The sequence below is a fragment of the Anticarsia gemmatalis genome, chromosome 5, assembly GCF_050436995.1.
Source record: "Anticarsia gemmatalis isolate Benzon Research Colony breed Stoneville strain chromosome 5, ilAntGemm2 primary, whole genome shotgun sequence".
Lineage (NCBI taxonomy): Eukaryota > Metazoa > Arthropoda > Insecta > Lepidoptera > Erebidae > Anticarsia > Anticarsia gemmatalis.
This window is the reverse complement of record NC_134749.1, coordinates 9738386-9791049: the sequence shown is the minus strand read 5'-3', so window position 1 is coordinate 9791049 and position 52664 is coordinate 9738386. Positions and strand designations below refer to the sequence as shown.

The window sequence follows — 52664 nt, the reverse complement described above, 5'->3', positions numbered from 1 at the left end:
CTTAACTTAACATACTCATAATTCTTCTTGAATCACAGTAATAAAATATCGCTAACTGTTTAGCTTACTGTTTAACAGTTATAATTTTTTGTTATAAAAGTTTCGCTTGTAGTTTGTCTAAAAAATACGTATGTATTTCAATCATCAGCACGATTTAGAAGTAAACAAAAAAAACTAAATCGACGTCACTTATCTTCAAAGACATTCAAACGAAATATATTTCAAATAAAAAGTCTATCTGCAAGATATTTATTCATGAACCAAGAAATAATATTCAAACGCCGAGACAATCGTTTTCAAAAGCAACACTGCGGCCGCAGATTTTTTTTCTAAATCAAAAAGTAATTTACGCATCGCCAGTATCTATCTATCATAGCGCCCTCTATAATAAATTCTCGACTGAACTTTTGACTCAAATTGTTCGATTTGGGTCGTTTCGCTCATTTCGTCGTTTGTCCTTTGAATTTTAATATTGAAGGAAGATTAGTTAGGCTCCTATTTCTATCTTTGTAATTTTGTACCGCTGTTCTATCAATCAATTACAAAACAAATTATGGTTGCTGATCTAGTCAATTAATAATCTAAACCAAGAGTTATTAAATTAGTCCTTTCGTAGATAAGCTTTGGTAATTGACCAATAGAAATGTTTTTTCTTTGCGCAATACAATAAGTCGAATTCTGGCTTCATTTATAACGCTCTTTGGAGGTTCGGGTATTAGATTTTATTTTAAGTGGCAATCTCTTAAAGTCTAGTAGTCAAATAAGATGATGCCTGAGGGCTGTCTGTCAAGCCAAGCAATCCCTCTCATACATTACTCGAATGCTTCCATCAGTTTTCGGAGTCAAAAATGATTTTGTAGATCTATTTAACACAAATCGATCACAAACTATCCACATTCTTGAATAACGACCAAAGATATTCATAGCTTTCCATTACGACTTTCCGAAGTATTCCCTAGAGCGCATTTTACAGCTAAACTTCAATGGACAACGACTGAATTTATTACCGAAGTTGAAACTAAGATTATTAAAGTGAGTTGCAGTTAGGTAGTGGACGGAAGAAACTTTCCTGTTAGTCGGTGAGCTATTAGGTTTACGGTATCGAGTTGATGTCGAACCCAACACGGTTACAAGTTCTGAACGACTGTTTAAGACTCCCGTTTGTAATGTGGATCTGTGCAAACGTACTGGAGCTCAGCTGGTTTCGGTTTTAGATTTGAGTTTGAAACTTGGATTTATCGTCTGCAGCTTTGAGGGACGTGACTGATTTGCTGCAAAGCAAATACGGTTTGGAAGTTCCATTGATGAAGGTATCAATCCGTTTTCAGATTGCTAAGCTTAAAGAAGATTGGTATCAAACGGTAATTTTATAATGTGAAGGTCAATTTGTATCTTATTTTTGTAGGTTTAAATTTCTACGCTCACTAGTTTCGGCTGTTCGTTGTTCATATATCAGTCAGACACTCAGACACTCACTGAGTAACGGAGGGGTTTTATACGTATTAATTATCAATAACTCATTCAAGAATATCAAGCAAATAATGCAGGGTTTTATACAAATAATCTCAATACAGAATTGCTAAGCTCTTTATATAAATTAAATAAGAATTACATTAACATTGTATGCTAAATATGTGCTTTAAATTACCCGCAAGAGGTCACAGGTGGCAAGTTGCAGGCATTGCCACGTAACGTACATTTTATTGCCACTTACACTAACCACGGAGAGATATATGTAAAGCAGCGTCTACGAATGTAACTAACTATGTGTACTGTACATATAAGCGCGCAGTTTGTTATGTGAATGTTCCTTAATAATATGTTAATGCAGAAGAGAAGTAGCAAGAGAAATATGAAAAAGGTAAAGTTACTTGTGTTTATGATAGTGTTTAGCTTTTAATAGTGTGGCTTGTTATCAAATAAGACTATACAAATTTAAAAATACTATTAGTAAATACATAACTTATTTATGCAATAAGTTGCAAACGTATATTAATGGAGTTCAGTAGAGCTACGGAAAATCGCTATAATTCACTAAAAATATTCATTGATTGGAATACAATTCTAAAAAGATTTAATATTATTAAGATACCGATAAAACAGCGTATTTGAATCGATTATATAGACAGCGTGAAAATTCCATGAAAATTCAGAAAAAATCTACTATTAGAACTCCACTGAAAAAAAATCTAAGCGATGATGAGAGTAGTTATTAAGAAAGAACGAACAATATAACATCTCAGTTACAAACAGTATCAAAACAAACCAGTTGTTACATTTGCAAGGATTTCATTAGTGCAGTCATGAACAGAGCAACTTGGACCGCAACGAAACTTGGGCGATAGTTGGAACTTGTAAGTAAAAAACTTTAAAATTAGTTGTACGGTTAAGGGTACTCTGAAATGAGAAGGAAAGTTCCGCCGCACATTGTATACTGTCACCGGTAGAGATAGTTTCGAGTTTGTAATGTCAATACTAGAGGATAGTGGTGCTAAATATAAAATGAGGTAGTGGAAATTAAGTAGAATATAATCTCTCAATTTAGACTATACAATATGTGTAGATTTCTTACCGACTTCAAAAAGAGTGGGTTTGTAATTCAACGTTTATTTTTTATGGTGTTGTTCCCAGAAGATTCGATATAACAAGTATAATCTGTACTTTATTATCATACGCTACATATTTCGGTTCTTCTTATATAATATTATAGGTGATTATCAACTCCCTAATGTTTTTCTGTAAATCACTCTTGTCTTCATTTACCTCAAATATTCTATTATAATATTAAGCAAAAGAATAATACTGCTAATTACTACTAAAGCCTAGATAAAAATAGTATTTATTGAAGTTTATTTATTTTCTCATAGTAATTAATCATCTAGTATTCTAGTCCACTAATAACAAATGACTAATGTTTCTAGTCTGTCTTAGACAGTCGTTACAGGGTAAATTATAACGTGAAATGTAATTCTTAATGTATCATAGAAAGAAATTAGATATTATAGGGATATTTTTATTTTTTGATAAATGCATGCATAGTATGTATGCGGAGGGGACGCCCTAGAAAGACATACACAGATCATATCGGTCATATCTTGAAAATGTTCAAGTGCGAAGTACTCGTAACCGGCGGTCATGTATGACACGATGTATGGATGTGAATGAGGCAAGGAAAGTTTGTAGGGCTCGCCCCAAATGGCGTTCTTTGGTGTCTGACTACCCCTATGAGAAAAAAGCGTGATATCATGTATTTTTAGCTAATAGATAACGAATTGTCGTTACGTCAATACTCACGTTTTATTTCAAAAGTGTAAAATTTAACACTACTTTCAGTTTAAAAAAGTATTTCAACCAAATTCTAGAGAACATTTCACAAACTGAAATAAAGAGAACATCCCCTTAACACAGTACATTGTCGAACAAGCCTGTAACAGAGGCTTCGTCGACGGAAATGAATTCGGTATCGCAATGTAGATGTTTCGAATATTGGAATGAAAACCAACTGGCTTCGTATTGGTAAACTCAACACATTTTACAAATGTATTTGTGTTCCAGAATCTGGTTTGTTGAATATTTAAAACAGTTACGGATTCATAAAATTATTTTCGGCATAGAAAACTTTCATTTATAGTTTTATAATTGCATACCAAATTGAAATAACATAATTTAGTTTTTCTTAAGATTAATAATTAAGCCGCAGTATAAATACAATTAATATTTAGAAGGAATGTATATATTTCTGTATTTTAAGACGCCATATCTATTTTTAAATATAAAAAACATAAACATAGTGTTGCTTCTGACTCTGATTCATTTCTGTCCACATTTCAAGAAAAATAAAAAAATAATTTGATGTATTTATGTTTGTCTTCTCTCATTAACAAAGTAAACGCAAGTATCTTATAATTTTTTTCTTACTTGTATTATACGAGTATATCTTTTTAATTTTGTTTCATTATAATCTTTGCTCAATTAATTTCCTATAATCTATTCATTTATTCCGACATTAGCCTACTTTGCATTCTCTAAATCATCTTAGCGGTTCACTTAGCGTTTATATTTGTTATTCCAATAGCTACCATCAACTTATTTACATAGAATTAAGCTGCGACTTAGAAATCGTTGGCTTACATAATTTAAGCGTCGGATTTAGAAAATAGAAAGACATTTCAGCTGACAGTGATAATTATTTTGCCAGACATGACTCTATTTTGAAACGATTTCTCGTAAATCCTTTTAAAAGATCAAACGCAGTGAAACATAAAATTGCATGAAGCTGTTTTCTGTGAAATAGCTGACCCGCGTGACTACGCACACGTGTAATTGTTTTCAAATATTCCTCGTAATGCTTTTGTTTTTTCATTTCATAAAAAATAAATCCCCATGCTTTAAATAAAACAATTATAGCTAATCTAAACGTTTTCGAGAATTGCGCTTAGCAACAACGCATACAAATATTACGTCTTTCGGTAGGTGTCGATCAACATCATTGATCAGCATCATTTCTTTTGGGTTAGATTAATACGTAAATATGCAATGTTTATAGTTTTAACGTTGACAAAGTCAGGAAATTGTTTTACAACAGTAACTTATTTGTAGAAAAAGGAATAAATCTTAAGGTTTGAAATAAACTCAACCATCCCCACGTATTAAAATATCTTCGATCGTTTTTCGTACTTTGATGACGTAAGGTTAGATTAAATTGGGCGCATGATTGTATAATTTGCTGCGTGATTAAATGGTACCCTTTTTCCTATCAATATTGGATTCGGTGAAAGATGAACGAAAGCAGAATTCATATTCAGTCGACATCAAACGAAATCGGATGAGGATTGATGATGGCGATTATGGCGTTGATCTTCAGAAAAAACGGGCATTTGAGGTCGGATTGTCATAGGACCAAACGTGATGAATTATGAGACTGTTTTTTAAATTATACCATGGTCAAAGCTGACTCGGCAAACGCTGTTTTGCCAGATAAATTAAAAATAAGTAGTGTCACTTAGGGGTATGAAAAATAGATGTTGGCCGATTCTCAAATCTACTCAATATGCTTACTAAATTTCATAAGAATTGATCAAGCCGTTTCGGAGGAGTATGGTAACTAACATTGTGACACGGAAATTTTATATATAAGATAAATATCGAATAGAACAGGGATCAATCTGTAAAAGCAAAATAGGGAGATTAGAATTACTGAAACTAAAAGGATTTATGGAATAAGCTCAAGGTACATTGCTTTTACGGATTTTGTTGTATAAAAAATGTAGGAAATATATATAGATAGTCACATTTGTAGCCCATTCATTTTAAACAAATACATATCATATTTGTTAAATTCACATAGCGCCTTAAAAAAAACACTCGCTTATAGGGTGTACTAACCCGAATGTTGTAAAGCGCCACCTGTTGTTAACTTTCAAATTTAATAAGACATTTGCTTATCTACGGTAAAAAAAATTTCGTCGAGTAGCGCAATTCTCTACAGTCGGTTCTGTCGAGTATCTAGAGTTCTACAAATAAAATGTGCTGCCAAAATAGTTTCTAAGGAGCCCACTAGGGGCGCTAATCAGATTTTCGTGCAAAATTCTTGATAGCTTGTCCTGTCGGTAGTCGATAGTGATAGAGAATCGAGAAATCGCAATCTAACGCTCGCATGACGTCGACTGAAATAAACTCTCTATTTCGGTAATTATTTCTCATTGTATTCGTCATCGATGTGCAATGTGCATACCTATTCGATAGACCTATACATGTATTAATTATCTGTGGTTAGAATAAGTTTCTACTCTACTACTAATTCGTAATGTAACCTACTAACTTTTTTCAAGTACGTAAAACTTACTCAGATTTTATATATAACATCACGTTATTACAGTTTAATTTAATTCATTCGTCGTGATAGATATCGTTAGTCGATTAGTAGTCGATTATTTACGTTTACTTCACTCATACAGCTTCTCTGAAGCTTGGCATTTGGCGATCCTACATCTAACTAGCCATATGTATTTCCAAAGCCTGGAGTACCAAAGTTCACATTTATCATTCTTGTTCAACGTTAAATACGCCTACGGACCATTCATTATGACGGACTCTCTAATCCCTCTTTGACATTATTTTTAAGCATTTGTTTAATATAATTATCAAATCTAATAGTTTTTCTGCAACTATTCGTTTGAGCTCTCTTTTCAAACTTTGCCAGATTATGTACTTATATTCCATTTACTGCTATTTTTTACTTACCACGTTTTGTTTTGTCATCTTCTTTTCATCCGAGTGATTTTTCGTAATATGTCGGTCTGGTAGAGTTTAGCAGTTAAGTGATAATTAATCTTATATGATTTCGATGAAGTTGAAGTTAGGGTGAATAAATGAAACCAATATAACGTCGTATTATTTATTTTCGTGTGTGTTTCAGCCGCCCGGTACAGATACGAGCGGCGTTTACTCTTTACGTTAAGTACACGTATGTAACGCTACTTTTTACCAAATTGTCGAAATACTGATATTATCAGAGGGACCCACGGTCCCGCAACGCAAACATTTAGCGGCACCAACTTTGAGAGAAACACCTGGCTAGCTCTTTATATGTAGATAACATTATAAAATCTAACAATAGACAAGTTTTAGAATAGATATAGAAAAAACACGATATTCTAAACTTTAATATAGGTAGTCGTATCGAGTTTGTACGTAGGCCAAATTATAGGTACCTTTGTGAATTGAAATAACTAAATACTCTCATTGAATCTAACTAACAGAATCACCGACAGCTTAACGTACAACTATCAAACAATTTAACTATCAAATAATCTCAGAGTTACTTACGAAATAATTTCACTAATTTAATTCGTAATATCAATCAGATAGTAATATTTCATTTAATTTGGAATATATTTAGTAAAATCTTTGTTATATTTATAAGATATATCATGGGCGGGCAGACCGAATAGATAATGAATAGGTAAAATATCTAAATCGTGTATAATAAGTTTTTATTTTCAATAAATTAATTTATATATAGATGGATTCTAACAAGTGCTAAAATTACAAAGACATGTAATAACTGTATTACAATGTAATATGACCTAAGTGTAATCTCTCAGAATTATTGCCCCGTAGAAGCCAACTGAAGCCGTGCGCCGTTGTCACTACACACTACGACCGCTACCGGACTGTCGAGCGACACTTCAAGTCACTAACAACATTTAGAACATGCGCACATCACACACACCCCGTACCAACAAACCACTCAATAAATTATACTTTAATATGAAAAACTACAACATTTTCTTGCAACAAAATTGCAGAGAAATTTTGTTTCGAGAAAATCTTTGACTCAACTGACTGATTCGGGTAGGTTAATAATAGTCACATTATATGAATAAATACTACTGTGACTAAAGATTGATGATTTTAAGAACTTGTTATACTGATTGATACTTTTGTTATCAGTTTAAGTTCCACAAATTAATTAAATAATATTTAATCTATTTCATATGTTTTATTTGACTGTTTCTCTAGATTTGAGTTTAGAAAAAGTGGTTTGAGTATGAAAAGTATGTATGATATACGCACCCATACAGCTATACTCATTCAGACACTACGCCTTAGTCAGAAACAAACGTGAACATTATTACAATTTACGACAAATCGTATCAAACCCTAAAAGTATTACATAATAGGTATTATACCTACAGTTTGATTATAATGTATTATGATTACAATGTGTGTATATTTTAAACGAATTTAGATAAGCTCATAATTTTTCTAGAACGAGTAAGGCGCAATGAGTGAACGCGACGAATCGGTCCCTACTGACGGACTACTGTCGTGATAACAGTCACTAGACGTCGCCCCTCGACGACACGAGAAAATATTCAGAGAATTAATTTATTAACATTCCATCGAACATAGAACTTATAATAACTACACTAAACAACCCATCCGATCAATATGATCCACTGTGATCATCCCAACATTTAACTATCTTGATTATACCCTCCTATCCCCTAATATTTATATAATTTGCGATAAAAATTATTTGATTCACACGTATATAACATCTAAAACATTGAGTGTCCGACAATACGAACCGATTTTCGATATCTTCATGAAGGCGATCGTTCGACTCGAATTCGTACGATCGAATAAAATTATCGCTACATATTGTCATCGATTTTCAGCCTTCATAAAAGATGTTGTAACTATTCGTACACGAAGTTCTTTAGAGTAAGTGAATGATCACACGCGCCACAGACCTCTGCTAAACATGAACATATTACAAGACTTGTATATTACTAATAGTTAACGAATTTCGTGTACGGATACGAATATTATTTTATTATTAAGAGGTACAGCAAGGCGAGGTTCTCCAACGAAGCCCTAGTATTCATATTACAAACGAGGAACAGGTACAAAAAGTAAAAAGTATCAAAAACATTTTGTGTCCCATATCAGTCGTGTTATTTGTGCAATGCTATTTTTATAAACAGTTAATATTCGATAACAAAATTTCGTCTTGAAGTGTCGCTCAAAAGTAATAAGTAACCGTGTAGCCTCCGACAGACATATAAACAAGTGTATAATTAATATGATTCCTATTATAAATGGACCAATCATGGCAGTGAAAGTTGAATCAGTGCTGTCATTGGTCGATTTCTCCCACTCTTATATGTCTAGCAGACGCTAGTTATAAGAACTGAGGTCTTGTTTACGAACTTCGAATATTAATAGGCTTTGGTGATCCAATCGATTCAACCGTTACCATTACCCGAATTTCGAACACAGCACCTCTGATCTTGAGAATGCGACCGATCCAAACGGATAATGTACCATTCCTTCATAGAATTAGCGACTCGTAAAAATGCTTTACTAAATACTAGTTAATTAATATATCGTTATATATTTATTATTACTTTATTAAAGAACGGGGATTATTTGAATAGTTATTTTTAACATTCACAACAACTTTGCTTTGCTAGACTTTTCCGAAGTGACGTAATCGCTCGTTCTACGACGGATGTCCTTCGAGTTCTACGAGCTACTCTGATATGGTCTCAGTCTCAAGACAGTCCGTACGTCTGATCTATGATACACTCTCCCTACTCGAGCTACTGACTTGTGTGCGTCATCGATACATCAATATTCAATACATGATTCCTATAAGCGTCGTGGATACGACTCCAAAATGTTATTGTTGTGTTAGTTTCATCTGTAAGGCAGTGTGAGTGGACAATTTAACTATATCGTATCAGTCGCGTACACAAGTCTCTGATATGTGGGATGATGTGTGTAGCGCCGCGGGCCGCCCGCCGCGGTCTCGCCCGAACGGTACAAAATTGGAGCGTACCTACATATACGTTTATTATATACAATGTACAATACAATACGATAAACACTATAGTGGCTACGGGGCGGGACGCCGGCGGCCGGCGAGGCGTAGCGCCTCGCGCGTCAGCATGTATACATTCTCACAGTAATATACATCGTAACTCGCTCTATATATAACAAACATTACACGAACGCGCACCACGCTCGTCGAATAAACAACATAATATACAGCGGAATCGTAGCACTCTTTCGATTCGATTAAAAAAATTGACTAGAAAATCTCAATTCGCTACGAGCACTATGCGTGCGTGGAGGGCGAGGAGAATATGTCGGCGGCACGCCACGCCTCCGCCTCCTCCTCGGCGTCGTACTGCTGCAGGAACGGGTTAGTGGAGCTGTAGCGGGGACTGAGGCCGCCGCTGCCGACGCCGCCCACCGCAGAGTTGAGCGTGACGGCGAGTCCCGCAGAAGTGCCGGGGATCACCGAGCGCGGAGACTCGCGGGAGCCTGGCTCTCGCGGCGTGGAGTCGCGCGGCGTGTGCTCGCGGGACGAGTCACGTGACGCGTGCTCGCGATCACGCGGCGTGCTGGTACGTGGCGAGTCTCTCGGCGAGGCCCGAGGGGACGCCCGCGGTGAAGACCGCGGAGACGACCTGGGCGACGCCGCCCGCTCGGGCTGCCGCAAAATAGATGACACGGAACCTCCGTGTTTAATGGTGTCCGCCGGGCTGTGGCTGCCGGAGCTACTGCTGGGAGAGCCTGGCGACGACACCGTCACCTGACGGGACCGAGGAGGAGCGGGCAGCGGGCCGCGAAGAGGCGACTGCGGACGATATTGGCCTGCCCTGACTGATGAGAGAACCTGCAATATCATTGAATTTTGATTATTTTAAAAGCCGAATTGTTTCGTGACTAATTTATCGATCAATATGTTGTTTACTTACATGTGCGGGCGGCGAGCGGTCTGGCGCGGGCCGACCCGAGAGAGCTGGCGGCGGAGATGCTGCTGATGCTGCCACTTGAGGCCGATATGGACTGACTGAGGGCGGAACTCGGCCTGTGTATAAAAGTAAAACATCATAATCGTAAGAACAATAGTCACAATTATTAGTAGGTGAAAGTATCGCAAGTAAGTCAAAAACAGAAGAGAGAGGAGAGTTGTATTGTTGCAAGTATATGTTGAAAATGTGATAATAAAAACGATTAGCAAAGAAAATGCACTAATGTATTTGATTGTAAAGTATTGTGTTGTATGTACCTGGGGGGAGGGTGAGTGAGGCCGCTGGCGACGCACTGACTCTGTTTCCACGCGGCCCGGTTGCTGGCTCGCCGCGCCGAACTGTCTACAAACATACATGCGTTAAGGTACCGCTTAGCCTTTTAGACATTCAGTGTAATTGTCTAGTGTTATAGAATAGAAACTAAGAGAGAGAAAGTCATGCAGAAAGTATTCAGAATCTTAGACAAGCAATTCAGAGTGACTTCGTGCAGAGTATCAGCATGTTGTCTATTTGTGTTCTTTTTGGGGACTTTATGTGCCAGTGATTCTATGTTTATGCTATGTGACACTACTGCCTATAGTGATGATAATAAAAACAACAAAACTTTCTCAATCGTATTTCAAACTAGGTCTAAAGACCCTCAGCCTGGTTTTGAAGCGAAATTTGAACCAGACCATTGCTTTTTATAAATAGTGGTTTTGTTGCTTTTATCATCGAAAATGTGAAGTTGGTGTAAAACGACATGGGAGATGACATTACCTGAACGTTTGGGCGGTGGCCAAATCTGCAGGAGGCACTGCAGAACGTGTATAGGCCTCTGATAGTCCATCTCTGCTGGTGGTTGTGACTGCAGCATCAAGGGCGGGGCTAGAGCCACAGCCAGATGTTGTGGGGACATCTTGTTTCGGTCTTGAGCGGCCACCACGAGAGCCAAGTGGTCGAGTAAGAAGACCAAGGTCGCTCTCGCTGCTCGTGGTAGGCATTCCACTATTGACGCCATTAGACGGGCATTGCCTTCTCTGTCGTCTGGGAGACATACACCTGAAAAAGAACAAGTGTTTAGTAAATGATCTAGACATGTAAAATTATAGTGAAGTATTTCAATAAAGTTAATTCTACAAACCCAGAGCATCCAGAGTCATCTGGTACAGGCATCGGCTAAACAGTGGTTGCGGCAATTCTCGCAGGTAGTCTTTCAGCAGACCAGTGATGACGTTAATGTCAGGAACTGAATCTGGTGCCAATTCCACTCCACGAGCATTCCTCTCAAATGCTTCTCGCAGTATGCGCTTTTTGCTCGCCGACCCGCATAAGCGGTAAAGACCTACAAAAAGAAAATAACAAATTTTATAATACATTTTTACACAGCTTATTGGTATCCAATCAACCAAGACAAAAAGTAAAACATATGTGACATAAAAAACAAGGTTTTTTTCTTACCGATGATGTCCAATCCACGTCGTTCAATTTCCTCCACACACCGCCTTACGATGAGCGGCACTGGTGGCGCATGCGGTGGTCGCGGTTCTCGAGATACGACTGCTTCAAGCTCAGCTCCGAACAACGGTGCACCACGGGCAGCTGCCGGGCGTCGTCGGAACAGATCGTGAGGCTCCGTGTGCCGTACGCGAACGTAGAGAGTGCCACGTGGCTCCATCTAGACACGAAAGATTATCATGAAATTATCAGCCCGTATTTGCAAATATGTTTTAATAACAACATCTATTTTGTTTTGTACCTTGATTGCCAATTGATGAGCAGGCGATCTTGCCAAAAGATCTGGTAGAGTGACAGCGCCGCGATAACACAGCTTGTGCCTGTGTTGAGGATCCCATGAGTAGACCAAGACGTCCAGCTGCCTGTTGTCCACCAGATCGAGCTCAAATGACTCATCCCAGTCGAATTGGAGCTCACCGGTGCGAACCTAGAAGAAAAATCGTACGGCACATTTTTGCCATCAACGTTTTTCTGGATACTTATAATTATTTTATTTAAAAATACATGACACTCACAACAGTCCGAGCTTTATGCACTCGATCACATTCAAGCACGCAATAGAGATCCCTGGGTGCGACGGGTGGCTGTGGTGGTGCTAGCGGACCAGACGGCGGGGATCCTGGTGAAGCACCTGACGCTGACGGTCGCAGGCCACGGCCCGCTAACAGGTGCACCCACAGCATACCCGACACTCCGCCCGACAGTCGAGATAGGCCAGTCATTGAAGCAGACAAACCACCAGTGGTTGGTTTCTCCACTTTGTATTTTAGGAACTCTGCAATTAAGATAAAGCGTCAAACCATATTCTATAGAACTACACTCAAATGATTACTCAAGAAGGTAATCTTACCACTAGTGTTAATATCAAGATGTCTATGATGTCGCGAGCCAGGCGTTGGTACTGGACTGGGGTTGGGACAGTTGAACCGTGACCCAAGCTCAAGCAGCTGCCTCACTCGGCGAGCTGACGGTGAGCCTCCAGCGCCCGCACCGAGTTGCTGCGTTGCACCCAGCTGTTGTGAGGATACTGAACGGGCTGGTAAATGGCGTGGCCGTTCTACACGACGACTAGCCAGACCAAGTGATGAGCCAAAGCGGCTACCACTTTCCATCTGAAAATAAAAATGACATACTTAGTTTCTATACGCATGACAAAGCTAATGAAACCAAAGATTATTAAATAATGATGATTCTTACGTTTTTGAGCGCGTCGTGTATGTTTTCAGCAGAATAGTGCGTTGGAAGTCTAGGGCGCAGGGTCTCATAGAGTGCGCTGGTAGATGGGGCGCGGGATAGCCACGCCCTGTATTCATCTGAAGTAAATACTGAAGGAGAGGACGGTAAACGACCTGATTAAAAAACGTTCTGTTAGGAAAAAAATACATTAAATGAAACTCTAGGCGAGCCTAAAATCTTTTATCCATTCACCTCTGGAAGAACGAAGATCCAAACGTGAAGACAAAGGCTCCGGCTCATCTTGTAGAACACTTCCTGCGCGTCTTGTCAGTCCCAACCTATTTACAAGAGCAACATTTTTTTTATGAATTAACTCCTCAATTGATGCGGTCAATTGCACCGACACTCACCTCTGTCCAGTCCCTCTCACATCCCTCGGCAGTGAATTAAACTTCGATCCAATATCCCTTCCCAGTGTGCTACTCCGATAGCCACTAAGCCCTGAATAATACGGGGCTCTGGTTGGCGCTGTGGCTTCTGTATCTGATGAGTAGTCCAGGCTTCTATTTCGCCTTGCCGTTCCGAATTTACTACTGTATGAAGGTAGTCCCAATCCAGCCGTTCCATATGTATCTCCGAGTGCAGAACTAAGTCCCGTTCTCGTTAAGCCGGACCCTAATCCAGAACTTGTCAATCCTGAGCCAACTAAACTTGAACCGGTAAGACCACTAAGCCCTGTAGTTGATAAACCACTTGGGAGTCCTGGTCCTAAACTGGTTCCCGTCAAGCTAGTGTCTGTGAGACCGGTACCTCCTAATCCAGAGCCTGGCATTCCCACACCAACATAACGTTGATTATATCTTAAACTTGAAGCTGAAAATAGAATTGGACATGTAAATACTAGTAACAATATTATTATATGGCGGAAGAATGGATTGAGTGACTATTTTTACCTCCCGCTGCAGCCGAAGCTTTCAAACTAGATCTGAGCAACGAATGTCTTCCAAAATCTGAATGCGTTTCCGCTCGTGGCAATTGTTGTTCCGAGCCTGACCGAGGAACTCGTCCACCAAACCTTGTACTACAACAAAATAAAATTATATAACACATAAATATCAAACTTTCAAGAGTACTATAATTTAGTTTTGGAGATTCATACCTTCCACTGTCCGCCGGGTAGAAAGAATGCACTTTCTCCGCTAGACTATCCAGGGTATTTGGATAAGACCTTTCGTATGGCACGAAATGAGTCGCTTGCGACTTTGGCTGTTCCGTTATAACCGGTGGTGGGGGACGGTAGCTGCAGAAGTAAAATACCCATTAGTATTTAACTAAAAAACCTTATGTCACTAGAAATAAGGTCTGAAATCCTACCTCCATGTAGAATGGTCTGATGGCGGCCGTGGATTGTAATACAAATCAAGCGCTGTCGAGTCAGGAGACAGTGCGCCCAGTTGGAGTCTACTCCTCTCTTCCCTTCCGTCACCAACTGGACGCACTCCGCCTCCTGGACCCGCCGATCGGAGAGTCCCGTGTCTGTACCAGAAAACACGAATAACCAAATTAGTATTTTGGTACAAATCTCAAAGAAGTGATTATGTTAAAAATGCTTTTACAAAAATATAGCGCGATTTATTTTACTCCAACTGTAAGACTAGTCTTCTTAGTCTTAATAAGACTTAATCAATTACCCTTATTTAATAGGATTAACGTTAAACAACAATACTTACTGTGAATAAAGTCCATCAACGCGATCTCGATCCCTGTCATCATCATCTCGACAATCCCTCTTGAGGACCACGACCGGTGGCGGTTTGTGCTCCGACCGCGGCAATGATGGCGAGCCTGGTCCCGATTTACCTGCAGAACAAAAATAATTTTATCACTTCATACTTTATTTTGAGTGATTGCTTGCAAATCCTGTATTTATATTTAGATTTGCGGGCTGAAAAGTTAATTGAGGGAAAACTTCGTAGAATTTGTAATATTTTTGATGACTGAAATGTTGCTATAAATATAATTTCTGCGAAAACCTTGCTTTATAGTCATATATTTATAGCACCAGAATAAGCGCTCGCAATTTTTTCTCAGTATTTTAAACATCATTTGTTTAAACAATACAATAATTTATTCAATCTCAATAGTCTCACCTTTCCTCTGCCTCGTGCACAGCAGTAGCCTCCTCGGTATCGACATGATGATGACGACATCATCCAGCGACATTCGCCTCACGTCCACCAGATTCACGGCCAGGATCTCGTCTCCGACCTTCAAGCAGCCGCTGTTGTACACGGCTGACTCCAGTGCTATCCGGGATATGAACACTCCATCCGTCCTCGCACCTCCATCCCCCTCTCTGATATACAAGCCCAACGTCTGACCTGGACGTTTCACTATTTCCACTAGCTGGACTATGTGACGGGCATCCTGGAAACATTATGAACATATTATTATTATTTCCAATTTTAATATTAGCATTTTGTTTTGCATTTTTGATAAAATTGATTACAGAACCTAGTCATTCGTCTTTTCATAAAGTAATTAACAAAATTATCGATTCTCAATTTAAAGCCGTCAAAACACAATAATTCTCTTAAAAAAATATTTTCCGCAAATTGAAACATCTTCTGCTATGAAAAGTTACAACGAAAAATTTTCATTTTCGCAGATTTATTTTTTGTTTTGTGGAAACAAGAGCATGAAGCTCGTGTTTAATACAATTTGGCTTTGAAAACCTCAACAATACGACACAACGCTTGCAATCCAAGAGAACCACAAATGGAATAAACCGCAGAATCTATAGCCGCAATATTACACCGCACAGTGGTATGAACCGTAGTGCACATCCCAACAATGCTAGTCTAAATTGCGTTCACATTCCCTGCGATCTAGGCCAGCCAGGCTCGAACAATAGGGTTTAGTGGAGTAGCGTTCTTTCACACTGTGGGTCCCGCACTAGGTTACGAGCAGACGATTCGGGTCAATGGAGCGGGAAAATTACCTGAGAAGACGCTGTTTAAAATGTTTAAAATCAGAACAGCGTATTCCAATCACAGAGCTATTTTAAATATTTATGGCCAGTGCATTGCACTCTCTATTCTAGGGACAGAAATATTGGATAGTTCGTTCTAGACTCCTTTTATATTTTCTGATCACGATATTGGCGGTTCTTTATAGATGGCGTGCGGTGATCAGTATTCATTGCGGTTAACGATTTCAATTACTCTTGTATTTTTGCTGCCGTGAATATAAAGATCCTAGTTGGAGTTCAGTTTGCTTTTACAAATAAATGTTCTGAAATCAATTGAGTTAACAATTTGCTGCAACGTATCGCCCGACTATCTGATAAAGAGAGTTTTATTGGTATTTCTCATAATTGCTTTTTGTCGGGAAAATGTGTGAGTTGTGAATAAAAAGTTGATAACTGAGTAAGGTCGTCATAAATTACCGAACCTAAACTGACAAACAGGCCTTTTTTCGTAGATTTTCGTAACGCAGCACTTGATTTTTCAATTTCTAAATCATATAATGGTTTTTTCCGCATCGAATATGGGAGGTACAAAGGCTGGTAAAAATAAAATGGTGTCACATTATTTTGCTTTAAACTGAACATGCAAATGTTCTATAACGATAAATGGAGCAATTTTCAGCAACAAAACTATATTTGTACCGCCAGTCCTTATGTTAGCAAGTATAACATACAAAAGTATGTATAAGATTAGAACTTTGATCTTTGTCCGTTCATCGACTGTAGCCTGATCTAAAAAGATACGATGACCTTATGTTATCCCTTACAACGACCAATTTTCTACGCTCCACTGGCCTTTCATAACACATACAGTTATGAGCACAAATATCACAATATAGATTGTTACATTCCGGCTGAATATATTTATGAATGAAAGAAAACCACGTGTAATCAAAAGCCAAATTGGCTTTTGAGTCTGTGAAAGTAAGTGATAAGATATGCTGTATATTTTTTATAAGTTAACATTTTGATGACCAATGGATACTTGATAGATAGACAGTGCATAGTTAAGAACCGCATTTGGGTTACAATTTTTATTTCTTACACATTCATACACATCAAACACGTTGGTATGATAAGGAAAGAGTGTTAATTTAAATAATCTTACGACCATTATGCCGTATGTCAAGCAACTATGAATCTACTGCTAATAAAAATCTATACAAATTTGTGCTCATGACTGTATACTTCTACTAAAATGTAATAATAAAAGTGATATTACCTGTAATGCGAAGAATTTCTTGGCGGCTTCGACATTGTTACGGCCAACTTGTCTCAATTCTAAAATCCGTACGATCATCTCGCCGCGGCGCTCAACCGCCTGGAACATTACCAAATACATTTGATACGCTTCGTAACTACAAATATATGTTCGTAAGAGTACTTTCGAAAACGTCAATCGTATTGAGAAGTATTGGGTAGCTTTAGAAAGCTCAGTGCTTCGGTTTTAGATTACAGTTGGGATCTTGTGCTAAAGGGTTTTTTTGCGAGTGTGAAGGAAGATTTCTACTATATTTTAGTTTGCACTTTTACCTAAATACAGTTTAATGAAAAAGGAAACCAAAATCTTGTTTTTTTTAAGAACTTTGAAGTAGAGAATGATTTAAATAGTAATTTAGGTGCATCTTTAATGTCTCGTGGTTTAGAAAGAATAAAGTATACAAGAGAGGCAACTATGTGTTAATTATGCCTCCACACTTTCAGACCAAAAACTGTATGAACATCAAAATACTTTGAATATAAATAAATATACCGCACGGCAAACCATCCGCGCATAGTTTAAGGAATAATTTAAACAATTTGAAGCTCACCTCAAGCGCCGCGGCCGTGGTCGAATCGTGGTCATTCTCCACCATTTCAATCTGCCTGAATATTTCATTACTCACTCCTGATACCTGTATGTACAAACAATATGTTATTATTGATATATCATTAAAGGACACAATATACCACAACATATTTTTTTGAACACCTACTTATTTTAATCTCTGCATCACCCTAAGGTAGACTGGCAGAAAATGCCTTTATACACTTTTGTTTAAGGAGTTAAAAATAAATAAATAAATACCACGACATAATTATGACTACTTCGTTACTAATTACAAAAATATTAACACAATAACGTTATTGTGTACAAAGTAGAATCGAAGCCCTCCTTTATAAAGGTTTCAAGGTTTGTTGCTCAGTTATACCAAACCGTTGAATGGATTTGGATATAATTTGATACATAAATATTTTCACAAAAACCTAGACAAAACCAGGAGTTGCTTTTAAAAACTCCAAAGATAAGAAGCTGTAGACAGTAACTACATTAGGAAATGATTATAATCTAGTATCACGAATTCGATTGAAGAAATGAATCATAAATTAAAACTCTACAGGAATGTTTTTAGCCGTTTGAAATTCAGACTAAAGTCTTAGCAGTGACGTCACTGCATATGTAGCATATGTAAAGACATAACGAAACTCTTGCATAAACTTCGAACATCCCTTTCATAAACATCCTGTTTATCTCCGCTTCAATATGTGCTAGGAAATAATAATATGAGCGTATACTCAGACACTCAGAGCAATGGGTTTCTTAAGATGTGTCCTTGTGAGCAAACAATATGAAATTGTGTTTCAAATTAAAAACAGGGTATTCTTACGCTTTATAGAAATTGTGATTTACAAAACACTAATTCGTTGTGCTAATTTTAGCCATCATTTGAGCCATCCATCCATCCAATTTTTAGTGCTAATTCTGAATACTCAAGATATTCTCAATTTTTTTACTATAAATTGCAGTTACCAAGATATTTTATTTTTGACATTCGTAATGCGAACTATTTTTTCTATCACCTGATATTTAAAGCTCTAATTATCAGCAGTACTTTTTGAAGATTAAAATAATTGGGAAGGCAGAGAATTTATCGTTATTCAAGACTCAGGGGTAGTCTGTCGGAAGTCAGCTAGGTCTATTTTCCAAAATATAGGTATCAATGATGATGGTTACCTTTCGGAAGTCCGGCTGCAGCACGCAGGGAGGCGCATGGTTGGCGCGCGGTGGCTGGGGCGGGCCGGGCAGCGCGCGGCCCGGCGACGCCGTCAGGTCCGGCGCCGCGCGCCCGTTCTCCTACACAACACAGAAAGAAAAACTTGTTAGAAACATAATAAAACTGAATATTATATAATAGTCAGAATTCATTAGAATAATTGTTCTATTTCATCAACAACCCTTGGATTTAAGCTGGTAGCATTTCTTTAAAGAACTAGTTAAATAATGGTCGGGAGCTCTGAGGTCGTTAGCTTGATAATAATTAGTAATTTAATAGCATCATCAATAGGTCATTATGAAGTTTCTTTAAGGATCTTTGGGTCTTTAAGGTCTTTTTAAGGGTTGTCGTTGAAACTGAACAATTACTTTTATTGTGTTTGTACCAGCATCTATTAAGGAATCACGTCAAAATAAACGTCAGATCCCATGACATAACAGATAGCGTTCCATGTAAGATTTATCTTCGTAGCGAGCGAGGCTCAAGCGCAAGAAGCCGACCCGATGGCATGTCGGCGGCCTACGTACAAGCGCACAATTGGCCAACTACCCATAACTACAATAAGTTGGCGACATACTACAGCGGGTCAGCAACTTGCACTATGCTACGGCGTAGCAAGACAAGGCTACGTCGTAGCATTTGACTACGATAGGTTGGCTGCTGACAGAAGGCATTAAAGTTGGCATATGTTATGTAGTCATCATATTTCTTTATTTATAAAATTCCGCCTTTCTTCCCAGAAATTGTAGGCAGAGCATCGTTGGAACAAATGATAATTTATTTCTAAAACACATGTAACTTCGGAAAGTCATTAGTGTGTAGCCTCGGGTACGAACAAAACCACTCGGTACAGTAAAACCACTCGGCCATCATTGATTTTATAACGATTAACAACAATTATAGAGATATACTTCTTGATATGTTAAAAAATACTTGTAACAGTTCCGCAATACCCGTGTATAATATTTCGTACAGAAAATTGTTGATATCTATAATAATAATTGGTACAATACAAAGATATCGATTCTATAACGCTCTTTGTTTGTTAATGAACTAATTAGCATAATATTGTTGAAGACGATGCGAGAGACTCCGAAACGACTCAATATTATCATTTCACTCAATTATTGTAAAATGTCCCAATAACGTTAGTGTTATGTAGAACGATTCATATTATGTCTTTATTTAAACTTCTGAACTGATATACGTAGTTAATGTTATTGCGATTCCAAAACACTAGATGTTTTAAAAGCATTTTATGGTTTACCTTGTAAAAAAATCATAAATTTTGTGTTTCTACTTTATCGAAATTAAATAAGAATGATTTATTTTTGCATATTCTGCAACAGATACTTACTCTAGAGACCTATAAAAAGGTGCATAATGTACAAAAGTTGGCAGAAATATTCGTAATAAATAACTTGAATTTAACTTTTGCGGATTGCTGAATCTTATCTTAAGAAATAAATAACATTACAAATCTATAAACCAGTTTCATTAAAAATAATATAATTCAAGAATGTATAGCATTCTAAAAAGTCGTAAGTACAATGCAATAGAAGTCACAGATTAAATATCAACACACCAATAACATTCCAGCCAGTAATTCGATATTCAAACCGACCGTTGTTCCAGAACAGACGTATCGAGTCGAGCCCTTTTCAAAATTCGAATATCATTACTCTACGAACAAGCATGGCCGGTATTCTTATATCCGGCGTTGTTCCGCCGCGAGTAATGACGTCACATCCTGTTACAATACAACTTGTGAATGCGAAGACGCTGACAGATAGGAAAAACACATTTTGAGGTAAATAAAGATTAAAGAGCTTTGAGAGGCTTCGGGGATTTTAAAGCCATTTGCTATAAGGAATAATGATGCGGTTCTCAATGAGGATTTTTGTTGATGTAATGAGGGTTGTCAGTTTCAGTAATGGTGTAAGTAAATTAGGTCAGATTACTGATAAAAATAATTTCTGAGATAATGCGTTGATATAAAACTGCAAGAAATATACCACTCAACATTTCGTGATCCCTTAAATTCATCCCTCAATAATCCTGTTAAATGTTGAGACGAAACTGTAATTACATCAAAAACAGTAACTGACCTACTAATTCAAAAACTCGCAACGACACCAAAACATAGATCAAAGGATCTCCTTTGTGAAACTCCCCCAAATCGAGTCGATCAGTTAATAGACCAGCACAATTCCTTTAATCAAAAATGATTTCTCGTAGAGTCATTGTGTTCTTTTGACTCTGATTTTCGTTTGGGTGAGCGTTAAAATTTTGGCGGTCGATCGAGTGAGGGGAGGGGGTGACAAGAGGGAAGGGAGCCCTGACCTAGTTCCGCGTCCCCCCGCGCCCCTCTCGCGTACGCATGAGGTCACTGTACTGCAGTTGCAAGCCCCCGAATACCGCAAGGTGACTGGACTCATCCCACACAAACGAATCCTCCCTATATCGGCACTCTCCTACAAGCGGTTAGCTTTATTCCCGCGTCGGATGTAAATGTCTACGAGTTCTACGATTCGTAGATGCTGGCAGACATCTATTTTTAAAATATTCCTTTGTGTTCTTTTTTTTCTTTCTTTTTTTTGTTTGTACCCGATTTGTTTGTGTTTAACTGGTACAATGGTACAATTGTGTGGAATAAAGTAATATCCATGTGAATGTGGATGTTTACACGAAATATTTTACGTTTCATGAGGAGTAGGGTCGACATTTTATGTGTTCTATTTCGAAAGAACTTTTACCGAATTCTTTTTTTATAAATTAAGTTCTTTTTTAAATAGTGTTCTTTCTGTCAACTACATTTCGACAAAATCCGTATATTTGAAAAAATCGTGAATGGACCGCCTATATAATTTAAAAAGAACTGATGTCAATGTCTTTAAAATTCTTGCATAGTATATAAAAAAGCAGGAAAATGTGTTTTTAAATATAATTTGAAAGTAATTTCAAGTTGACTCGGTGTTAAGCTTGATGTAATAGAGTACCAATTACTCTGGGAAGTGACACCTGACATTTTCCTTAATTTGTTCCTTTAGGTAGTAGGGATAGTGGACTCTCTCTTATAATTTTAATGCAACTACATTGTTTTATCGGTATTCTTTTGTAGAAATTTTATTATTCTAAATGCATACAAGTTTATTTGAAGTGAATAGTGTAAAGAATAGATTATTGGGCAAACAAACCATGTTTAAAAAAAAGATAAACAAAACAGCGTATTTATATCACTCAATGGAAACATTGACAATGTGCAAGTCATGCGAGCTAATATATCAACAAACGTATGTTGATTCATACCGTCTGATCCCGCCCTAAAAGCGCACGGAAAAAAAGTAATAACTGAAAAAAAGCGATTAAATCCCACGATCCATCGGACGTGACTGTTTTAACCTTTTCTGTTTGCAAAGCAATTACATGGCCATCGTACAACCAGCCATGTAACCAACACACCGCATATGCAACCCAGAACGGCATAATAACCCGCCATTCAATATTAAATCTTATCCCTTTGACGCAAGACTCATATCCTTTAAGCAAATATTTTAATATTCTCGACGAGGGATAATAGACTTCTGTTGGCTGTCATGCAATATCTGCAGTGCAATATAGCCTGGGGATCTAATCTTAGGTTATATTAGAGCACTGGATACTCGCGGTGCTTTACTCATTCTTTTATAATCTTGCGTGGGATTCTATTACAAAGAACGCAAATTGGTTTTAAAAATCAAATATCCATGCTCACAAGACTGGCAGGTTTCAAATTAAACAGTAAAACGAGAACAATACTAAAATATTTGGTCACAGAGTTACAGCAAACTGTTTAACACTCCATAATACAATTGAGAAATAACTTAGGTAGATATATCGATTTATATCAAAGACTTACTGGCCTATCAAAAGTAAGCCATTTGAATTCTCAAAAGAAAATGAAAAATAATCTTTTAACTACCATAGTGGAATGAAAATAGACAACTAACCCTTTCTACTTCTGACCAAAATCAATGCCTGTGTACATTCTTCGAAGGTTCACAAATAGACGTTAACTGAGTCCACTGAATAAATCATTTTGTATGACGATGCCTCAAACGATACTTGACAGTCGCTAAGGAGTGATGGGGCGTTTCTTGGGAAAACAAACCTTTGATAAAGGTGGGTTTCACCCAATGTTGTAAAGTAATTTTGTAGGTAGGTTATTAAATTAGTTATTTTTAGAACGTGTCGTGTTTTTCCGAAAGAATTCAAGGTGTGATCGTTCCATCTGTCTACTCCCTGTTGTATTTGCTAAGTTGAAGAACAAATTTGTTAGTATTCAACTAATTTAAAAATTTAATATAACCAAAAATGAATCACCAAAATGTATTCCTAAAACTTTTCAACAACTAAAGCGAATTGGATATATTTTTTTAATATGTTTGTAACCGCCGGAATAAGAATCAACTTGATAAAATAGAACTATACCCGGACTAAGTCGGAATTCCGGGGACTTTGATTAAACTTATCAAAAGATTTATAAGAGATCTTAAAGTTTAAGACTGCACCTTTAAAAAATATATTCGATAGTTTTCATGTGAGAAACATATAAACATTTCACACCAAAGCCACTAGGTCTCGGATTTGATTTTGGATTCGGTCGGACATTGTGCTATTTATTGGTATTGTCTAGTTTATAGTACATTAATGGGATTAATATTATAAATCTCGAAATGTTGGTGTATTTTTTCCTTCGCTGCTCACACATGAAAGTATAAACAATCAGACACAAAATAATATATTTCATGCTTGTAAACAACGACGATAATACTATAATTACTGTTGTTTTTTTATTGAAAATTATCATTAATAAACTACAAGGGAAACTTGTAAACACGAAAGCATTTCTGCTAATACATTAGTTAGTTACTAGAATTTTATTCAATATAATATCGTAACTAGAAAAATAATTTGAAGTGGTTTAAAACATTGACACATAACACACGATTTATTCATTCAATTATTTGAAAAAGAGTATTTTACAAAATGTGGTTTCGGGAATGTCATGAGAGTTATTGCTCAATGCATCATAAAAATGTTGGGCAGCACTGCACAGTGCACATGTTGCCAATAGTTCTCATATACTATGTATTTGAATTTCTATAAAGCTAAATCAAAGTAACTTTTAAGTTCTACGTTTCTTTATATTTATTAACAAAACTTAATTTTATAGGAGTTTACCTTAGGTACAAGCCTTAAGAATGAGTTTTTCATCAAGTCATAATAAAATAATTAAATACTCAATACTTTTTTTAGTTTAATTTAGTGGCGCAGTGGTTTAGATCGCCACGACGCTACCACTGTGTCGGGAGGTCGTGGGTTAGATTGCCACACGGAACAGTTAATTATTTGTAAAAGTCCCCGCGACACAAGAGCAATTCTTACTGCGGGAGTAGTCATTTAAATAAATAAAGTTTACTTTTAAAGATATATATTTTTCTAAATTTCAATCTTTACGTCGCCGTCTAGTATACAAGTTCCTAATTATCATCGTTAGAAACTAACACCATACAAACAAAACACATCTCAATACAGCACCTAACTGCCTTACGTGAGCCGAGTAAAGTGTCGTTACATTACAAATAAAGTATCAGTTGAGCCGAGTGGCTGCGGAAGTGCGGTGTCGGGGTTTAATCACCGACCGACGCAATAAACGTTGGACGTCCACAGATTTATCATGTGCCACTTACTCGCTTACTGGCCAGATCAATGCGCTTTTACAAGGGAAAGTTCATTGACTGCGAGCGATATTTTGTGAATGACTGCATCGTTTAACGAATGAATGATGATGATTTTGTAAAGTACTGTCACTTTACACAGACTGTTTTCCGCAGACTAATATCATTGACATTTGAAGCTCAATTCTCTACAACTATCGACTATCGACAACCGGCTATCCATCGAGATATTTTGCACGAAATTCTGATCAGCGCCTCTAGCGGGCTCCGTAGAAACTATTTTGGCAGTACAATTCAAATGTCTAAATTTCGATACTCGACAGTAAAAAATTGCGCTACTGATCATCTGTCTAAATTAATAAATAATCAAAAATAATACTGAACTTAACTATGGCATATACACGTATTTAAAAGTTATGATTTTATTTGTAAGTGTGTAAAACGAAAAAAATATGTACGTGCATGTCCCACATCTCGTGAACTACATTTTAAAAATCAGCAACGTTCATTAAAAAATATATTCCACATATTTTTCTGTTAAATGTTTCGAGTGAAACACGCTGGAGGTTTAATGATGTGTAATTGAATGAAACGCTACGTCGTAGCAAGCACGTAGCGTCATCGTAACTCAAGATCAATGCTGCGTAGAGTGCTACGAACGTGAGCGGTGCTACGCGGCAGTTTTTTATCCATTACTTGATGTGTCATGAACACTTTACGCACAAGAGGTGATACATATTCAATGGATAACGTGAGTTTAATATGGATCAGGAGTTCGTGTGACTCGTATAATATTTTTGAAGCGAGGATGTTTTACATACATATTGTAGTGCTTTTATTATGTCCTTTGTAATACAGGAGACGCCAGTAGGTTTGACTTTCAGCTTGAGTCTGATAACAGTCTATTTAGAACCATTAAAACCCGACTTATGATTTTATTTCCATACCTTTGATCGTCCCGTATTCAGATATCAAAAAAGTCTGTTATAAAACCATAAAATGAATTTTCTAAACTTTATTAAATTAAGACCTAGTCAACAATTGCTTCAAAATCAACTGATAACTAATATGATATACTGTATATTATAAATAGAACCACACATTGAAATCCAGGTTATGGAATATTTCAATTAATTCAAGTCATTTACATAATCGTACATTATTGTAACGTTAGTTTACTTGTCTTTTTGTCTTTAATTGCACAGCAAGTAGACTGAATATTTACAGGATCATAATGAAAATTGTGTACAAAGTAACAACAACATATACAAATTTAATTACATTAATCAATTAACAATACAATAACAATCAACAACAGAATGCCATTATAAATTCACAATACTATGTAGTTCCTATTATTATTGCAGGTCATTAGTCATGGGTTCACGGCACTATTACATCGTATTTATGGACCCTCTGTCACATAACATAACTCACATTAATGCTTATTTATTGTACCTCGATAACATTTGTTATATTGGACCTCATTAATTCAGTTATCGAAAATATTGTTAGAATGTATTACGTGTAAGTTTGATAATATTATCTGTACTTATATTTGTTATCTATCTAAATATAAATAAATTACTCGAAGTAAGTAAGTAATCGAAAGTTTAAACCTTATACTTGGATTTAAAGATAATAATATAGCAGTTAAGTCGAAAATTGCCGTTAAAACACGTGTACTACGTTGTATGTTTATTTGTTTTATTAGAATAAAGTTTTGTATTATAACTAACGAATAAGTATCAAATATAAAGCCTGTTTTTTTCAAAATAAATTGACAGAAAATCTGTACGGGATCTTTCCCAATTCCGACCGTCTAAACAAGGGCTTATTTGGAGGTGAAATACGCCCTTAGAGTATTGGAATAACAAATCTTACTGACACCTTTCAATGTCTAAAGGCGGGAACAACCAACTTAAGTAGTAGTTAAAACTATGTATTACAAAACAAAGGTACTTCAAAGAATGAAGTAAAAAGAATGGCCATAAAACACAACTCGAATAAAACACGAGTAAGCTCGTGAATGAACAGTAATATAATTTGTAAATCATTAACTACACATGAATGAAGTACTACGAGTTATGCACACTCTGACGCAAGCCTGAATATCAACGTTTTAGCGTAAACGGGAAAGTTTTCTTTGCGACCACTCCCATTGGTATGTTGAAGCATACAAATCAAAGTACGGCTACGCCATGACTATACCAAACTTATAGAGAGGTTTTTTCTCATAAATTCTATACACAGACTTCGTTAAATAGTTTTAAAGATGTAAAATAATCTTTTACGTAAACCTTATTAACAAAAGATAAAGACATTTTTCTACATTAATTAAGAAATTAAGAATTATTTCAACAGAGAAAACGAAGCCTAACGAGTAATTAGTTTAAAAAAATAGTAGACAAATCCAAGACGTACATTAAAAAGACGTTGTGAACACACAACGGGCCCCAGATCGATGTTCAGGCGTACTCCTAATCGATAGCGCCGTACTACAGGCTCAATGGGGTGCGCGCGCCGCCTGCCTTACGTAACGCGCAGAACAACACCTGTTGCTTAATACTACCACCCATTTATAACCCGGCGGGAGTGAAAAGGCCGTCTCACCTCCACACACCAACGTTTTACGGGTACTACCGAATTCGGGCGGGTAGTCGGTGTCAATGCACTTGGGCAACCTTCGACGCTGCACTCAAGGGTGCATAGTAGTCGGTAGCGGTGTGTAGGTATGATAATGATCTTCGTTAGCGTTATTGGAAGGCGTAATGAAGAGTTTACAGTGTAAAGGGCATGGCTGCGGTTTCTTCGTATTGGATTTAAAAAATAAAGTCCTAACAAAACAGCTTTAGTTTTATCGCTTGAGTGCGAAGTGTTGTGTTAAGTTGTAAGAGGGAGGGATTATGATAAACCATGTTTTTCGAGTATTCCATTGTCTTGTATTTTAGAAAGTCGTACAATGTCAAGAGTCGCCGTCGCTCGTGTATTCTCGTAGTAAAGGTGAAGTGAGCTCACCCACGCTTTTAGCGAAATTGAGTTAAATGTCATCAAACTTCAAACTGAGATTGGGACGCCTTTGATGAAGACATCTAAGAGGATACAACGCTATAACTACTACTTACACAAAACTGATCAATTAAACGAAACATTCTGTTTTAGTTAACGAGCAAAATATATTGAACGAGCGTAGTTAATGAGAACGAAAATACACTTTGTCAATTAATAATTTATGATTGTGTAAAACATTATGTCTTACAATTAATGTGTTTAATAACTGAAAAGACTTTTTATAAAACAGTCTTTATTATTAATACAAATCACATTAGCTAAACACTACGTTAACGATCTCAAGTCATAAAAAACATAACATGTTCACAATATCAGTAGGTATAAAAACATGTTACTCTACTCATAAATTTTCTTTACAAAACACACAAACCAATCATAACCAGATAATTCTGAACAAGTGACTCCACATATTTATCAGTGACATAGTAGAAGGTTTAAGTACGACGGTCGTACATCAGCGGCAGGCTGATGGGCTATTGGTCGCGCTCGTCACCGTGATACATACCACTCGTTTGTCACGAGACCTCTCACGTACCGATATTCCACAGATATCCTATATTTAGAACACGTTAGTTTTTGGTTTCGGTTCATGTAGTTTATGGTTATGAATCAACTTATGTTGTTAGTTGTACAAAATAGGAATTCTAAAAAAATTTAAGCTAATAACTCAAAGTCCCCAACCCGCACTTGGCCAGCGTGGTGGACTCAAGGCCTAACCCTTCCCTCATTACGGGAGGAGACCCTTGCCCAGTAGTGGGACATTAATGGGTTAAATTTATAATAACTGTCAATTTTGCTTTGCTGAATGTAATACAAAATAACTAAATCTAAAGAATATACCTTTTATATTTACTAAAAATTTACTAAAAGAAACCAATCTTCCACAGAACCAAACAAATTTCTATTCTTACTAAAACATTGTTATGATAAACATATATTTTGAGGGCATACAAGCATGAAACATCGTGTCATCCCACGCTCATCTGTACCGAGTTACCGTGTCTACACGAATAGACCTTTGATACGCTGTCATCTCTTCCACGTACTAATCGTTGACATTATAAAAACAGAGCGCCCGTGGCATTCTTTGAGACACGAAAGGATATTATTACATGATTTGGTTTTGAGTTGGATAAATATGGCAATAATTTCGAACAGGGTAAAGATTTGGGGATTTTTTTGACTGATTTTAGTGAAGAAAGTAATATAATTATGTTCTAAGCAGTAGATAAGGAAATACATGATTTGAAATGGTATTCGAGTGTGTGTTTGTCTATAAAACAAAACAAATATTGTAACGAGCTAACGAATTTTTTAATATGTGAGCTTTTAATAAGTGACGGTGTTTATAAGAAGAAGTATTTTGTCTAAGACTGCTACTGCCATAGCTAGCATAGATATAAAAAAGTATACAGACCTAATATCTCTGTAAAATGCAAATATTAGCGCCTATAAAGTCTGTGAATGAATATAAACGCCAAGAAAAATGAAAAAGATTGTTAGATTACCTTGGCACGGGATCAAGGAAGAACAAATTCTTGGCGCTAATTTTTGTTTAAAGCACATTTCAAAGCCGAATAATGCACTGAAGATTTATTAAATTATTTAGTTGAATGCCCTAAAACAGTTACAATTTTTTTAGGGTTGTTTACTTACTATTTTTTTAGCGTTACTTGCAATCTTTCTTTGAGCAGCTTGCTTGCTGCATTTGCAGATTTTTGAATGAGATTTGTTGGGTTTTTCTTAGGCCTAAAACTAAACTACTTATACTTAAACACGATTGGTTTATAAATTAATAACTATTAACTACTTAAAGGTTGTATTAACGGTCAGTTAGCCAAGTTAACTGATGTCGAACTTTGTTGCACAACAACTTAATCACTGCCTTTCCGCGACGCAAGTTACGTATTAATCACATTCGACGGTTGCTTTATGATGAGAAAACATTTATAAGCATACACTTTGTATCAAACTTTTTTCTATCTTTGAACTGGTAACAAGAAATATTTGTTACGATGGAAACAGCAAAAAATATTTTTTTTATTTACTGAGTATTCAAGTTTCTCGGAAAATCTCTCACTCATATTTTATGTAATGACTTAATGTCAACAGTATCTTAACTCATAGAATGTTGATGAAAATTCACAGAAATAACTTTTAGTTTACCCAAAGGTGGGAGTAAAGTGAAATTGCGAAAAATATACGCGACCCCCATAAAACATCCCCACACATGAAATGTTTCAGTGAAAATTCCACAGAGCTAGCGAATAGGATTCCGTGGAATAGGCACTTTGGAATGCAATAAACTTGACACATCATTTTTGACGTGTTCCAGCCGAATAACGGACTCTCCGTTATAGTTCGAACTTCGGGGCTCTATATTCAGTGTTATGCAAATGGAACAGATTTTTCCAGATTTATTTCGAACAACCTTACATTCATGTTTCGCTCGTAATAGTGAAAACTTTTTATGTGGAATGGAATTGGAAACGTCGCTGAGAGTTATAAGTCTTTGGACATACCTGGATCTGTTACAATGTGTACTCCTAGATAGTAATGGATTGTTTAAAATCTCTCATATTGTTGCCATCTAATCAATATCTGCCAATTATCACTTAATCTTAATCAAAGTATTTAGCCGCCATCGCTATAATTCTCGGTACAGGCGCTTCTTAGTAATCACAACACAAGGCTGTCCCAATTAAACATCTATTGTGAGATTATGATTGACAATTATCCCTTAATCATTGATCGCCCGCACGGGGCTTCACAAAGCACTAGTCTACTATAATCTACTACATATCTAGGTATGATATTAAGTAGAGCTATCTTGATATCTCAGCATCTTGCAGGGTAAATTCAGTAGAAAAAAAAGCTGCTTGACGATTCTTAATAAATTGTATTACTTGAGTGAAATAAGGCACGTAAACTTTGTACGATCTTTATTCTTACCGTTAGTGTTAGGAAATTATGTGTCATACGATTTACCTATTTATTTGACTGTACGACTCTGACACTATATTGACAAATATGCCATGACTTCCAAGCTAATTTATCAGTTTTACAATAAATAATTTTACGAACAACTGACATCAAATTACAAAACCAAATTAATATAATCAAAAATAAATCTATGAATAATAGTAACCTGTCAAAAGCAGCCCTTCGCTATAACATGTAACTGAAAAGTTAATTTAAAACTTAATACAAAATAGACCACAAACCGCAGAATCAATTTCGAACAACAAAAGGAGAAAAAAGCGAGTTTTAATATAAAAACGGGGTTTGCATGAACTTTGTTGCATGTACTTTGTACTACCTCTGAAGCTTGCTACACACATATTCGGTTCGGCACGTTCGTTTCGGCAATATTTATCGAATAACCAAACCAATTCGACTCACTATTCGGGTTTCACAATGAAATATTCGGTTTTGCCGCTCGGCTAATGACGATTACTGACGAACCGAATATGTGTGCAAGCCTGAGCTGTAGTTTGCACCAATTGAAGTTGATGACAAGGTCTGAGGTCCAATTCCTCGGTCGAGCAAAGTGCTATTGGTTCTTTCTAATTATATTAGAATATTGCTCTATAATAGTCCGGAGTTTAGTTACGTAGCCAGTATAAGGCAATAGGCTTGCCTCCTATCATATGGCGAAACGTAACGTGTACTTGATATACCCTTGCCTACACTGTCGAGTATGACAGGCTTGGTGTTATGTATGTATGTACATTGTTGCATGAAATATTATGAAGCCCAAGGCTAACGTCTAGACGAGACACATCTACCATTATTAATAATGTCATCTGATCTATGCTCTACTTGGAATGGAATGTAATTATCTCGAGAATTGTTGTTTTATTGGAGAATTTCTTAGTAAGGTTCAGGATTTCTTTATCTTTTCGACTAAAATAAAAATGTGAGACGATTTCTTATAGAAGGAATGTAATAGAGACTTTAATGAGTAGACGTATCGTATCTTCTTATATAAAAATAAATGGCCAAATGTGTTGCTAAGCGCAAAACTTAAGAACGGCACAACTAATTTGACTTATTGTTTTTATAAAAGTTTCTATAAGTCACCGGAGAGGAAATAAAATTCGTGAGTGTAGTGTGTCGTCTTCACATACTTATATGTAGATTATATAGATTTACACTTAAAACATAACAGATTAGAATACTAAACCATTTTAGCTTGATCTTTGAGCTTTTCACAATATGTAAACAAGGTTTGACGCATGACGTATGTGAGCCTATAGGTACGTGAGCGACGATTAGCAAATCAAAACACGTGCGTCAGTGTGCCCACGCTGAAACCACAGTACACTGAAACTGTCGCCTCTTATAGTGTCACTTCAAACAAATACTAAGAAATCCTTCCTATAGAGGATATCTCCTCATATCGCTTATTTATGTTATTATTTATTTGTACACTCTTTCTTAACTCACTTTCCTTCCTTTTTTAAACACCTTCGTAATTATCTCTGCATCACCCTAAGGTAGACTGGCAGAAAATGCCTTTGGCATTAAGTCCGCCTTTAAACAAATTTGTATATTAAGATTAAATAAATAAAGTAAGGAATTTTAGACAAGTTAAATCGTCAAACACATCAAAATTAGTTTATTTCAAAGACATCGACATAAACTTTTGCAGGTAAATTCTCTTGTAAATGGAAGAACATTGCTTTTCCTTTTTAAACTAGGCTGAACAAATGAATCCTGTAGCTATATTTGCTTTGTTTCTATTGTTTAACTAGATAACTAGTGCTACGGGTCAGAGGCATAAAGTGGCTGCGGGTCTGTCTACAATCAAACCGTCTTATTTACTCTAGCTTTATAAATACGGCATGTAAATCTAGTGAAATAGTATTAGGTACAGTATTTAAATGTTGAAATGTTCACTTTTTAGTTTCCCACTAAATGGTTCGTTTTCAGACCCTTCTGAAACAAAATAGGGACTATAGCAAGACCGCAATATGGTTAACTGAAATTTGTACATTCTTAGCTAAAATTGTAAGATAAGTGTTCGAAAGTTATGCCATTAGAAACAAATATTTATTCAAATTCTACCCAATGTAAAAATCCTATTGGAAGTTAACATAAAAAACAAAATATCTGTGTAGAGATAAATATAAATCTACAAAACAGTACCAGATTTAATGTGTCAACTACTACGGAAAAATACTAACACGAAATTTCACTCGGTTGGCGAGGACATGTGCTAGTTTTACCATTAGTTTTACATACATACCTTTATATTCATATCAGTGTGAAAGCCTAGATTATAATCTAACATCACGTTTATTGTCACCGGCTACATTATTCCGCCATTAGGCAGAATATTATAACAATGTTGACATTATCATATCATAAATTCATAACATAAGCTACGGAACGATTTCACTTGAATTAAATAAAATATTAATATATTTTTCTTGATATAATATGACGTGAAATAAGAGCTTTTTAGAGCTAAGAAGAGTAGGAGATGACTTGAGCCTAATCGATTTATTGTTTGAGGATTCAGTTTGATATTTTGACAGGAAATCTATGGAAAATCTGTCTAAATGATGTATCGTTTGGCAATAGAAAAACCCACAATTAATGATTATATTATGGGTGCACTGAAATTCATTAGATATTTTAAAATAGAACATGAGAACTTCTCATTTTGTCACATGAAAATAGGTAAAGGACATGAAACTGAGAGACTTTGAATATCATCCTACTAATAATATAAATGCGAAAGTTTTTGAGTATGTATAATAACTCATAGGTCACTTTTTATCTCGGAATTCCCGAGAGATCGGGATTTACACGGGAAGGGAATCAAGTATAGTATAATGCGTTTACCTTCATTGTATTTCAATCAACAACTTGCCACTTTTCCAAACAAAAATACTAAACATCCACCATCAATCTTGAGCAAACTTACTTCTGAATTGACATAAGTATACTACATCAAAGTATTCCACTGAGAATTCATCTAAAACATGATTTTAAAGCACTAACTCACTGAATATTGAAGTGAGTGGGTGTCGAGACGGCGCCAGCGATCAACTAAGACCCCATTACAAGGATGGTGACACTGATGACGTCACAGTCGATAATTGAAGCTCACGAGGGAACACCATGACCTTTCTAGGAGCCGACCTATTTAACAGATGACTGCCTGGAATTATACAACGAGGTTCTCTCAAGGATGTTTTTATTATAAACTGTGAACATTGTTTAAAATAAACTATTTATTAAATAACAGTGTGGTGATATATTGTTATAATATTTTTAACATGGATTTTGTATTATGAAAATAATAATATGATGTTGAAACCATTATTACCGGTCTATTGGGAGCCAGGTTTTGCCGATTTCGAAAAGAGATTATTTTAAACAAAAAGTGTGTTTCTAGATGTCACTTAAAACATTTTAAATGTCTTATCCTTTTTCTTCCATTATTTCTTCAACATCATTGTACTAATTTATCGCAGTATCGTATTTTTCTTAATTTAACTACAAGCTAGAACCAACAGCGAGCCGTGATAACGTAGGTTTATTCCCTAACAAGTCCCGAGAGGAAACGTTTCAACAAATAATATCTCACTGGAGCATTCAAACAAGGATTTACAACAGCTAGTTAATTAATTTCGTATAAACTAGTTACAAACTGCGGGTAAACGAAACTCGTTCGTGCCCTTTACCGATCTAGTTTTAGTTTACATACATTCATTTCATACACATACATAAACCTAATTGTTTAGCTCCGCCAAATTTTGAATGCAAAGTTCATGTCGCGAAGTAATATTGCGAATATGCAAGTATTAGTAATTAAAAAACTTTGGAATTAGAGTTCCATCTTTAGTTTGTGTTTGAATATAGTCTTTTGATAATTATATAATGTGCTAAATGTCTTTGTACCCGTGACACAATGATATTTAACTTTGACTCTAAACAATGCTATAACAAATATCAAAAATACCGAAAATCATAGCCGTTATTTTGACACATTCGTATGTTAACATTACATATTGATACTTTAAAATGCGAATACAAATATCTAAAATAAATAAAGCACTCGTCACATCATAAACACTCGAATATCATTTGTACTAGATCTTTGTATTCATATTCAAAGATAATGAGTTCTGAGTATTCCACATTATTCTGTCTGGCTTTTATAGCCGGTGACATTCAGCAGATTTCTGTTGACCTTTAAAAAATAGAGTTTCAAGCCTTTATTTGAGGAGAGCGCGGGTCACGCATAATTGTTTTGTTATAATGATCGTACTGCGCTTTGTGTACAGTGTAATATACGACACGTGTATTGAAGTGGTTCTGTCTATAGGTACTTACTGTGAACGCGTGTATTTTACCTCAAATTGAGGATTGCGAAATACGGATACCTAATTTTTCTAAATTAAAATATGTAAGTACCTCGCTTAGTATATAGTGTTTGAAATAGGGCTCTAATTTATTTTTGTTAAATTGACAGACATATATTTGTCATTGAATATGCAGACATTATTTATTTGATACTTCAAATTGACTTGGTAACATGAGTATTTTGCTACGCCTCTGCCTTAAACTTCAGAGTAAAATTCATAGCATATGTTCAAGATCGAAGCGTGGGATAATATATTTACTAACAAATATAATATCATATGTCATCTTCTTATGAAAATCCTTTGATAATTCAAATGTCACATCCTACACAAAATGTCAGTAAGTTAACGTTGTTTCAATAATACTAACATGGCCTTTATACAAGTATTTTCACGATAAACCAAATAATACGAGTACGAGGAACAGTTACACTTGTTTATGTGACTCGAAGGGATAAGTACCTGGTACATAGGGTTGAGAGATTACGCCGTATTAGGTCCAATGTGATAGAGCTCTTAGCTATTATTTATGGGCTACAAATATTGTACCTCCGACACTAGGCGATATAATTTTGTTATAATAAATACTGTTAGCTGAAGAAACATTGTTTAAGACAGCATATTATGATAGGTAAGATTCTTTGTTTGCTAAGTACGTAAGCAACAATTTTTAATGCTAAAAATTATGATGCTAAATTAATTTTGCCTAAGTTGAAAGATTTTTTTTGCTCGCCAAATATTTATTGTAAAGTATTCTCTTTTCTCCTATCTTAACCTGTCAGAAGCAGGGTTTAAAAACTCTTAAATTATAAAAACTCAAAACTGAATAATAAAAATTCATGAGGTAAGTAATTTGTTTACGCTTCTTTGTATTTTGAGGGGGAACAGGATGGTATTCAAAAAAATCTAATTCAATCACAACAAAGATTAAAAGCAATCAGAAAACGGGGCACCAATAAATTCAAAAATTTCCATTCCCCAAACAAAGCATTGAAGACACTACCGTCTCCGCATAATTGTTTCACACGAAAAACATTCTCTTTGCACAGTTAATTTATTCGCTATACATATTAACATAGCAAAAGGTTGTCTCGTAAACAATAAGGTAACGTCAGAGGAATTCCTTTGGACCGAAAAGCTTTTATGATCCGACATCGCTTAACTTTGGTGCGTAATCTCAAGTATTAGATGATGTCGGATAAGTTTGTTCGCGTTTGTCTTAAGTTCTCGAGATGAGTACAGTTTAATATGTAATGATATATAACTGTATATAGTTGTTTATTGACTAGCTGTTGCTCGCTATGTCGCTGTAGAGGTATGCGGTATGAAATAGCATTTAAAACCACATTGTCAAATGTTGGAAGGTTATTAAATTATGCGTGTAGTTACATAGATTATGTTTACATAGAATTTCGGTTTACGATGTTCGTCATACATACTTAGTTGTAACTGATTGCAAAGTTTACCAAAAGCTACGTTTACAATAATTTTCGTTTTGATTTATTTTATTTGACTTGTAAAGTCAATTTGATTTTGTACTTTTTCGAATTATAATTAATTTAAAAGATTGCAATGTCGTTTGAATGAAACTTGGAAATTATTGAAATCGTGGTAAAAATCGACCGAAATTTCGTGCAATTTGGCTTGAGTGGAGGTATAGTATGCGTACTGTTAGGGAATCTATTCTTATTTGCATCATCAATATAACTCACAAAGCAAAAAAATATGAATAGTTTAGCCTTAAAGAGAATGATTACACCCATCTCATTTTAAAAATGAAATTCAAAATCTTTGTTCTACCTCACCGCATCTAAATGCATACGTTCATCAAACGCGTGAATTCGTTACACCTTCAATATCTCGCCGCGTTCCATGCATATAAAATGTACTGGCTGCTAAGAAACTCATTGTGTTCTTGTCCCGTTCGTAATCCGATGTCGAGACGAAACGCTTCATATTTTATGAAGTCAATCTGTGACGTAAGTTCAACGTCAATATTTTAAATATTATGTTGATGGAAGACTTGAAACAGCATTTGGAATTACGCTTTTCAATTCAGATTTGTCCAGACTAAGGCCCAGTTTTAGTACTTCTGGATAAGCATCAGCTAGCTTATCAGGAGGGTTACTATCTCAGTTGAAAACTATTTGCATGCTACTACGCCGTACATTGCTTTCTTACGTAGGGTCGGTTCACTTTTGACGGAAGATGCTTAATTATTATGGGCTTCGCACTGATGCATCATCGGTTGAGTGTGAACCGTCGAGTGGTTATCTAAGCATTCGTTTGTTCTAGCGATACACGTTAACCGACCCTAAGATTATAGTGATTATCACGTTACGTGTCAAAGCAGCAATGTACAGAATAGAGACCCTCAATTTGACGTACTCTAGTTGTCAACTAGGATACTTGCATGGTTTCCATACATTTGCTGTCACTGTATCTATGAAATAGGTTATTTGGCACTAATCCATTAAGATTTGTGAACAACTCATTCAAAGCTATCATTCTAACGGCTTGATACTTCACTTAACATTAAGTGATACTTCAGCCTGGAGTTGTTTTTGTCACTTGGACGTGTTTGTAGAGACAGAAGAACTTTTGAACGCCATCTATCGAATACTTAAGAAAATTTTACACTGAAACTTATCGGAATCTGATTGTGTTGAATGTTAAATTGTTTATTGCCATTTTGAACGTTTCTTAAATACCTACGTCCTACACATTATACAACATTAAAATTTAATAGTTATTGTATCTTTTAAAACCATTTGGCGATTAAAAAGAGTGGCCAGGAGTTTCTTGCCAGCTCTTCTCATTGGCCCTACCTTCCGAACTGGCGGTAAATTCATCCTCTGTATCATTGACTATCATAGTGTCAGCATTTGACCTAAATGAATAAATGGTTTGATTTTGATTTATTTTGTTATGATTTAATGTACCAAATATTTAATCGTATTTCTTATCTATACGAACTTTTAATTTCTTTTTAACTCTAATAGTTACCTTGGATGTAACTTATAAGATACGGTCTTAGATAAACAAAACAGTACAAAGACGCTAGAACAAAATATGTTTTCCTAAGCAGATGGGTGTTCCCATTGACATTTAAATAAGAAAATTGTGAAAGCACTTTACCGTGAACGTTATTTACATAAAACAATGTGGGTAGTTGTAGTGGGTGTAATTTTGTACGTTATATGTTATCGCTAGCGACTGTGGGTGTCGGTAAATGCAACTTTGTAATGTATAAAGTTTGCTTTGAACATACATTTTGTTACAATTTATTTAAGTAAATGAAATAAAAATAATAATTTACAGATTTTAATAACTAAAATGATTAAAACTTCTGTAGTTTATGTACAGTTTCAGGATTTTTTAATTCATTATTTTGTTAAATGTGACTAAAATCGTAAATCAGAGGAAAACGACTGCAGCAATCTTTTTCGTTATAAATGAATTTATATTTGAAAATAAGATTGAAGTAGATTACCCGAGATTATATTACTGCTTATTGAAAAAGATTTTGTACGTACGAGTTATATACATGTTCTAATAAGCGGGGATTGGTTTCTTTAAAAGCATGACATTTATTTTTAAACTTTAGCTACAATACACGTACTCTTAAATCTCAATTGACTTAATAGAATTGATCTTGTTTATTCATTTTAAACACTAAAATCCAATAAATAAACGAGATAAATGACTTTCAGAAAACGCTAGGTGAAACAAGTAAAGCTTATTTATTACTGCAATAGAAACGTGTATAGAATTCTAATAAATTCCAGCTCTTCAACTTAGTACAAGTAAACTCTTATATTAATGTGCCCAGGTGCTTGTCAAAAAAGACATTGTATTAAATCATGATATGCCATCTCTTTCCGTCGAGTTAAAAAGGAAAGAGATGCAAATATTTTTGTGCCTTGCGGATTATCCGGAACACATATAATCGTGTATCGTTAAGATACAACTGCGTGTATCCGAACAAATGCTTAAGCTTTGAAATTTACTTAATACAAATAAGTGATACAATAAAAATCTGAAACAGAAAAGCTCTCTAGGCTATGGTTTAGCTCTTAGAATGTTAAAATATAATAATAAGCATTTCATTTTACAAAACCCACGTGTAAAGACAAAAAGGTAATTAAACTATAACATTACAATAAGGAGACGATTTCTTAAGACATTTTCTTTATAAAATCCTACACATCGGTATTTTAAAAGGCAGTAAGGAAACCTTAGGCGTCGTTAGGATTACCAGGCGCCCACATCGTCCTTAGTCTTCGAGCTAAGCCTTTATGAGTCACCGTCTGAATTAATTCGATGCTTTGTTTCAACTCAATGGGTGATTCAGGCTTTTGTGTTGAGTAGACAGTGTTATAATCCACTATATGCGGTTTAGTCATGGGTTTTCATAATTGGAGAATGGATTAGTTACCATCTATTACATCCATATGTCCGTATTATAAAATGATGTGATATATTTTGTGATTACATTATTTTTAGTTTGTTTCTCGGAATATTTTTTTTTAGCTAGCCGTTTCTCGAAAGTCAATGGTGGTAGAAAATCGCTCTACTGCTTAGCTATAAACGCGCGTTGAGTAATTTAAGTTGATTTCATTTCTTTTTTTAACTTATAGTGTCCCATTGTCGGGCTAAGGCCTCCTCCAAACTCCTCTACAGGTCTCTCAACCAAATGAATTTTACTTAAAAACATGATAAAGTAATGTGCTTAGCCACTTATTCAATCTACAGAAACTTACAGTTCCTATCGACTGGTTGCAGTCATTTTCACTGCCAAGACGTTATCGAGTTGGCGCCCGTTGAACCTAAAATTTATGTGTTACTTACTATGACTCTAATGGAGAAGAATTTATCTTCTCTCACAAAAACTTTTACTCGCTACCGACTAAGATTTAAAACTTACTATTCGTTATTATAAAAGTCTATATTGGCCTCTTTGGGTGATAATGTTTACTACTGTTCATCCTGAGGTGCCCGAATCGCTCAAAATGCGATAAGCTCATGCAATTGATATTAGAATATTTTTCAATAGTGGACCGGAGTTTAGTAACCTGTCCTGTTTGTAGCAATAGGCTTGCATTGCACATGAGACTACCATAGTAAACCACGAAAAGACGTATTCATACACTTTTACCTACACACTCGGGTATTACAAGCGTTTTGTTATGTATGTATGTCTACGTCTCACCCAACAATAGTTTTTCCTTGTAACATCTTGTTGAATCGAATTTGTTTTTGAATAGACCACTTTTCAATTCACCCCAAGCGTATTACGTTTAAAACATGCATGTGTCTCGTTTGTTTAAAAATAAGCTATCGATTCGTGTATCGTTGTCACCCTCTGTGACGTAAATTACGTTGGCTTCAGTTTAAATAAACACATTGCGTAGGTCTGACGTCACAGGTTTTAATATATTTTTGTATGATGTGCGTCCATAGTTCCAAAATAATATGATAATTTTGTACATACGAGTAGAATACAACACTTTTAAAAACATTTTTTGTTTTGCAATTTCGTGTAGTTTTTACTATACAGTATTTTTTATTTTGCCACGACTTAGATTTAAAATGAAACGAACTCTAAACCATAAACATATCGATCGATATTTTTTTATATATTGGAAGGTTCACAGTTGCCCACTCAATAAACACGACATTTAAATCAAAGAATCTAATGGTCCCTTTGACTCGCCCATCCGACTAAAGAAAAAACATTAGGCACAACGTTCGAAAGGTCAGAGATACCTTCAAACAGAAACTCAGTACAATAACAATCACACATTTAAGCCTCTTTACAAAATATTGACATAAAACATCCCACAAACTTTGACACTAAAAGGTTCACGTTTTCGTACCGAAATTTTTAAGCGGGAAATATTCGCGCTCCTAATATTCAGGGGTGCTATTAAGGGCACTTCACTTTACCACCACGTACATGCCATTATAAAGTTTTCCACCATATTACGCTGTACGTCTTTGCCTGACACAAATTGGGGCTACTTTAAAAGGATTGAATTTTCTTCTGTGTTTTGCAATTTGCTGAAGTGTGAGATTTTAGTGAGGAATTTTTGGCGGTACTATTTTATTTTTTAATTTTATATATGATTCTCTCATTCTCTATTGATTAAGAGATTAGTTATATTCGTGAAATTATCTTCGGCCAAAACTGAAAAATCGTAATGATCATAGAACATCACGTATTTTTCAGTTTTGTAGGCTATATGATTATCTTTGACTTGAGTAGTTATAAAACATCAGTTTTTTTTTTTTATATTCATTAGTTATTGTAGGGCAATGGTCCATGATGATCACATAAGGTAGCTTAGCACAAAAAGCAACCTTAGCCATTCGTCGAGAAGTTTATACAAAACTGTATTTTCTTTCAAAAAGATACTTTCAGCCTAATCGACGGCTAGTAAACTCAAACTTTGAACGTTAAACTCTAAAAAATGTAACACAACTTATGTGACGTAAATATAATTAATCTCACTTAGCTTATTTTCCGCTACACCATAATACATAGAATAATAATCATTGTCTTTATAAGAATAAAGGTCAGGTTTGCTCACACGATATCACAGCTCATTAAGGCCGCCTACACACGTCACTTCAGACGGCCACGCCCACTTAGGGCCCACGCGCACTTTAGACATATTTTAATGGCATGAGAATCGTCTCAGTTAACTCATAAGAGCTTTTATGAATTTCGTAGATAGATTAAATTGTGTTTACTAATTATATTATTATGTAGTTTTAAATTACTAAAACTTTCGAAATGAAAAATGAGTAAATTAAATTTTCAATTTACGCTGTGGAGTTGTTTTTATGTTGTTAATGGTATCTAAAAGTTTATTTTTAATTATCTGTTTTACGATTGGCAAACAACTTTTTACTAGTATTTTTAACATTTCAGAGTATTTATTGTATCGGCTAAGAGGTATTATGTATAAAAAAGATTTTTTTAATTTATTCACTCCAATTTTATAAGTAACATATTATTCTACTAATTCTAAAGCAGACAACTAAAGGCATTAGACAGAACAGTTTTATCAGACTTACTTAAATAGAGTTTAACGCGCTCTTGCACGGTATGGTATGATTAAGCACAGATGCATTATGCTCCTAATATGATATGGTTCATGAACACATTTACGATACGCAAAACGACAAAAATTGCAAACCACTAGTCAACAGTAATTGTAATATAATAGCATGTAAATAATCAAAGTAGTAAAGTGCCATGTTTGTGTATTTTAAAATGGAAGCCATTAATTACAGAAGCATACATGAAATTACTCCTATAATTGGTTGATAAGTGAAACGGCGACCGAAGCTTTTAAGCGTCCCCGTCGACCACCGCAGGTATAAAAGGACCGTGGGGGAAAAACTAATTATTTCGCGCCAAAAAATACACCGTGTCCAAACCACGACCAGATTTATCAAACAACATTTTTATACCAACATTCTGACGTAAAATTAGATTTACTAATCGTAAATAATGCTGTAGCTTATTGCTTTAATTTGCTGTTCTTCCATTTTAATGCCCCCACTTTTTTATTCGGATCGTAAAAATTACTAGTGTTACAAACTCATTAAACAAGTTTAATTGAGTTGGCGTTCTTTGTTTATTTATTAGTTTGTCTCGAGGTGCGTGCGCTAAAGTGTTCGCGTTTTTCACAGGATCCCACATAAACCGAGCGGTAATATCAGTAAGTGAGACTCCATGTACGTACAGTTATATAAAGAGCTGAGGAACAAAACACTTCGTCTTAAAGTACAATAGTCCTCCCGGTCTGACGCCCATCCCTCTCCGCGCGCCCCGCACCCGCCTGTCTCTGTGAGCGGCGCCTAATGAGAAGCGTTGAAACCTAAAATTTGGTGCCAACTCGAACTCTGAAGTGCTCTAGACGGTCGAGAGCTGAAACGTCGACAACTGGAGCGAAGCCTTTACTGCACACACAGAGAAAAATACGCTTTATCTCATCGCGATAAAGATAAAAGTGCATGCGCTAAATAAATTTGTCGTTCTCAAGTGGCAAATGGCGGTATTGATAGAATTTTTACGGTTCTATTTTAAGAGCTTTTATGTTGGCAGTCACCTGATTTTTCACTTAGAACAGTCGGTATACACATTTAGGCTTAAATGTTGAAATTAAAACAAACCTTCGACTTTCAATATAGTCAATATGTAGCTAGGTGTATAGAAGACATCTAACACCATGGTATGTTGAGCATTAATAAGAAAATCGATAGAAGGACATGCTGAAACCATTACTTAACGCCGACCAATCATTCGACAAGCTGAACACAACATTACTTTATAATTAAATCGTAATACATAACACACAACGACCTACAAAGAATAGTAATTTGTGTCCCCGTACAATGTGATAAATTGTTCCACAAAATAATACTAAGAGATAGTATATCGAAAAACATGTTCCACAGAAAACGAAAGAGCTCTTTTTGGGGCAAACAATGAGATTCATTAAATAACAAATACTTTGTCTTGTTAACAAAGGCTTTCGCAGGAAATTTCCCAATATTTTGAGCCTTCTTATGAAGCCGCAAAAAAATATACTTTAAAAAGTTACCCGTACACCGTAGGCAGTTTTTTGACTGTGAAATATTTCGAAGGAAAAAATCAAAGTAAATCATTATCTAGAAGCGAATTAATTAGCTTCTAGATAATGTTCAACAAAGAAAAAACATTTTAGAGCCTTATTAACATTTTATACGTTGCTGTAGGAACAATAGTTTTTCAGCGTAGCTTGCTACGATAGCGCTACGAAAACGTAGCATGTTTCTCGTAGAATTACTTAATTAAGTTGATATAATGTGATGTTATGTTCTGCCTACATGTTTTATTATTTTTGGTAATATTATTATTGTATTTGTCTTTTTATTGAATAACATTAGATATTAACCCAGATAGGACGCCCACGGGCAAATTCTTAGTAAAAGAACTAACACCTACAATAAAATGCTATGTACATATTTGTATTATTTTCAGGACAACTCAACAAATATCCTTTACTTTTGTGATACAACCGAGCGTCAAAAGTATTGAAAAAAAAAACAAAATTTAATGGCATTATAATTGCATTGGATTTCCATATCTACGACTGGCCAGTAATTTATTTCGAAGATAGGAATCAAAGTGGATTAAACATAATAGAAGTTTGAAGCGGGCGTACTATCTCTAATTATTATCACGTAACTATCATTGATGATCAAAATATACGTACTTGAAAATGTTCGGTGTTTTTTTAGTTTCGAAATTGAAATTGCCACGTCATTAACATAGTAATTAGGGATGGAAATATAATCATAAAGAATGAAATAAAAATATGTCGTATTTGAGAAATATAGTCACATTAGTAATGTGTAGAAGTTATTTTCTAAAGCTTTGTTGCTGTGGTTATGTCTAGAGAAAGAATGTCTTCATGTATTGAAAGCAAGATTTTCAAAGGATATAAATAATTAAATCTATGAATGAAATATCGATATTTTAACGCATATTCATAGGGTATTTTGTCCTACATTCAAACAGACAGGATGGCAGACGGCCAATGATAAAAATCTATGGAAGATAAAGAAAATCTAAAATCTAGGTTAGAGAGCCTCTTGGAATATTTACTGGCTATACAACAAACATAACCCAGTTGGCTGTTTGTGAGATGAACCAAATGCTTTAAGACTTGGCTGGAATTTTACTGAACTCGTTTCTCTAAGTTCACCGGCACAGATGAACCAGACTAGACTGCGATGAATGTTTATTTTATTTATTCTTGCTTTTTTATTACTCTGTACTAAGTAATCGTGGTTTTGAAATGTGGGACTTGGCAAGAATTTTTTATCATGAATGAAAAACCACTTTCTTTTTAAGTTTTCTTTCAGTAAAGTAAACTACAATATTGATGACTAATGCGTATTTTATTTCAAAAATTTATATTTTGTGACACATCAGTGAGCTTAACTAAATATAATATGTTTGCCTTAAACCTAGTTATAATACGTTTTAAACGTTGTTTAAATTAAATATCAGATGATTAATAATATTGAAATCCCATTTACGATATCAGTAAACTGTAGTTAAATATTTGGTCGGTGGTTTAAGCTATCTATATCCATTACCCTCAATTAATCGTTTTAATAGGCTCTTTAATTAACTGTGAATTATACACCAAATGCATTTATTCGGTTTATAAATGCAATGAAATATTTGAATACAAACAGAATAAATGTTTTGTATCTACATAAAATACTTGTAGTAGGAATATCTTTGTGAAAAATATGTTAAAACCTGTTAAGTCCTGAATCCTTTTAATTATTTTACGAACTATTACTTCATAAAAAGCAATCGTGACAAACGCACTTAGAGCCTTTTAAAGCATGAAAACCTACAATTAGATTGACAGGGTCTCCAGCGTAAACGTTCACACATTACACCGCGACGTCATCTAATCACAAACTTCAAAATAATACTAGAGACAAATAGTAATAGTTACTTAACCTTACAAATTCAGTTCACAGTTACATAAAACTCGCTAACAATAAACAATAAACGTTGGATACAAAAACACAATGATTCTTGCACAAAAGTCCTTGAACTCTGCCTATTGATATCCAGGTATTGTTCCCATTCATGAATCATGTTAGCTACCGGGACTCGGCCCACGTAGTGACGTCACGGCCTGCAATATTGTTTGCCGTGACAACAGATAGTAGGTACGATAAAGTGAACGCACTAAGCCTATTAAAGCACTTCACTCGTACTCGTTATCGGATCATTGGGACTGTCAAAATGCTTTTGTTTTCATGCGTCGATGTGGCGTCAAGGCTGTGTTATGTTTTATGCAATGCCGATAACTGTTATCGGTTTGCGAGATATGCAAAGTGATATTGAAAGTGTCGCATATTTTGCCAAAATATGGCTGGCGTTTTTGTGATAGCTTTCAGTAAATCTGCCCGTCAGGATGGCGAAATTAAATTAAATCGAAAACTCTTTCCAGTATTTACATTTGTATGAAATGTAATTTTTCGTAATACTGTAAATAGTTTTCGAGCTTTTGAAATTATATTTAAGCATTTTATTCCCTATTATATTTTAATCTAACTAAAAAATAACAGATTTTAGCTATTCTTCGGTACAATATAAGCTACAAACCCGTCCACGGCCGCCATAATAAAAAAAGCTTCTCCAGGATTCAACCTATGAGGCCCCGCACTTTCGGGGGCAGAGACATAAAATTCATAATGTTTGACCGTTACTTACACAGCCCATAAAAATATTTTTCCTCCTACACTCCCTTGTACTGGCGCACAGAAATAACTTGAGCGGACATTTTTTTTTCTTCACAATACAATGGCACCTTATTTGTTCTACTAACATTGCGAATGCCGAATAGGTAATTTGAATATCGAGAAAAATGTATATTTTTTAATGGTTGAAGCAGACCGTGTTGTTTGTACATACTGAATGTATTTTTATCACACCACCATTGATGTGAAATAAAATACTATTATCAGAGATCATTAGTTTACAAACACAAATAAACACTTGAAATCATAGGCTTATTCAATGTCAAAACCAACAATGATTTTTGGCTATCTCACATTTTCTATCCCCCTTAATGAAGTGTGAACAGCTTAAAGATATTTAAAGTCCTCAACATAATTATGTAAATCAACCCTAAACTGACTAAGACACTTCATCATCGAGTTTCAGTCAACAAATAGTTGTCAAGTGGGCCCAACAACCCATAGAAAGTTAGTTATTTATTCAAAGCGCGTACTTTGATTATTGTAATTTTGAGTTAACCGTAGAGTACGAGCAACCCTCTGTATATTGTTGAATGAAGTGAAGTAAGTATGTGGTATGTTGGTGTTGATTATCTCTGACGTTCTCGAGTCGCTTTGAATGCAAAACGCGAATGGCATTGTCGTGTGTCGACGAAAGAATATTGTCGACGGGTGCTCTGGAAATACAGAGGTATGGTTACTTTAACAATTTTATGTGGAATGTAACGTCTTGCAAAATTCATTTTCACGCGATGTATTACATTCGGAGATTGAAAAAAATATCGTCGTATTTAACAAATTTAATAATATAAATGAGTCCTGTATTTTAAATCAAAATATCTCGCCCATTTTTTAATAGTCCGAGTAACATGTCGTACAAAACGTGCAGTTTATACTCAAGTGGACACAATAAAACATAACTTAAACTAAAAACATTTACAGTTGCTACAAATAATCGAAAACATTCAGTTACAATTCTCCTTTATCAACAATACCCTGCACAACTACGCTGAAGGTTGTATGGGACCTCCATATATTATGACATCAGCATAAAAAGGGAACGAATGTCAAATGATGATGTGAACATTCATAAGGAAAATCGAACGGTGAATTTGTTTCACAAGTTTTTTTATCGTAAATATGACATCGATGTTTCAAAATCTGGCCAGCTACATTAACTGTGAGATTAGAAGTGTGGTTATGTTATAGAGTGCTAGACTTCGTTTGTTTAAATAGAAGAGCGATTCTCTTCAGTCGACAGAATCGGGTAGGTGATACTCGATACTGCTGACTATTAGAGAATCATGAGTTTGACACTTAAAATGTACTTTAATAACATTTTTAAATTAAATAGTTAAAAGTTTTTAATTTTAATCACGATTTAGGTACGGTTCATCTGATGAACTTATGATAATTGAAACCTTGAAAGTCCGTCTACTTGTTTTTTTATCAACTTTTTCATTTAAAGAAAACTAATTACGTATCAACTGACTTAAACTTGCACACGTACTCTGAGGACGTGGCTGCCACAATCATTTAACTGAAGTCTGAGCAATGATATACGTAAGACGAAGGAGGCTAGAGCTACATAGTATACTTGTCCAGCTTTAACATTTTTAAATACTTATTTATCATACCTAGAAGAAAAATCTACATTCAAGATCTGCGCCAAGATCTGAATTAATATAATCATCTCTACAAATGATTACGACGATTGAATACCATAATTTAAGGTCGTTACAGCCATTGAATTTATTCTAGAAAATCTTTGAAATGCTTCAATCATAACTGGTTGCTAAGCAATTATTTGGTAACCGGGCAACTATACCACATTAAAAAATGAATGAGTAACCCTTAGCTATCTGTCTTAGTCTAACCTGATTCAAACATGCTTGGAGTGAAAGAGACGAAACACATCAAGTATATGACTAAAGGCGTATGTCACAAGTTGTCTAAGTTCAATAATGAGATTACCCTTTGCTTCGTGAATTATTAAGTCATCCTAATGGATAGCCGAATGGAGCTGCCAATAAATCTTAAATTATACCGAATTAATAGGGTCTTATACCCTTTTTGCACTAAGACTGACTATTAAATTCGATACTTTTGTCTGTGCACTTTGAACACACATTTATTAGGGTTAAAAAGATATACTTTAAATTGTTTGACCTAACTCAAACTATTTTGGCTCCTAAAAGATTGTACATAGTACAGTAGTAAAGTTCGAATACACATATTCTTATGTGCAATTTTCTCTACAGATCCATGTATAAAACACCTAAAACGCACCTGATCTTTACAGGGTTATAAACAAAAATTACGTCCGTACAGTCCATAAATACCCGATTCAACCCTAGACAGCACTCGGGGTACGATTGACCTACATATTGTACACGTGGCCCTACATGCTCGATGCTCCTTTAATTATTAACATGTTACAATTTAGAAATCGAGTCCCTTTGTTCGATAATGAAAATTGAAAATTTAGTTACCATTTTCAAGTGATAGGGTTAATTTTATTGAATCCCGACATTTTGCTATCAATTTATCGCCAAAGTAAACGTATATTTGACTTGAAACATGATAAAGAATGTAATTTTTTAGTCTCTTTCCTCAATTGGGCAAGAGACATGTTTTCCAGCAGACAGTTGAGACAGTCTTCGGATTTTTAAATAAACCAAAGTGCAATCAAACGAAATCCAATTCTTTATCACTCTTTCCTATTGTAAAATAAATTACTGTTGCCATCAATTCTATAAACATGTTAGGCTATGAAATATAATGTATCGTAAACATTAATTAGGTCCTACATAACGCTACATCGAAACACAATACCGTGATACGTCACACATGTTGCAGTCATCAACAGTGTTATATTTACGTCACGTAAGTACTCGTATTGTATGAAATAATTGAAAGTAATGAAAAGTATCATAATACAAATATTGTATTACTTATTGTTACTATTGTATGAATGTCGTATAATGTAACATTGCAAAAGTAATCCCTTTAGGAATGTCGTGCATCGGGCGCCGGAAAATTATGATGGATCGGGATGAATCCCGCTTGCCGCTGCGTGTTGGCTAAAATATTTTAGAAATTTATAACGAATAGTTGAAATATTGGAAAATTTGATAGAAAAAAAAGGGATTTTAGAACTTAAAGATTGCCATACGGCATACTACTATACATTTGATTGCCAATCCGTTAAAAATCGTTTGAAAATTCCGCTTTTTTCATCTGATTGTTACTAGCCCACAGATTGTTCCAAGGGCCTTGAATGATAAAAACTGTTATAGTTTCATTTTTTGTACGGTATGTAAATACTAGAAGCAACTCGAGCTAACTTTGAATAAGACAAGACATTTTTTCAAGGGACAGTGATAACAATAGTCATATCTAAAAACTTAAAATCCATTTGCAAACCAATTCTGTAAATCAAAGGACTATTTTTAAACAAACTAACTTAAAACAAAACTTTGATAATACAAAGATAATCTTAAAATAAAAAGCAGTGAAGGCATTGCTCGTGATTCGTGACATTGATCATTACAACGACGCTACAATAAAACGCGATGAATAAAGTCGAACATGATGTTAGAGCGACACGAATTATCCTTCGTATTTCTATAACATAACTTTTGAATATTAAATCTGTACTTATATTTAAAATGTCTGTCTGTTACGATTTCACAGCTAAACTTTTCTGATGAAATTTTAACCTCTCGGATAGTTTGACATCAAGATATCAGAGCTAAGGTTTTTTTTTAAAAAACTCTGCTTTTATTCCTTAAGATCTCCGTTATGAAATAGAGTATGCAAGTACACGAGTGGACCCGCGGGGACCATCTAGTTTTCCCTAAAAAAAAGTTTTTACTTCGGCTAACTATTTATAATGATTATTTTTTAACATACTTTTTATATTATGTAGGGGTTGAATAATAAATAGTAGTAGTAGGAGTTGTATACTAATTGATTGTCTGCTTAATCAATCAATTGTCAATATTTGACCTCATTAAATAATGAATAGGTACCTAAAAAATTGCTTGTAATTAATCAAGTTATAGAAATTGATAAGACATACAAATGAGATTTGAATTTTTTCATCAGAAAGATTGCTTTGGCTGTCATTAAAAGGTGCATCGTTTGAAATGTAACCCACAACATACAAGCGTAAAATAAAAGAGGAAAAACGCTTTCCAAAAATTTAAGTATTTATAAGTGTGACCCAATAAGTGGATTTTGAACAAATCTCAAACTATGTAAAGATCACCATTACTTCATCATATCGACCTCGAAGGTTTTAAAGTATTTCTCTTGGTCACTCTGTCGGGCTACAACTCTATCTCTCTCACGCTAGCGAGCAAACCTCCGCCCAGGAGCGGGACGGTAAAATACGTTAAAGATGGTCAATGAAAAACGTATTTAAGAGTTGAGTACCCGCTTCGAATTTTCAATAGAAGTCCTTGATGACAATCATGCGCTTGTAGTCATACAGCTTTTGATTATTCTCGTATTAAGTGGCAGTTGAAGTGATTGCAGTAGATTGCTGCATCCTTTGCAGTATTGTTCGACAATCATGCCTTGTTCGCTAGTACATATCCGACGTTGCGAACCTTCTCGCCCATTCAAATCTTATTCCCCAACCGTTATAACTAGACCAGCCTCAGTCTATAATTAGAAACAAGCCTTGGAGCAAAATTTCTTCTCTGATACTAAGTACTAATTTGTAGCTAATCCCCACGGAATAATCTTCAACTAGATATAATCCCAAGCAAAATGAGCAAACTGATTAGATTTAGTAGAGTAATATCTACAGCCCCACTACTGCAGCTGTAGTAATAAGTAGTGTCTTTAGACAAGATGGCGAGATGCTGCAAGTACCTAAGGCGGTACTCCCGACCATTATCGTAACTGCAAACGGGCGGGTAACATAAATAACATTTTCTTCATTACGTTGATCATTAAAATAGTTATTAGAACAGAGAGATTGGCCGAACTGGATGCATTTTAAACCTGAGTTTAAAATAGACTCAGAGAGCACAATGGTCTCGTTCTACGATCGTTCTACAATAGTCGATAGCTGTGAATAGAGATCGATTAGACGGCCCACATTCATATGACCTACAGAATGATTACCCGCCCTTCAACAAAACTTCACTAATTGCTTAGTAAAACGTGAACTTGGAAGCGTAGCAGATTTTCAACAAATTAAACTGTCAATGCGCTATACAAAATTTCCACATCCATTAATTATCTAGATTAAAACGATATGATAAGCAAAACTTGCACTTAAGCCGCTGAAACCGGAGCACACGGGTACTTAGCTTAGAACTGGAATTTTCAGATTTGATAACAGAAACATGAATGGAACAAATTCCATCAAAGGAATATGGAGCAAAAGAAAGATGAAAAAGAAGAAGAAGCATGATTTAGTGAAGCATTAGTGAGCGGGGTCGTCGAACGGCGTAACGAAACGGCGTCGGCGTCCGGGCCGGGAGGGGCGACGGTTTCGGCGCGCGCTATCGATCGGATCGCATACCTTCCTGCGGCCGCAGCAGAGCATCCTCCGAGCGCGCGACTGTCCGCCCGGCGAAGACTTCAACCTGGTAAGTTTTCGCCACTGCATGGGTACAGGTTAGCGCGGCGCTTGCGGGAGCGGCCGCGGGGCCGGCTGCTCGCGCATCGCGACGCCGCCGGGCGTCAGGACGCGGCCGAAGCGCGCGAGCCTTTCTCGCGAAGTGCCCGCCGCACGGCCGCGCCTGCGCGCCAGCCGCGCCCACCCTCCACGAGCGCCGCCTCGCCCCCTTACTCCTCGCGATTAATAATTCCGGCTACGCTGCCAGTGCGTATGTGGGTTAGTTTTTTGGCGATCGATGCGATTATTCGGTGCGAGCCGCTTCCGGTCGCTAGACCATCGCGGTGCACCCCAGACGCGGCCAGACGACCTATTAATCGCCTTCTGACATCACCCCTTTAAGTGTCGCGTTAACGCTATAGGTGTCCTTAACGGTTTATCGAGAGAATATAGGTCAGACACATTGTATAAAATCAGTTAACACGCAAGGAGAGAAGATTTGCCCCACTGAACCACT

At 35.7% G+C, this 52664-nt stretch overlaps 1 protein-coding gene across 4 annotated transcripts; it reads right to left on the bottom strand.

The window, feature by feature from the left end:
* Positions 1 to 6978: 6978 nt before the first annotated feature.
* Positions 6979 to 52297, bottom strand: RhoGAP100F (Rho GTPase activating protein at 100F). 4 transcript variants are annotated; one of them, XM_076114710.1, is made up of 21 exons: positions 52112 to 52297; positions 19031 to 19150; positions 17847 to 17930; positions 17258 to 17356; positions 15158 to 15434; positions 14738 to 14867; positions 14382 to 14549; positions 14167 to 14307; positions 13961 to 14088; positions 13418 to 13880; positions 13260 to 13345; positions 13029 to 13180; positions 12682 to 12943; positions 12347 to 12606; positions 12073 to 12258; positions 11775 to 11991; positions 11458 to 11658; positions 11094 to 11375; positions 10592 to 10672; positions 10278 to 10390; positions 6979 to 10195 (listed from the first exon to the last, which is right to left on the bottom strand). In XM_076114710.1, exons 1-21 carry the CDS (start codon positions 52196 to 52198, stop codon positions 9632 to 9634), a joined length of 4101 nt encoding a protein of 1366 aa, XP_075970825.1. In that variant the 5' UTR covers positions 52199 to 52297; the 3' UTR covers positions 6979 to 9631. The 4 variants fall into 4 exon arrangements, with proteins under 4 accessions (XP_075970825.1, XP_075970827.1, XP_075970826.1 ...); XM_076114712.1 differs by having other exon boundaries at positions 13029 to 13156; XM_076114711.1 differs by having other exon boundaries at positions 14382 to 14543.
* Between the last annotated feature and the right edge of the window lie 367 nt (positions 52298 to 52664).

What these genes read in the sequence shown, in the direction of transcription:
- RhoGAP100F (XM_076114710.1), bottom strand. Translation starts at nt 52,198, where the DNA reads ATGCAGTGGCGAAAACTTACCAGGTTGAAGTCTTCGCCGGGCGGACAG. An exon ending in CCACGGCCGCGGCGCTTGAG is followed by an intron (nt 17,357 to 17,846) that starts GTGAGCTTCAAA and finishes GTAATGTTCCAG; the next exon opens with GCGGTTGAGCGCCGCGGCGA. An exon ending in GCCACCGCCCAAACGTTCAG is followed by an intron (nt 10,673 to 11,093) that starts GTAATGTCATCT and finishes GTTTGTAGACAG; the next exon opens with TTCGGCGCGGCGAGCCAGCA.